The 72,089-nt window shown below is 40.8% G+C and overlaps 2 protein-coding genes across 4 annotated transcripts in view; one reads left to right on the forward strand and one right to left on the reverse strand.

Annotated features, from left to right (window-relative positions):
• Positions 1–31,653: 31,653 nt before the first annotated feature.
• gps1 (G protein pathway suppressor 1) lies at positions 31,654–53,746 on the reverse strand. 2 transcript variants are annotated; one of them, XM_034237661.1, is made up of 14 exons: positions 53,324–53,746; positions 42,615–42,707; positions 41,333–41,514; positions 37,851–38,015; positions 37,289–37,424; positions 36,125–36,202; positions 35,918–35,978; positions 34,744–34,829; positions 33,879–33,973; positions 33,696–33,801; positions 33,491–33,571; positions 32,741–32,878; positions 32,526–32,660; positions 31,654–32,004 (listed from the first exon to the last, which is right to left on the reverse strand). In XM_034237661.1, the coding sequence occupies exons 1-14, from the start codon at positions 53,405–53,407 to the stop codon at positions 31,930–31,932; spliced, it is 1,515 nt and encodes a 504-aa protein (XP_034093552.1). In that variant the 5' UTR covers positions 53,408–53,746; the 3' UTR covers positions 31,654–31,929. The 2 variants fall into 2 exon arrangements, with proteins under 2 accessions (XP_034093552.1, XP_034093550.1); XM_034237659.1 differs by having other exon boundaries at positions 34,735–34,829; positions 53,324–53,743.
• Positions 53,747–71,740: 17,994 nt separating this feature from the next.
• slc25a23b (solute carrier family 25 member 23b) overlaps positions 71,741–72,089 on the forward strand; it is a 62,326-nt gene continuing 61,977 nt past the window's right edge. For both annotated transcript variants that reach the window (XM_034237662.1, XM_034237663.1), the window contains exon 1: positions 71,741–72,089. This exon is cut by the window's right edge and continues 306 nt beyond it. The gene's annotated coding sequence lies outside the window, so the exon portion shown is untranslated.

Genomic DNA, 72,089 nt, shown 5'->3' on the forward strand with positions numbered 1-72,089 from the left:
TAACAAATATCAAGAAATGTGGGAAACAGCTGTCCCAATGAAAAGTTAGAGATATCTGGGAAATTATTTTCATTTCATTTCAAACCTTTATTTATCCAGATTGGTCCCATTGAGATCATAGATCTCTTTTTCAAGGGAGACCTACAGCATATAGGTTCCACATGAAACATAAAACAACATAAAACAATAAAGGACATCATACAACATATTTACAAGCTACATTTACATACTTATCAACATTTACAAATACCCATAGTTTCAAAGAGCATTTCATTTAGCCTAGCTTTAAAAACATTCAGAGGAATACAATTGCTCAGTTTCAATTTTAGCTGTAGATTGTTCCAAGCACATAAAAGCTGTCTTACCTAAGACAGTCCTTGCTCTTGGCACATCTAACAATACTACATCATGCAAGTTTTATTTATAAATTATAGTTGTAATCGTGAATTAATTAATGATGGCGCTCCATATATACAGATTTGTGTAGACAAAGGATACTGGCCTATGCTGAAATATCAAAGTCTCTGCAGAGCACGACATATGGCCAAAAAGACTGAGACCAACTGACCTTTGACCCTGACCGACAGTGTAACTTGAGAAGCACTGTCAATGACTGACTCTGGGGTGAACCTGACCAAACTTGACTTTACAACCTGACAGTGTGAGTGTGAGTGTATGTCTGCATGTGATCAGTGCAACTGCATGATTTAAAACAATGACTAATCAAGCATGCTTTTGGACTAACACATTATTCTGGGGCTCTGTGGGAAATGAGAGGTTTCCTGCAATCCCACAAAATTGGAAAACCGCACTTGTGACCCGTTTCTAATCTACTTGATATTTCACTCCCACAGGAGGTGGCAGTGTGCAGAATGTGGAACTCAAACCAAAATATGAAGATTCTGTTTCTTTTAGGACTGAAAGATGGAGAGAAACACTTCATTTCACTGGAGTGTTTACTGTGGAAATGATGGATATACATTTGGGAATAATGTTTGGTATTTTCTTATAATCCATTATTACCTGAAGGTTTTCTTCCCATACAAGATTTTGGTTACACATGAGTTCATGTGTAAAAAGGGGGAGAGTAAACTTCACAATGTACATTTTTCATTTAGGGACTGACAGGAACCTGCTGCCCCAACTCGATTGTTCAATCTGACCATTGATTGACAGTTTTAGAATTGACCTGCTCCATATCTGGGGATAAGATACTGTTTGATGAATGTTGACATGTTTCTAATATTGATTGAGTTATAACAGGTAACACAGATGCAGAATCAGTGGCCAAGGGGCTACTGTGAGAGATGTAACTCCAGAATGGAATACTGAAGAAGTTGACCTGTGAGTAATGAAACCATTTTGTAATGTGGATATTTTAACAGACATTAGAGTACCTGAGGTTTGAAATGTAGAACGAACATATTACAGTTAAGTTAAGCTAAAACATAGTAATGTAATGAGACCGAATTTAATTTAGACAACATCCTTACTCTAGCCTGGTAAATAATTAGAAGTAAAAGCCATAGACTTTATTTTTTAGGTTATTATGGGGATAGAAATGAACACAAGACTAGTTTCACAAGGGCAATTTCAATTCATAATAGAAAGACATTTGATGACAGTATGTTGGAATTCCGTATTCATTTTCTCAGCTTGATAATATCTAAGCACTGACAGGTAGAAGCAGTATTGCCAGGAAATCATTCACTTTGTCAGTATCATGATTTTAGTTGTTTTTGAATCCATAACATTAGGTCCAGGTGTGAAAGGAAGGATTTGTGGAGTCTATTTGTATATAACATTACAAGACTGATTCTTATTATTACATTATATGCTTACTTGTGCTCATGAGATTGCTATGACTATACAAATAAATAGACACAATCACTAATCCCAGGTTCTGATGGGTTAGGCTAATTTAGAGGCTTCTTGTGAGACTTGTGTTTTGTTTCGGTAAAAATGGTTCGTATCGTCAGTTAGCTGAGTTTCGTTAAGAAGCCCTGAGACAAAGTTTCGTGTACAAAATGCCCTCGGTACCGGGGGCTGCCGGATTTAACAGATTAATGGACTAGTGCAGTGGTGCCCAACCTTTTTTGAACCGAGAGCTACTTTTAAAGTTGCCAGTCTGCCGAGATCTACCAGTCCAAATAGAGAGGCGTAGCCATTACTGACCAGGTAAACTACCAGGTAAATACACACTTCTACTTGTATAAAACTGACCTTTGTACGATGAATACTTCATAAAATACTGCAGATCCTTTATCTTACCTCTTTCTAATCTACACACATACAAGTATTTAACTGAAGTTACACAACAGTGTTGTTGATACAGAGTTGGAGTTTATTCAAACGTCACATACTACAGATATGGCTTCTTCAATCTGGTAAGCCTCACAGCGGACAAACTGCGATGCGCTCGGGGGGGGGAGTGGAGCCTCGCAGCGGCGCAACTGTGGCATTACGGCCCCTACTCACGGCGGCGGGCTTGTCTGAAGCTCGACCAACAACCAATCACATGAATATCCCGCCCCGGACACACAAGCACGCGGTTTGATTGGCTAGAGCAGTGGTTTTCAAACTGTGGGGCGCGACCCCTGATGGGTCGCGGAGGTACTGCAGGGGGGGCGCGGGAAGATTTTTTTATTTTATTATTTTCTCCTTTTAGCTTTGTGAAGCACCTTGAGAGATGACGTTGTTTTTAAAGTGTGCTATATGAATCAAATGTATTATTATTATTCAATTGTAAACAAACACTGCTCGAAAATATCTCATTGGTCAGAGAGCTTTGGGCATAATACTGCCTTGTGCAACATCCTACTTGTGTAAGATAGGCTTTTTCTGCTGTTGCTGCCATCAAAACGAAATATAGATCAAAGCTGAACATTGAGAATGAACTGAGAGGGGCAGTCTCAAAACAACAGCCCCGGTTTGAGAAGATCTGCAAGGGAAAGCAAGCACACACAAGTAATTGATAAGCTATGTGTGGAATAGGAATGGTAAAGTGATGTGATCGTTTGCAACCTGCAGTAGAAATAGTAGTTAATTCATATATTTTCCTTAAAGAGATTTTAATTTAAAAATCTACTACTCAGGGAAGAAGGCCAACCAGTTTTAATTAGGCCAAATGAATTCACAGTATCTATTACAAGCACTTTTGTTCATGTGTAATCCATAATAAAATATAAAATTATAGTTGGATCTTTGTATCTTCTTATTATTAGTAGAGAAAATGTAATGGTTGAACAACAATATACAATTAATCCTACCAATATAGATGGGAACCGGGTTGGATTTCAAGGGAAATGTAAGTTTCGGGGTGGGCCCGCCCTGGTAAATCACATGCCCGCCCAGAGACGTATGTCTGCCGCCGGGTCTGAGAGCTTGTACTGGCATATGATTCGATTGTCACAATGCAGTTCGGCAAAGCGTGACGTCACTCCATTAAAAGTGAATGGGCAGAAGCGTTGAAGCTTCAACGCACGCCGTTACGGCCCCTACACACGGCGGCGTGCGTTGACGCTTCTGCCCATTCACTTTGAATGGGGTGACGTCACGCTTAGCCGAACTGCATTGTGGGAGCAAAGCGTAGCTTTCAGGTGATTGGTTGTTGGTCTAGCTTCAGACATGCCCGTCGGCAAGCGTCAACGCACACCGCCGTGCTGTTACACTGTAGGTGCGCCGCGTTTGGGGTGCTGCAGCCCCTTCCCGCATCCATGTTTATTCCACATGGTTACTAAAATGTGAATGAATATTTAGTGCTCAACACTGAAATTATGTTAGATTTGTGTTGGTGCCTGTAAATATTGTTACGTTTTCCAATGGCTTGGAGATGCAACTTTTGTGCTGCTGTCTTTGATACAAGGGCAGAGTTACTTGAACATTATAACATTATTATTCCCTTGATTGAAAAGTGTTAGAAATTAAAATCAATGTTGATATGGCGTAATTTGAACTAAATACAATGTATTTCATTTAAATCTGTTTTATTCTAAAAACCGAAGATTCACACATGACTTCCGGTTTTCCGCGTCATTTCCGGTTAGCATTAGCATGTGGCGAAATGCTATGTTTTCAAAACCGTGAATTGAAGGTGAAATGACATGTGATGTTGTACCCTAAACACACTGGGATCAACACTCATTTTACTGACCATGGAAAAACGTTTATTAGGGAATGTTTAAATAACCACAGGTGGTTGAGCAGCGCAGGGAGGACCCAAGTGCAGACAGACGATTGTTTAACAGCAAAACACCTTTATTCAAGGCAACAGGATCAACAAAAAACCAGACAGGAACTCTATCTCCCTCTAAGAACAAAAAGGAACCCACAAAACCCCAACAGAAAACAAGAACTTAACCCTCCGGTATCATTCGATTGGACTACGCAAATTAGTCATTCGAGACAAAAATGTCCACTGCAAAAGACTTTGATAAAAACATTATATTAAAAGGTTTTTTTCACAACTTTTTTGGGTTCAATCTTTAAAGCAACTCCCGCCCTAATAGAAAATACCAAAAATGTAATCATTTTCAGGATTTTAACCCTTTAAATGCCATTTTGAATATATGAAACTGCTGGTTTGGTGGCATGATGAAAACAGAGAAAATGAGTTATTTTCCAAAAAATGGAATTTTTTTATAACAGTCTTGGATATGTCAAAGATTAGCAAAAAAATGGATTTTTTTGCATTATTAGTTTTTGCACAAAATCAGATTGAACAAAAAAGTTACAAATTAGTCATTCGGGACAAAAATGTCCACTTCCAAAAACTGCTCTAAAATGACAACAGATTAATATTTTTTAAAACGTTTTGGGGTTAAATCTTTCAATCAACTTCAGTCCTGATCAAAAATACCAAATGTTAACTTATGTTCAGGATTTTAACCCTTTAACTGCCAGTTTGAAAACATGAATTTGCATTTTCTATGAAAAACATGCACAAAAAGGCAGTTATTTTCTATATAATAAATGTTGGGGGGGGTCGGCTTTTTTTTTATCACAGTCTTGGATATGTCAAAGATTAGCAACAACATTGATTTTGGTGGATAATTAGTTTTTGCACAGAATCAGATTAAACAAAAAAGTCACACATTAGCCACTCGCGGACAAAAATGTCCCTGTGTGTGTGTGTGTGTGTGTGTGTGTGTGTGTGTGTGTGTGTGTGTCTGGATGTACAGTGTGTGTGTGTGTGTGTGTGTGTGTCTGGATGTACAGTGTGTGTGTGTGTGTGTGTGTGTGTGTCTGGATGTACAGTGTGTGTGTGTGTGTGTGTGTGTGTGTGTGTGTGTCTGGATGTACAGTGTGTGTGTGTGTGTCTGGATGTACAGTGTGTGTGTGTGTGTGTGTGTGTGTGTGTGTGTGTGTGTGTGTGTGTGTGTGTGTGTCTGGATGTACAGTGTGTGTGCACAGAGACAACAATATACTGTAGATTTGGTTTACAGCAAGTCGCAGTTTTCACCTCATATCTTTCTTTCTCTCTCTCTCTCTTTCTCTCACTCCCTCATTCCCAAACTCATACACACTCTTACATATTAAACCTCCTTATACCTTGTATGTGTGTGAGTGATTGTGTGTGAGAATGAGACAGGAGTAAGTGTGCTCTCATGGCGTTTTGTTTTTCATTTGTGCTGTTTCATGTGTCTTTGAGGTAAACAAATGTATGATCTTGACCCAGCTTGACCTCGATGTTTTTGAATTGTTTGAACTTCAAAGTCCTTTGATAATGTCAAACAGACATACACAGCGATACATACACTCCTTGAAGTAAATAAAAACACCTGGCTGCAAAGCCAAAGCTTCAAATATGTGTAGTTTGGCTGGATGGTCATTTCATTCCTGTGATACGCAACAAGCAGTAAGATGAAGAGGAGCTTCTCTGTGGGACAAGAGGTCTCATGCAGCCCGTAGCTTCAGCTGCAGGACTCATCCTCTGAAGCAGGAACACCCTGAGAAGGAGAATCTGGTGTGGATCTGAACTGTGCTTGAAAGGAGTCAGCACAAAGATAAAACACTTTTTTGCCTAACAGTTCATTTATCAGATGGGGGCAGAGAAGAAGGGACAAATCTGCCCCGAATCCCACGTTGATACAGAGGAATCCATGAGGTCCTTTGCTGAGGAGGTTGAGGAGCTGCAGAGGAACTGCTGAGGAACAACAAGATGGTGATGAGGTTGAGATGTATGAAGGACTACAAAACCATTTAGATGGAAAAAACCTGATGTTCACTAAAATGCTTAGTGATCTCCTCCTCAATCACTCCACAAAGGGGATGATAGCACCAGAGATTGCCCCAGGAGTAACAAGAATATTCGTTGCGCCGCCACGTGAAGCCATGCTTAGAGAAATGATCAGATGTTTGTGGTGGAGTCTGATCGTTCTTCGTCTGACCCTTCCCCTGAAAGTGGAGAGGACACAGAGGATCCCATCCCGTAGCTGCGCTACATTCCTCTGCACTATCCTATCCAATGTTTGCTCAAACATCTGTGGCATCAACATCCCTCCAGTTTGCCACCGAACGTCCCCCATGCAGGTGTGTCATGTCGACAATACTGCTGATGATCTCAGGGGTAAAGAATAAATCAAAGAAGGATTCCACGTCATGAATTCTTATTTATGCCACTCGTAATGGCATAACGCGTGGGCCCTGAAACCAAACCTCTGGCAGCAGGAATGTAGCGCGGTGTTTCCTCGTGAGAGGGAAACCAGATTTGAAAATGTTTTGATGTCCACCCACTTCCATGATGGACACGATCCTCCGGATAGGATAGTGCAGAGGAATGTAGCGCAGCTACGGGATGGGATCCTCTGTGTCCTCTCCACTTTCAGGGGAAGGGTCGGACGAAGAAGGATCAGACTCCACTACAGACTCCACATCAGATTCTCCTTCTCATGTTTGGCAAAAAAGTGTTTTATCCTTGTGCTGACTTCTTTCAAGCACAGTTCAGATCCACACCAGATTCTCCTTTCAGGGTGTTTCTGTTTCAGAGGATGAGTCCTGCAGCTGAAGTTAGGGGCTGCATGAGACCTCTTGTCCCACAGAGAAGCTCCTCTTCATCTTACTGCTTGTTGCGTATCACAGGAATGAAATTACCATCCAGCCAAACTACACATATTTCAAGCTTTGGCTTTGCTGCCAGGTGTTTATGTATCGCTGTGTATGTCTGTTTGACACATAGACTGTATATATAAATGGACGTAGGGTCCGTGACGTCACCCATAGGATTCTGCAGAGTTGCCGTGAAGCCCTTAGTAGGCGGAGTCGGCCACTAACGGCTCGACAGTGACGTCAGAGTTCAACTCCCGCCTTCTCCAAATAAGGGCAAAGAGGCGGAGCCGAGGCGGGACCTGCTGCCACCGAGCTGGAAGTTCCAGAGCTAGCTGAAGCTACCAAGCTAAGCTAACATGCTCCCCATCTGCACGCTGCCGTCGCATTTTACGTTTCTAAGGTAAGCGGACATTAAACTATTCAGCAAAACTATAAATAATAATCTAAGTTATTGAGTTTTTAGCATAATACTTCAGAATCTTAAAACCCCTTAACGTTTGTATGCAATTGTACTAAATTCAACACTAGAATCAAGCAAATATTAATATATGTTTGCATGACATTAGTTATTTATATTTTGATATCACTTAACTATACGTTTAATACATTTAAGTCAAGCTAAGGTACATGTGATGGTAGCTAGTTAGCGCTCTTACCTGTGAGGCCTCCTCCAAACAGCATAATAACCAGACTGTATCATTACAAGTACCAGTTATAGATCCTTGACTTTAGACAAACAATTCAAAAGACAAAATGTATTTAAAGACCAATCTTTATTTGAAGGTGCCTCTTAACCTGAGATATTAGTTATACAGTAATAGTATTGACAATCTAAAAAAACTGAGCAACTCAACAGTCAACTTTATGTTTCTTATTGTCTAAAGCATTTATTATTTTCATTTTCCCCCTCTCATATTCAGTGTGGACGGATTGAGACAGCGTGGTGTCCAGAGAGCTGCAGAGACTTCAGGGAGAAACCTCCGTGTGATGGACGGATTGAGACAGCGTGGTGTCCAGAGAGCTGCAGAGACTTCAGGGAGAAACCTCCGTGTGATGGACGTCCTGTCTGTTGGTTTGGAGAGGACTGAGGGTCTTTCCTCTGCGCGGAGGACCAGGCCTGATGGAGGAGCCCATGCTGGGCAAAGATGATACCAACTGCACAGGCCTAGTCTGTCACTTTATTTGACTAAATGTGTTTAATACATTTCATAGGTTTACACCTTCTGTCCATATGTGCTTTATATTTAAAACATTTGATTAACTTTTGGTTCACATTTCAATAAATTGTATTTGTATTTGCACTCCTTTTGTCCATTATTCTTACTGAAAATGTTAGATTACACATTCACATCTGACTGAAGATTGGCCCCATTTATTTGTGATGTTGCAAAACAAGGTACATGTTGTGAAGCTCATAAAGTGAGGCAAATATAAATAATCAGCTGATGGAGTGTAGATGTGGAAATAGCTGCATTCGATCAGCTGACTGTTTTTACAATAAAAGTAGTTTCTTAGTGAATGTCCTGTACTGGTCTTAAAATCTCATAACATCAGCTTTTAATGTTCCTCTTGGATGTTCTTCTTGACCCTCAGAGAAGGAGAAAATGTCGTGTCTTTCAGGCATCTCCTTTCCTAACAAAAATGACAGGAAACATAAAACATATTATTGCAGAACAAGTGTGTTATTTATGAAAGAGGTGTGTTTGTGTGTTTAGGGGCTGTAGATATCATTATTTTGTAATTGTAATGGTTTTTTTTTATTTCAACAATGAGCTACAAAGACAATCAGATTATGAATGAACAGTATGAAGTTCATCAACATTGAAATATATGTTATTATCAAAATAATATTTAACTGTTATCAAAACGTAGTGCAACTGTAGAAGCTTGCTCTGTTGTCTCACTGAAAGAATCACTTTTACCACGTTTTTTACAGACAATATTGAGAGATAAATAGTAGCAGTTCTCACTATGTGTTAAATATCTTTGCCTTCAATACATTCAATTAGAAAGCTGACAAAGTCATAGTGCTTGTTAACATCTAAATGTAACTTTTTGCATGGAAAAAACCCTCAACTTAACTGATGTGTAGGTGATCTAGTATTTAGTATTGTTTAATGGAATGTATATCAGTGTATTCAAGTCAATACTTCATTCATTTAAACCAATATCTTTCTTGATTCTTTGTACAGTATGAAAAAAGAGTCTTTGTACCTGTGCTGAAGTTCACTGCTGTGACGAGTCCAGTTCTGTCTCACTCTCTGGTCCAGCCTGTCTGCATCACCTGGACACCTTAAACAAACAGATATATATGTAAAGTACCATGTGTACAAACAATATAACTGATTCTCTTCTGTTGAACATGTTGGATTGTGTATTGTCCGAGTCAGGGGCCTTTTTATTTTACTGTAACTTTGGAAGTTGTGTTACCAATGCTTACTGTTTATTTAATACCCATTTGGTAATGCAATTAATAAAAACAACAAGGTTTGGGTTCGTTCTTCAGATGACTGTGACGTTAACGTGTAAGCTCGATAATGAACTCCAGCTCAACCAACCATATTGTAATATCTAAGTAATCATCTTGAAATATGACATTAATAATTGTAATATACACATCTTATTGTGAGGTTGATTTCACATACACTATTTCGACATTAGCTTGTCTACATACTTGAGCATAGCCAATTTAAATTAACCTTATATCCATACAGTTCTACCTACATAATAAAATATCTCTAAGTTAAAAGGATGTAACCTTATTTTATCAACCTCAAACAGAAGCCGTTTGTTCAACAGTATTATCCCACTTAACACTTGTCTATTTCGTTGTAACCTTTATATATACAGTCTATGATTTTAACTTGGAGGCTACGATTACAATCGTTAGCACCGATGTAGCTACCACTAGCTTACATGCTAACCCAAGCCTTACCATTCATTACGTGGCTGATTAAAATCATTAACACATAAATAAAGCACTAGAATTTCACTTACCGCAAAACCGCATTCATGCACCGTCTGTTTTAACCGCAGAGCGAGTCACAATAGTCCGATATATAAGCATGAAGAACAAACAACCACGGCCGGCTACAAGTTGTGTTTCCTGGATGAGCTGAGCAGGCAGAGTCCCTGTAGCTAGCTTCACGGAGCAGCTAGCAGAGAGACAAGAAGCTAACAGCGGCAGGCACTTGACAGAGCTGTCACTCAATGTGACCACGCCCTAATTTATGCACAAACTTTAAGACCTAATATAAATAAAAGGGTTGCGTTAGAAAACAATTCACTCACAGATCCATAATCATGAAGGTGGAACCTAACTATATCGATAATAAAAATGTATGGAGCCAGGGGTAGAAACATGTTTTTTTCTGCTGTAAAGTTGGACATTTTAACATGGGGGTCTATGGAAATTGCTCCTTTCTGCAGCCATCGCCTATCGGCCAATATATGAACTGCAGTGTGTGGCACTTCCGTATTGGCTTCCCGGCTCTACCCCACAGTTTGCCGCTTGGTTTGACATTATCAAAGGACTTTGAAGTTCAAACAATTCAAAACATCGAGGTCAAGCTGGGTCAAGATCATACATCTGTTTACCTCAAAGACATTTCTCAGCTGATACCACACTTCCACATCCATACCAACACACCTACATCATATTAGTTGCATACATGTATTCCAATGGCTGGCAGGGCCCCATTATACAACAGGCAAAGAAACCAAGAAATGACAAGCATGTAATTCAATGGTAAAATGTCACATCTGGTTTTTACAGTAAAAAGGACAAATTGAACTATTTTCCTCCAATATAAAACCCTGACATTACAAAATGCATGATTTTATACCGGTATGGCGGAGAGATCAAAAGATGTGGTTATAATGGGAGTGGATGGGACATTTTTGTCCGCGAGTGGCTAATGTGTGACTTTTTTGTTTAATCTGATTCTGTGCAAAAACTAATAATCCACCAAAATCAATGTTGTTGCTAATCTTTGACATATCCAAGACTGTGATAAAAATTTAAAAAAAGCCGACCCCCCCAACATTTATTATATGGAAAATAACTGCCTTTTTGTGCATGTTTTTCATAGAAAACGCAAATTCATGTTTTTAAACTGGCAGTTAAAGGGTTAAAATCCTGAACATAAGTTAACATTTGGTATTTTTGATCAGGACTGAAGTTGATTGAAAGATTTAACCCCAAAAAGTTTAAAAAAATATTAATCATCATCAGTCATTTTAGAGCAGTTTTTGGAAGTGGACATTTTTGTCCCGAATGACTAATTTGTAACTTTTTTGTTCAATCTGATTTTGTGCAAAAACTAATAATGCAAAAAAATCAATTTTGTTGCTAATCTTTGACATATCCAAGACTGTTATGAAAAAAAAAGAGCCAGTCCCCAGATATGTATTTTTTGGAAAATAACTAATTTTCTCTGTTTTCATCATGAAAAAAACCAAAGGGTTTTTTAAAGCGTTAAAATCCTGGAAATGATTACATTTTTGGTATTTTCTATTAGGGCAGAAGTTGATTTAAAGATTGAACCCAAAAAAGTTGTGAAAAAAACCTTTTAATATAATGTTTTTCAAAGTATTTTGCAGTGGACATTTTTGTCTCGAATGACTAATTTGTGTAGTCGATTTGTTACACAGTGAATTAAAGACCGATTTGAAAAATTGAAATTATAATTCCAAAATAGATCGAGAAAATAGATTTGTTTTAAAAAATCAGGCCATTTGCACCAACACAACCAAAGTTATTGCAAAATGAAAAGTGAAAAATTACCCATATGGACAAAAACGTCCACAGTAATACCGGAGGGTTAAATACACACATGGCCAATCAAGACGACAAGACACAGCTGGGGAGGGGAGGGAAAACACAAAGACACAGGTGAAAATAATCAGGTAATCACACAGGGGGGAAAACACAGGGGGGAAACAAATACACACATGACAGACAGGGGGTGAACATCCTTGAATGAAAAACAGGAAGCCGACAGTCCTAGACAATTCCAAAAATAAAACATAAAATAAACAGATCCTAACACAGACACCAGAATGATGTAATTTAGCAACAGAAAAAGGCAGGAATTGCATTGGACCCGACGCCGGCCAATAGGAGAAGACCTCAGATGACAACAGGAAGAGCGAGCAAGAATCTATCTCTTTTCCCTGACCTCGGCTGATCGGACGCATGGGGAGATATCCTCCACTCGCACATTTCATTTGTACACCACCGCATCTTTTGTGTAATTAAATGCTGTTAACTTTTACAAGCTTCCCTTGACTCTTTTCAGTCTGTCCTGCTCTCAGGGTTCAAGAATTACTAACATGTTGGCATCCCTGGGTGGACCCTGAAACAGGAGAGAGCTGGAAGAGAGAGGAAGTCTACAAGCTACAAGTTGTAGGTTGATCTGTGGTGTGATACGGTGATTGCGAGTGGTGCGGTTTAGTTTATAGTGTTTCTTCGGTGCCGCCCGATTAATGTGAATATTATATAGTGTTAAAGACCTTTGGGAAGGCACTAGATGTTATCTGGTTTACATTGGACTGGTTCCAAATAGTGTAAATACCTCTGGGGATAGGTATTTCCCTTGATGCATTAAATCGGACTGGGTCCATTGAAGCCATTATATGTTTGATGTGTTAAACCGGCGTAGTCTGGTTTAATAAAGTATATTGTGTGAAGTTTTTAAGCCGAAAAGTATATATTTGTGGAATCAAAATCTGAACTTTGGATAAAGCCAGGTTCAAAATTCTTGTTTCATTTTGTAGTCATATTAGTATCTAAGGCTTTTACAGAAGGGATATTGGATATCTCTTTTTATCACTCCATAAATCAGAAAATACTGTCAACAGCCCTAACATATCCATTTTCGCCATGTTTTTAGGTACAATGTTGTATAATTCAGGCTATGAATGATATATGAACAAACCCTTCTGTAAAAGCAACCTGATCTCACCAGAATGCGTGACTCCACCACGACTCCTTAACACCGCATTGCGTGGTGGAGTCACGCATTTTGCTACATTTGCGTGTCGGCACGTCATAATCATTTTTATTTTTCGTCAGAATGTAAAAATTACATTAGTTACGAATTTTTGTTCTCAAAAAACAGTGCATTGTGTGTAATACAACTGTGATTTTTATTAAATTAGTTAGTTTTTAAGGAAGGCCAGAGCTTCAGCTGTGTCAAATAGATTGTTCCCTTTAGTTAACGCTATTTAAAAGATAATGATCATGTCCCCTTTATTGTATTACGAGCATCCATTCCCATTGGATAACAGATAATTTTACACCCGGAAGTAAGTATTCTCCTTACTGTCGATTGATTTTACAGTGATATCTGCACTACTCATCGACTAAAAAACACCAGATTATCCTTGTTAATTACACAACATTGATTGGTTTAAATTGTGTACAATGCTTTTGTATTTTTCCCCTTCGATTCGGAGAAACGAATATTTGTTCAGAGTTTTTGGATGGCAGAAGACACTACACTACCCAGAATCCTCAGCTATCGTTTGGGACTACACCATGTGCTTAGCTTCACAAACCCCGTGATCAGTCCTCAAGCTCTGTGATTGGATGTTGGAGTGGCAGTGTGCGAAGTTTACAACGGAGTGTCAAAAAGCACCTTGAAATGGAATGAAACCCATCGACCGCACACTATTCAAAACAGGAATCGAACGTGTCCTATCCCCCTATCCCCCTATCCCCCCCCCCCCCCCCCCCCCCCCCCTTAGGTCGCAGGCTCCTCCAACAGTGCAACACAATAAAACAGATACACAGAAAAAATAGTGAAATAGTGCAATAAGAGTCTATATACAGATTGGAATCTTTTTTATTTTTTATTTAACCTTTATTTAACCACATAAAAGCATTGAGATACAATCTCATTTTCAATGCTGACCTGGCCAAGAAGTTAGCAACGTTACACATAACACACACATATAAAAGAGAACATAACTAAGAAAACAAAAGACACAAAAGCAGTCACTACATTGTGAATATGATATATTAGATAAATAATTTCTAAGTAGCAGCCAGATGAATGTTATGGATGTTGTTTCTAAGTTCAGGTGTTTCATAGTCTTATGGCCTGTGGGATGAAGCTGTCCCTGAGTCTGGTGGTTTTAGTCCGGATGCTGCGGTACCGCCTGCCAGACGGCAGCAGACAGAACAGTTTGTGGCTGGGGTGATGGGGGTCTTTTATAATCCTGAGGGCTTTCTTTAAGGTTAACGTGGTGTTTTTACTCCACTACATTTATTTTAGTTACTTTACAGATTTGGATTAATGATGTGAAATATAAACAACCCTTAAATCAGACTTTAGTTACACCTGAGTAAAATTCAGTGAAGGTGATTGTCAAGTGCCAACAATCAGGAGAGATATTTGATAGTTGGTGCTCGAGAAGACTAAACATTTATCTGCAGATCCGTATAAAGTATATTCATTACTCGTTATTCTCTAATCGTTCATTAAAGACTGCATATAATTGCTATTTTGCACATCCCTTTCAAGATTTCAAGATTTTCTAAGGTTTATTGACATATCATATACACAACTACGGTGTAGTTATGCAATGAATGAAAAACTTGGATCACAGGTTCCTCAACAGTGCATTACAAGACATCTATCAATATGTGTGTACCTCCACCATTAAACTGTCATATTCTGCACATTTCTTATACTATCTACATAAGAGTATAATTAATGTGTATAATATCAGTTAAAATAAATGCTTCAACATAGTTAACATTGCAGGAAAGTTGATTGTCAAGTTCCAAAACAAACCATGCAATATATTAGACGTTAAGCACTTTGTCAGGCTTAATATGTATCTGTAGATAGATACCCCCAAAGCTTTTTTCTTATTTAAAAGAAGACCTTAGCCTAAAGTATTCTTTAATGTTTAAATAAAGCCTTATTAGTTTGTCTGTTTTGCACATCCTCCTATCAGGCACTAAACTGTTTTGTTGTAGATATTATTTACAGTATCTTCTTGATATTTTCTATTCTATATTTATATCATTGACCTTCTACTTTCCCACTATTTTGTATGTATTCTTAATATTTAAATGTTTTCATCAAACACATTCAAAAGTACTTTACAAAAATGAAAGACATTAAGAAAAAGGCATTTTAAAACAGTCATTAAAAAGCAACATAATCTACCTGCATTGCAATTACTCTAAACGTGTAATAACGTGCTTTAACCAGTAGGAGGTGCGGGTTAAAAAGCTGTCAAGTTTACAGTGTTAACAAAATAAAATATACTGCTGTTTCTGGTTTAGTTTACAACGGATATATGTTGTTATTGTTTTGATATTTGTAACAAAAGCGATGGAAAAACCCCATAGCAACACAGAAAAGATGGTCTTAACATGACCCAGCGGTCTAGTAGTTAATAAAAAACAATAATATCAAAACAGATTATTACTACTAACTTTATTGTGAAATTAAAACAGAACGGTAAAATAATAGTTTCCGGTCTATTCTGAGGCCAGATCTCTGTAGATAAATAAAGAACTACGATAGATGTGTAATATTTAATGCAGCCAAACCATTTATTACAATACATTAATGTAATGACTTTCAAAGAGTAAAGCAAGCACTGCTGAATAAAGTATGATTTGATCTTTTACGAAACGTTTTTTATATGGAATGCAGTTGGAGGTCAACCAATCACAGAGCTTGAGGACTGATCACGGAGTTTGTCAAGCTAAGCACATGGTGTAGTCCCAAACGATAGCTGAGGATTCTGGGTAGTGTAGTGTCTTCTGCCATACAAAAACTCCGAAAAAATATTCGTTTCTCCGAATCGAAGGGGAAAAATACAAAAGCATTGTACACAATTTAAACCAATCAATGTTGTGTAATTAACAAGGATAATCTGGTGTTTTTGAGTTGATGAGTAGTGCAGATATCACTGTAAAATCAATCGACAGTAAGGAGAATACTTACTTCCGGGTGTAAAATTCTCCGTTATCCAATGGGAATGGACGCTCGTAATACAATAAAGGGGACATGATCATTATCTTTTAAATAGCGTTAACTAAAGGGAACAATCTATTTGACACAGCTGAAGCTCTGGCCTTCCTTAAAAACTAACTAATTTAATAAAAATCACAGTTGTATTACACACAATGCACTGTTTTTTTAGAACAAAAATTCGTAACTAATGTAATTTTTACATTCTGACGAAAAATAAAAATGATTATGAATACAAATAAAATAAAAGAAGCCTCCCGTGAGTTACTACAAGCTATAAAGTAGATTTAAAAAACGTTTTATAGAATAAAAGCTCACTGCGGGACGTTGTAGAAATGCGTGTGTGCACCACGACAAAAGAGCCTCATTCACTTTACATTGGGGTTTTTTGCGTGGTGCCGACACGTAAATGTAGCAGAATGCGTGACTCCACCACGCAATGCGTGTTAAGGAGTCGTGGTGGAGTCACGCATTCTGGTGAGATCAGGTTGTGTAAAAGCCTTCATAATATTGATAGGAATATAACTGGAAGGTTTGGTGTATCTACGTGCTACTGAAGTTGAAATGTCGAACTCAGAGTAGGAGAAAGAACTCATTTTGAGAAAACGACCTTTAATGACTGTTTAAAATGCCTTTTTCTTAATGTCTTTTATTATTATTAACTACTTGTTACTTGTTGCTAGGGACGCTGCTATCGATATTATTTATGTTATGTTGTGTAACTGTTTAATGGTGTTATCTTTATTGCTACCCCCTTCCCCGTCAATGTATAGTGTTGGTCCACAGCGCAAACGTATTAGTTTAACAAAATCCGCATCTAAAATTGTGGCATAGATACGTTATTTTCCCGTGCAATTCTCCATTTACTCAATAATAACACATAATTATCCTTGTGTTTATTTATTTGTTTGATTAATAAACACAAGTTGGAGTCCGTCAGGACCGAGGGTCGGAGCAGCTCATTTGCTTTAGATAATATTACACCGGGAAGTAAGTATTCTCTCCGCTTCGCTTGACAAACCCCGTGATAGTCCTCAAGCTCTGTGATTGGAGAGTGTGCTCCGAGGGTTACGCCGAGCATCGAACAGCACTTGAAATGGGATGGAACCACAGCAGACTGTCCAAAACTGGATTTGAACGGGTCCACCGGGTCCCCCCCTCCCCCACCCCGTCCCCAGAACTACACATGCTGGCTATTGTGTTTCGCAACATGTTCTCTATCTATGGCACGTCTCTACTGGGAGTTGTAGTTTTAAAAGACGTTTTCGTATTTCCCATAATAAGAAGTTGCCAGTATTAAACTGTGTACATCCCTGGAGGTTTAGGGGGTAGGAAACACTCAAATTTAAAACATATAATTAATAAATGGGTGAAAATTGCTTGTGCCCATAATGGGCAGCATTAATATATACCCACATGACAGCTAAGGTCAGAAGAGCTTTATTTAACAGCTGGTCTTATGTCTGTGACCCCTCCTGTTGTTTATTGATGAGCCTGAAACATGCACTTGTCAAGGTTCAGAGGCACATTTTGCAAATATGGCAGTAGCCATCGATCAGCTTAAGATAAGATATACTTTATTGATCCCAAGTTGGAAAGACTTGCGTTACATCAGCATGTGTAACAGTTGTAAATATGCAGTGGTGTTTATTTGTAAATCATTTAGTATAATCACAAATTCTGTGTTTTATATTTAATAATTCTGTGTTCTTTATTTATTGAGTATTCAATACCTGACTAGGCCGGAGATGAAATATCCACATACATCTTATAAGAGTATAATACATTATGTATAATATCAGTTAAAATAAGTGCTTCAATATAGTTAACATTGCTGGAGGTATGCACAAATATTGATAGATGTCTTGTAATGCACTATTGAGGAACCTGCGACCCAAGTTTTTCATTCAATGCATAACTACACCGTTTGTGAATATGATATGTCAATAAACCTTAGAACATCTTGAAATGGATGTGCAAAATAGTCATTATATACAATATACTTTATAGGGATCCTATTAATATCTAATAATAAAAATAATGAAATTCAATAACATGCTTTAACCACTAGGTGTCCCTTTATATCAGCTGTGCACCTTTATGGTGTAAATACAGCCTATCTACCAATTGGATCAAATATAAAAGTCAGCCGAATTAGTGTTGATACTGCAAGGAGACGTATTGTGTGAAAATAAATGTAAGATGTTGTTTAATGGCTGATATATTTATGATCCACGTCACGTTTTCAGTTCCTCATGTTTGTCTAGAAGTCTTCTCATCAGGGCTCTATAAATACAGAACTACGGCAGATATGTGTAAGAGAATATTTTAATCTGATCTGTTTATAGAGTTTCCTATAGTTTCTTAGATTCTGTGATACTGCAAACATGTGTTTGACTTATCAGTCAAAGACTCCTCTGTAAGTTGAGGTCACAGGTCAAACGCTTCTCCCATATCCTGTGGGGCGAAGGTTTCAGGCTTGTCTGCGTTTCCTTGAGACAAATAGTTTATTGTCTCCCATCTGCTATTGATTAGGTAAACGCGGGCTTCTGTTAGCCCGCCTCTCCTCATGTTGATGCGTGTTGGGTCTATTCTGGGGCAGAGATCATGATGGTGGAGCACGGGACAGTGTGAAACTAAGTGATCTCCCCGGCCGTATTAATGTACTGTGATCAATAAAACTCTCAGTGCTTTGACTAAACGACGTTCCAGACTCCTTCATTCTACCTCAACATTGCAACAACAGAAGTTTATCTTCACAATTGGCGTCTACGAACAGGATACCGAGATTTCTTCAGAAGACTGGTAAGTGCTTTTTTTCAAATCTATTTGAACAACTGCCTTACCAGACTCTGTGATTTACGGTATCAAAATGACTTGTGAAACTGCGCGAGTGCAATTTGTTTTGGTCTCTCCATGTACATCTGAAGGCTTAATCATAACCTGAGGAATCGGTGTCTAGGGGATTCTATCCTGGCCGGTTTTTCCTGTGATTGCTGCTGGGGCAAGTGCCAACAAAAGCAAGCACAGCTCATGTATAAAACAATAAGAATATTTGGGGCTAATAAATAACCTCGGAACATCGACTTTTAACGATTTCCGCTGTGTGTGTTTTCTAGAATTAAATTACTGGACAATCACACACTGCAAATATTCGGAGAGACCTTAAGGAAAGCATCAGCAAGGTGGAACCTCTGTTTCAAAAAGCAATGTGAGGATTTGTAATTGAAACAAATTGCCGAATTCTGGAGATTTCAACGGGTTAAATCAGACCAATCCGTTTTCGGGTGTCTGCTCAAGCCTGCACGAGGGAGGGCGAATTCCCCTCCCCCCTGTGGTGAACGGCACACGAGGAATGTTTAAGAACACAGACTTGTATTTTCTGTTAATCACACCATAAGCTCAAGAACTAAATTTAGCTATTAAATGGGAAGGGTGGTGGCAGAATATTACATTCACACTGTGTTTAATAAACTAACGGATTATTGAATTGGATATTGTTTAATAAAAAATAAAAAAAAGTACTGAATTAATTTAAAAAATCTCTGCTCTCGGTCGGTTGAGCAGTTTTACCACTACATTTGCATAGTGGTTTTGATTGAGAATAAGGTAGTTTATTGCTCTTCAACAGATTACTAGTAAATATGGCTGAGAAGAGCCCATATTAAACAGATATTTCAGTGCTCCCGTTGACGTTTCCGTAATTTCGGACTAAATTAAACTGGATGATTTTTTGGCCAGGGCGCTGATTTGTTGCGGGTTCATGTTTGTTTGTATAATTGTTTCGTGTTTGTTTGTCTACCCGCCGTCTTGTGCATGCTTTGTAACAACTAATAATGAATCAGTCCACAGCCAAGGTAAAATGAACTAAACTTTAGTTATCTCACCAAAAGTAAATTACTTGAGAAAAAATGCATAATGTAGGGATGTAGAGCAAAATTATACATTGTAATCTAAATTTCCGCAAAAGTAAAATAAATAGCAAAAGGCGTCTGTCTTACACCCGGGAACCTCAGAGGCATCACTGCGGGTCATCTGTCTGCTCAAATAGGTCAATGTTGTATTATTTGTTTCATTTATTATTAATCTATGTATTGTATGGTAATAATGAAAATAAAAAAACCTAATGTATTGAACACATTCCGAAACAAAGCAGATAAGACAAGACTCAGACATAATGGTGATTGAACTTTTTTTTGCACGGTTGCTGCAAAATGAAAACTTTGTCATTATCTGTTTCCAACTGGCCACTGGAATTAGATAATTGATATAAGTTGAAGTTCAATTACAGTTTTAAATATAGTTCAACATTCTTTATTAAACTGTTTCAAATTATTTCTAGTCAAAATCCCCTCCTTTTCTTTACTCTGCTTGGTGCTGCAGAAGAAAAAAAAATAAAAATAAAAATAAAACGCAAGACACGAGGTCAGAGACAGGCGTGACCTCTGGAAGGAAAAGATCATCTGAAGCAGACCACAGCACGGTGCGTTGGGGGTTTTATGAGCCTGAGCACAAAGGAAGATCTCATTTCAGCACTCTTTCTATCTGTATAGCCACTGGTGTAAAGTAACTAAGTTCATAAACTCAACAAGTACTATACTTGGGCACAATTTTGAGATACTGGTACTTTATTTGAGTATTTAAATGTTTTGCTACTTTATTCTTCTGCTCCACTACAGTTCAGAGGTACATGGTGTATTTCTGCTCCACTACATGTATTTAATACCTTTTAGTTACTTTCAGATCTGGATGAATGATGTGAAATATAATCAAGTGTTGAATCAGACTTTAGTTCCACCTGGAGTAAATCCACCAGCTGCCCTGCGGTGTACGGGGTCATTCGGACTAGCTGCACCTTCACCAGCTTTGAGAACACTTTCATGATCAATCATTATAAAACATATCATATATAGTATTCTGAAATAAACCAATCTGCACAGTGACTACTTTTACTGTCGCTATTTTCACTATATTTTGATGACAATACTTTTATACTTTTACTTGAGTAACATTTTGAATGCAGTACTTTTACTGCATCTTAGTATTCCTACACTCTGGTACTTCTACTTTTACTCAAGAACAAGATCTGAGTACCTAAGCTAACGTTAGCCAGAAACCTTCCATTTTGACACACAGAACAATGGGGTAATGTAAAGTAATTCACACAGCCTCTTCCCGAGGAGGCAGCAGGTTCAGCTTCATTTAAATATGTCGTGTAGTAATAGATGGATTTATTTGTTTCCTCTCAAGAGAGAATGTGTATTTTATGTAAGTATTTCAAAAAAAAATCTCCTGGGGGAGAATCCCCCCAGACCCCAAGCGGCGGTTGGGTTTTCAGCATGTCAACACTTTCACTTGTGAGGAAATGGCAGGATTGGCTCCAGGTCGCCCTTTTTATTTACTACAAGACAAATGTTTTTATTTTTATTTTTATTTCATACAGTTCAATTAGGATTGAGACAGGGAAATAATCTAAACCTCACGCGTGGCGTTTCACTGACAAGGGGGCGATATAGCGTGTATGTAATTACATTTCAAATACTGATTTGAGCCCCACCACTGTATGGGTTAGCCCTACCATAGATTATCCAACACAAATACTCGGGAGCCGATAAGTCAATTAGTTGCTTATCGCGACAGGCACACAATAAAACAGTGGAAACAAACATGTGTTTGACTTTCATTATTTAATGAAACTGTGTGCCCTTTATAGTCTGTGTCCAATATTGTGTATTTGTATATATATATTATATATATATATCCTAAATATATGCTAAGGTCCCGCTACGGACACGATAGCAGTCACTTCGTGCACTTGTGTGTAATTAAACCCATGATATCAAAATCTCACTCCAGCCAGGTAGCCAAAGTTAGCAACCCTGTCCATACCCCAATAATATTTTATTGCAGATCAACATGAATCACACAAACGACCTATTTTGGATTCAAAACGGCAACATTTCCCCAAAAGATGACAAGTTTGCATCCCTGCTTGTTATTGTTTTCATCACAGAGCTGGGAAAATGGTGTATTGATTACTGATCTGTGCAAGTCAAATTTGTTAACTGACTTTGGTTCTAATGTTAATGTTAATTTGATTTCAACCCATAAGTAATTATTTAAATTAACTCAACATTCCACATGATGGATTAGTGTTCCACATTTTTCCCACTAATTTGTTTATGATTAGGCCAATGGTAAAGAGCGACATTGATGACCCTGTGTCCTTTTTGTTAGCACGTGGTTCCATTTTGTCTAATGGCGTTGGACAGCTTCACTAAGAGTCACCCAGCTCTACCCTGCTACAGTTCGGCTGAGTGCAGTCACAGAGATGCTATGGCTGCTCTACATGACATTAATGGTTTGGTCCGAGAATGGACACCATTTCCTGCTCCCAGAGAGAATGACGCTCCTCACACTGAACAATACAGCCGTTGACACTGTCTCACGTGGGTCTGCTCCCCCCCACCGAGCCATGAACTGGAAGCTTGACGTCTGCTCTGAACACTTGGAACTGTCACACCAGCACCAACCCTTGGGTCAGTTAGATGAGACTAACGGCTTCACTTAGGGCATATGGGTCAGAAATATGACTCTCGTTACCATGGAGTGGGTTGTTTGTTTTTTAAGGCTATTCATACTGCTATGCAGAGTGAAGAGCCCCAACTATTTTAAAAATAGGCCTAATGTCAGGGGCCTCTTACTGTCTACTTCTGCATGTATTCATGTTATATGGACCATGTTTCCACCTGTTGAAACTAGAGGCTGCACGGAACTCAGGCTACAATACAACCATTTTGTTCTACTCTAACGATTCAATTTATAGATTCTACATCAAAATAGTTCGTTTTTATTGTTTCCAATGATAACGTCACCTTAAGTGGAGGAATGCAAACCTGTTTCAAAATGTAAGGTTTTGAATTTCTTTGACATTTCTCAGTAATGACACCCTCAGACGCCCACTATCATTTATGCCAGTGGTTCCCAAACTTGTTTGTGCCCAAGGCACACCAAAGGACAAGTAAAAAATCTCAAGGCACACCTATTGTGAAAAGATAGCCCTTATAACACGTGTTATCACTCATATCATGTAAAGTATCTGTAAATGTGCATAATTATTTACTAATGCCAAATAAAATGTGACAAAGACAACTATATTACGAAATATTTCCGAAATTAATTTGAAACTTTATCAAATTAGGCTTCATCAAAGCAACAACACACTCATTTACACCAAACAGGTCACAAAATAGAAAATGAGGCAAAGGAAACTCAGCAGAAATTCAGCACAGACAACTGTCAATGCAAGGAAGCTGAATTGTCCATGGTCCTGAACTACAAATTATAAATGTATTACTAAAAAAAAAAGTAATATATTACACTACTTCGTTATTATCTACATAAAGTAACTCGTTACTTTACTCGTTACTTTACTCGCCGAACACGTACAAACTGCGCATGCGTGAGTGGCAATAGCTTTCCTTACCAGCAGGCGGCGGTAGTCAAGCCCCCAGGAAGTGCGCCGGACTCAGATGAAAATATTCGTGCTGGCCAAACGGCGCTACTACACTTCCGTTTGGTTGCCAGGCCCGGAAACACTTTTCCCATTGACTTACATGGGGAAAGAGTGGTCTGTAACTCGTTGGATAATTTTTTTAAACTAAATAAACTACCCAGTATGAACACTTGTATAGCCCTTATTAAAAACATCCGTTCCTCAAGTTGTACAAAAAAAAAAAATTGCTAATAACGTTATTCTGAGAGTTATTTCCCTCTGCATTATGAACGCGCATCTAATCCACGGGACCGCGCAGCCCGGCACGTTCATGTTACGTGTCCCGACCAATCAGAGCACACTGTGCTCACAGGGAGGGTGCTGGAGCCAGGCTCTGGCTGGAGCTATTGGAGCTACAACGAGCCGTTAAAGGCAGAGAGTGACATTCAGTGAATACACGTAGTTTACAGAGATGCTGTATGAGGAACCAATGTGAGTTGCGTTTATCTTTACCCATGGATGCACAATAAGAACGGATCCATATCGTCTTACTGCCATCCCACGGAGCTGTAATAATGGATATATTGCACATGTTTGCTGTAATTCATTGTCATACTACATGGGCTGTATGATTAAATCTTGTACCGTAAATGTTGTATTAAATAGAGTTAATATTACCGATATCACTAGATCATTACTAGCTAGCCGCTAGCTGCTAACTGCCGCCTCGTTCATATCAAATCCATGATAACAACAATCCATTACCATGCTGTCATGAACGCGCGGTGCTGTTACGTGTACGCAAATTGACGTGCTTGATGTGAACGAGCATTTTGGTTAAAGTTGCGCATGCGCTATGAGCGCACATACGGGTACTTCTCAGGCATGCTGGGTAATCTGTGACGTTTCACTCTCTCAAAAGTTGGGCCATTTTATCATCATGCGCTAATGAGCAGCTCTCATAGGAATGAATGAGGCCCCGCCTCCCACGCTGTATCTAGTTCTTATTGTACATCCATGGCGGTAGTGTGTATTTGTCATTCAAAACAGGCAACAACCGGAAGACAGAGAAGAAGAACAGACTACGTGATATAAACAAACAACTAATAGCTGCGCGTTAGCTTCACCTTAGCATGTGTTCTTTGCAGGTGTGTGTTGAGGTTTGACCACGTGGTGTTTACAGCAGTGGATAACAGCTGCTGGCCTGGACACAGTTTGCACCTCACCGTCACATTCCTGTCTATTCTTCGGACGAACTCAAAATAATGAGCATACCTCCACCCCTCGAGAGTTATCGCTGACTCAGCCATGTTTATGCAGCACTGCACGTGGAGATGTGGACGTGCAAGTCGCGCAGATTACGTACATATAAACCTACAAAGCACTGATATAGTGAATTAAAAAGTAATTATTTTTGTGTAGTTGTATATTGCAATAATAACGTATGGTTGTCACAAAATCCCACGGCACACCCGGACTTGCCTCACGGCACACCAGTGTGCCGCGGCACACCGTTTGGTAACCACTGATTTATGCCATGCTTTCAGTGGTAACTCAGATGCTTACATGGACTTGTATGTTTTTACTTCATATCTAACAGAAGTAAGAGAGAAAGAGATGAGGAAGTGAGTAAAGAAAGAGATGAAGAAGAGAGAGGGATGAGAAAGAGATGGGGAAGTGAGTATGAGAGGGAGATGTGGAAGAGAGGGATAGGAAGGAGGAGAGATATTTGCGAGTTGCATACTGACTCTGAGTTTTCTCGATTAATAGCTTATATAGACAATACCATGCTTAAATAGACTCCTAAGTTATTATTTCATATGTGACAATATGTAAGAAAAGAGAGAGAAGAGTCAAATTATATTGAGAAATTGAGTAATTGATTTCATATTGGAACAATCATTTCTCAAACCTATGTTTTATGGAAGAGGAAATGTACTTCTGATAAACTAATCCTTGATCAAACGGTAAATGGTGAATTAATATAACATTTAGAATCATTGAGAAAGGGTGATATCCACAGGGACTAGCTCACATTTAACTTAAAATAACATTTCTCTACTTTGGACTGATGAGTATATGATTCTTGCATGTTAAATGACTAACACAAACCTTACATTTATAATGTGCATGTGTCAGGAAGGCTCCCAAATCATTCTGAGGGGCCTATCCTATTTTTGTAATTAAATGATAATGTGCTAATCCATTACATTGAGTTGTCTGCACTCAGGAAAACATCCCTATCAAGTGTTACCCAATAACTAGGACAGCTCTGAAGGCCAAGGGTCAGAGAGAGAGGATCACACTCTCCGGCTGCAGAGAGCAACTTATCCACGGGCAAGGAGGCACGAGGTCGTTCGAGATGAGAGGATTATAATCTTCAACTCTCTGATGAGATGGGATGCTTCTTCATCTTTCTGCTCGGTGGGCTCAGGCAGACAACTCTGCAGGACGAGCGATGGTTTCAGAGGCTTCATACAAGGTTCCATGTTTCTTGGAGGAGCAGATGTTTTCATAACCTCTCCCATCACGGGGGGGGGCATCTGGATGTGCCACTTGGAATAGGCAGGTGCACTGCTCTCAAGCAGATAGCAGAAGGAATACAGGCAGATGAGCCTCTGTTTCACTGGGAGATCATACAGTGCTCACTGAATGAGCCACAAAAGCAGAGCAATTGGGGGGGATTGAGATATGGCGCTCTGATGAAGAAGAGTTTTGAGCCAATCAGCACCTCAGTGCTAATCTACAGTATCAGGATGCCTTTACACACCAGACATTCTGTGTCATAAAGAGAGGAGGAAAACATGTCTTCTAGCTCTGATACAAAGATAACATTTGAATTGAATGACCAGATGATTACAGATGTACAATTAATGATTGTTTTTGTATTCCCAATGAACAGATATGTGGTAAATAGTGGTGATAAATATATTTTGTCAGATCAGATTACACTTTCACACTAAACAAATTAATTAATTGATATTTTCAGATTTATAAGGTATTGAGCAATAAGATATTTCTAATATTGATTACAGTTGACACTCTGAATAAAGAAAATATGTTTTGATATTGATTACAGTTGATGCTCTGAATAAAGAACAGATGTTTTGATTTTTCTTTTTCAGGTTGTTATACAATAAAATGTTTGATTCTTCCTTTTCAGATTGTTAAACATTTTGAGAATTGTTTAGTTTTCCCTTCAGATTTTGAAATGACATAATGATTGATAGTTGAAGTAATGTAATTAATTAAATATCATGCCTTACTCTTGAATAAAGCGTAATGAAGTAAACGTAAAGTAATGTTAACGATTGAGGACACTGTAACTTTACAGATTACAGATTGATCGATTCATCACTGTGAATGTATACCTTAACTAGGAACCTTAGCTGGATCTCTCATGATTCTGATTTATACCTCAATTGGATTTATCATAATCCTAAATTATACCTCAATTGATTTCTTATAATCCTAAATTCTAATTGTGTTTTTAATAAGTAATTGCCTTAAAGTAAATCTTTGAGATGTAAGCTGATTTAGAATTTGTGTTTGATGAATGAGATTAACTGAGTGATAAATGATAAAATATCTTATTTTTGAAACATATATTTTGCTATAATATTGTTGTATTTCACGTGTTTATTATTGTGCCTTTTGACAAAAGATGCCAAGCACTGAAGAGAGATGATTTTTATTATGATTGACTGTGTTTAATCATGGTGATTGAAGTGTTTTCAATCTTGTTCTATTTTTAATGTAATGAATGTATCTGAGCCCACCCAACTCTGAAGACGCCTATTGATTTTAAGTATTGACTGAAATATTCTTAGACTAATGTTAATTGGTTATCAATAGATTGATAAAAAGAGTGAATCTGTAAGAGAATATTTTCATCTGATCTGTTTATAGAGTTTCCTATAGTTTCTTAGTTTCTGTGATACTGCAAACATGTGTTTGACTTATCAGTCAAAGACTCCTCTGTAAGTTGAGGTCACAGGTCAAACGCTTATCCCATATCCTGTGGGGGGAAGGTTTCAGGCTTGTCTGCGTTTCCTTGAGACAAATAGTTTATTGTCTCCCATCTGCTATTGATTAGGTAAACGCGGGCTTCTGTTAGCCCGCCTCTCCTCATGTTGATGCGTGTTGGGTCTATTCTGGGGCAGAGATCATGATGGTGGAGCACGGGACAGTGTGAAACTAAGTGATCTCCCCGGCCGTATTAATGTACTGTGATCAATAAAACTCTCAGTGCTTTGACTAAACGACGTTCCAGACTCCTTCATTCTACCTCAACATTGCAACAACAGAAGTTTATCTTCACAATATGTAATATTTAACGCAGCCGAACCGTGTATTACAAGGCCGTTATGTGATGACTTTCAAAGAGAAAAGCAAGCACACTCGGAATAAAGTATTTTTTTAAATGTTTTCGGTCTGTTTCCGGTATTTGTTAATGACGATGTGCTGTGAGATGTGAGACTGGAATTGCACAGGGGAAAATAACGTAGGCTATCTTTAGATGCGGATTTTGTTAAACTAATATGTTTGCGCTGTGGACCAACACTATACATTGACGGGGAAGGGGGTAACAATAAAGATAACACCATTAAACAGTTACACAACAGAAATAATATCGATAGCAGCATCCCTAGCAACCACCTTGGTAACAATGAAAACGTTATAGACGCAATTTCCTGAAGTAATCTTCGTAATAACTAGCAAACTAAAGATCATGTACATCCACTGCACACATAATCTGAAATAACAACTCATATTTCTCGCATCAAATGACATCAAAACGCATTTTAATGGCCAAACTAACTTTAAAATAGGCATTTTCCACCGAGAATAAAAGTTTGGCCATGTTTTTTTTTCTGCAGGGAGAAATTTGAAGATCACGTGACATAGACGCCAGCCATTGGAATGAATGGAATGCAGTTGGAGGTCAACCAATCACAGAGCTTTAGAACTAATCACGGAGCTTGTCAAACAGAGCACATGGTGTAGTCCTAAACGATAGCTGGGGATTCTGGGTAGTGTAGTGTCTTCTGCCATCCTTTACTCCGAAAAAATATTTGTTTCTCCGAATCGAAGGGAAAAATACAAAAGCATTGCACACAATTTAAACCAATCAATGTTGTGTAATTAACAAGGATAATCTGGTGTTTTTTAGTCGATGAGTAGTGCAGATATCACTGTAAAATCAATCGACAGTAAGGGGAATACTTACTTCCGGGTGTACAATTCTCCGTTATCCAATGGGAATGGACGCTCACATTGCCTTTAAGGGCAGCCGACACAAACGAATGCCGTGCTTCCATGAGCGTCAAATCCCGCCGCAGATGGGAATACATTGCAATCAGTTGAAAGCTATTTGCGTCCCTTTATGAAGCTGAAGGAGCCTAGGAGCGTCACAACTGCACGCCACGGGACCCTGACCAAACGTCGCTCCTGGACGATTATGGAGTGACAGTGTGTTGACCAAGCCAATACTATGCTGCGTGCATGGAGCTACGTGGAAATGGGGAAGGACAATGCTTGATTGCAGATACGTAATTTCACATTCTAGCACAGTTTATTGCTCTTATACCTTGATTGTTGCCAACTACGATGCTCAAAAGCTCGCTTAACGGAACTTTGACGCTGGTATCAGTTTACCACCAATCACAGGAGTATTGTGTATAGAAAGTATTGAGTTATATTTCTCGCGCTGCCTAACATCCATGAAGGCAACATGACAGAGGGAGGCCTGCCACCAACCTGCCACTCAGGATGCCAAACTACTCTTTGCTAAGCCCCGCCACCTCAAGCAACATCAGGGTCAAAAGTCTGAAAGCGGAAAAAAACGATCTGAAAGGGAAAACGATTTGAAGGTGAAACGCAATGTGAAACCTGAAAAAACAAGATTTGAAACTGAAAAAATTATTGTTTTGAATCTGAAAACGAAAAATCTGCAACTGAAAAAAATAAGGATTCAAATATCAAAATATGTATAAAAGTGAAATCTGAAAATAAATATTTTATTCCAAAAAATTGCTTAACTGAATCAAAAATAATATTCAACCTTAAAAATTATTTCAAATACTTATTTTTATCATTGTATTTTTCAAAGTTCAGGATAAAAACTTGAACTTTCAAATACATTTTATTTTTTTGAATGATCAAAACGTATGACCCTGAAATAGCTCCATAGCAGGCCTCAAACAACTTCACGGCGTATACTGACGCCCGAAGTCGGGACTGGGTTCAGTCGCCAGAACGCCGACACCTCCTCATCTCCCATGTTTTCTTTTGTGTTGCCATAAGTTAGTCTCTCTGCGTTTGTGCGCTGGGCTAATGCTAATAATGCTAATGCATGGCATTAAAATGGCAGCTTCACAAAACTTTTTGGGAGTTTTACGGGGCGTGGTTTGCAAATATATTTGAAAATATATTTATTAGGGCCGGGACTTTAACGCGTTAATTAAGATTAATTAATTACACAAAAATTAACGCAATTTAATCGCACTTATTTTTGCACCGTGGAACGTTTCTCACTGGATGAGTTTCAGGCGTACCGATTATACTGGAGCACCAACTAACGTTCATGACTTCAGACAACAACAAACCACAGCGAACAACAGTGGGAAATGTTATTTTAAAAAACGGACGGATGGAAGCGTTGATAAGAGCACGGTTGTGTGCAAATTATGCAAAAAGGAATTCGCATATCACCGCAGCACATCAAGCCTCAAGTATCACCTCAATGCAAAACATATAGCAGCTAGCGTGGACGTTAGCCTCTTTTATCGCGTTCACACCAAACTAAAATACTAAAATGAGTTCATGAGAACCTTTTTACCCCCACGAAAGTCCCTGCTAGAGAGCAGAGAGCTGCTAGAGAGCAGGGACTTTCGTGCGGCTCTCTTGTGAGAAAAGAGCTATATGTCTGATTGGCTGGGCGGATTGCAAACCACGCCCCGTAAAACTCCCAAAAAGTTTTGTGAAGCCGCCATTTTATTATCCTCGTATTAGCATTATTAGCATTAGCCCAGCGCAGAAACGCAGAGAGACTAACTTATGGCAACACAAAATAAAACATGGGAGCGGTGGAGATGAGGAGGTGTCGGCGTTCTGGCGATTTACTCGGAAGGCTGCTGGGACTCCCAGCAGCTTCTACTGAAGCCAGTCCCCAACTCCGGGGACTTCCGGCCGGGGACTTTGGGCGGCAGTATACGCCGTGAAGTGGTTTGCGGCCTGCCAGTAAACCCAAAGCAGAAGAAGAAGAAGTGACGTCAGCGGCTTCATTTGCCTAATCCACCCCCAGGTTCAAAGAGTTCTCATGAACTAAGTTCTCATGAACCTTTGTGGGAAAAGTACTGCGGTGTGAATGCGCCTAATGGTATACTAAAATCCATGTGAAAAAAATTGCTTCTCACTGTTCTCAGGTCAAATATTTATATGTGATTAAAAATGCGATTAATTTCGATTAATTAATTACAAAGCCTCTAATTAATTAGATTAATTTTTTTAATCGAGTCCCGGCCCTAATATTTATATATATATATATATATATATGAATATGAATATATATATATTCATATATATATATATATTCATATATGTGTGTGTGTGTGTCCGCATCTGTAGCCTGTTATTGTCTCATTATACCGCACTGTGAATGAATCAAAGTAAATATATAATTCGTCATGAACACATCTGTCCATCAGACAGAGGGCTGCTGTGCCTCCTGTCATCATTAATGGACGTCTCTTTAAAATGACCGCTCAGAGGAGAGGAGTTCTCATTTCTCTAACCGCCTGCTGCTTCCCCTCCTCTCTCCTCGGTTCCCCTCCTCTCTCCTCGGTTCCCCTCCTCCGCTGGCATCTCCTGTGGGCGGGACTAAGACACGAGGATAGGAGTCGAGGAGGGGAATTAGAGAAATGGGAAACTTTCCTGGTCTTCATTATATGTTGTGCTGTAATTATTTTATTATAATTGTAATCATGTTATATATTCGTTTATTATAATTTTTTGCTTTGTATTCTCAGCACCTTGGTCAATGTTTAAATGTGTTGTACAGATAAAGTTTCACGTGACAACAGAGCTTATTATAATAAAAAACAGTGAGTGTATGGTTTGGGAAGTGTTTTTATTTTAAAACCATGTTCCTGTTTATGTGTAAGCAGAGCATCTCCTACAAGTCACACAGCGTACGTGCTGAGCTTTCATCAAAACACACTTTCCTCTTGTCCGGATGAGCAGCCTGACAGAGGATTGATCAGCTGACAGGATATCAGAGATCCTTTCAGAACATTCAAGTCTTTATATTGTGTCTTCAGCAGAGAAACAGGAAGTGGGCGGGGCTGGGGGTTGGTGTGGATGAATGGGTGGGTGAGCCTCCCCTCCTCACATGTTGGTGCTCATCCTGGTCTGGCTGTTGGCAGGTGTCAATTCTCCCTGGCTGCCTTCTCTGGGGGGGGACTGAGGAGGAGACACACCAGTTAAGTTAACATGCTCTCCGTTTAATGTCCCAGAGTTTCATCTAAAATAATCAATAGATATTACGGTGAGGATCAGCTGCCTGTCTTTCTTCATCTGTCTCTCATGAGAGTGCAATACTGAATTACAGCAGTACACTGTGTTACAGCTGTGTAAGGAGGAACTTGATGGGAAGCCAACCCAATCCCCCCCACTCCTACGCCAGAGCTGAACGTCAGGGTACGACAGCATGCATTCATTTGTTAGGATAAGCCACTTCCATCCATTACATCATAGTCAACAATGCAACCTACATATTGTGATATAACTAACTTATAAAATGAAGTTGCAAAACGTCAAGCAGCCAATCATTTGCCTACATGAGTTTGCTTAAGTTAGCTAGCTATGCTAATGTTGTTAGCAAACTAACCTTAGCTAAAATAATCACATTAAGCTTTTTGCATTGTCATCTGTTAGTGTGTTAACATTAACGTAGACGTTATGTGATGTAGAGATGTTAGTACCTTGACGTGGATCTGGTTGCGGAGCACGGCCGCTCGGAGGATCATGGCTTTGGCTCGTCTCTGGAACTCTTTGCCCATGTGGATCGACTTCTCAAAGGTGGTGCTCCTCTGGTCCACATCCCTCGCATACAGGATCTATCAGACAGTACCAGTCAGTGATGTTTCATGTGGAAAATGACTAACTGGTCAACATATAAATTGTATAAGTGTGTCACCTTGCTGTGGGAGTCGATGCGTGCGTTGATGAGCCCCTCCAGTATGAGCTGAGTGAGCTCGTCCTCCAGAGCGGCTACTGTGGTGTTGAAGGCCTGCGCCATCTTAGTCATGTCAGCTGACACGTAGGGGCTGAAATACTGAACAAACATAACTGTCACATGTCTGTCATTATACTATTAGATGGTACTTGTTCTTGTTTTTATTTGATTTAGCTGAACAGAGCTTTTGAAGCGGTCAGTGTCTTGTTTTCTGTGTAAGCTTAAAACAAACTTTTATTGCACCCTGGTTTCATTTAGCCTTTATTATATTAATACAGTATGTTGTATATACAATTTATTTATTTAATTGGTTCGTTTCATTTGTATCTATTCTTTGCTTGCTGTGGGTCAAAGTTGGCCAAAATCTAAGATTATTGAAAAACGTACACAGGGAAAAAGCATACATTGACAATAAAGGAGGTTTCTGAGCAGTTCCCGGATCATACACCCCCCTGCAACGTAGTCGAGTGTTTCAGCACCCTGGAGAGCTCCAGAACTAACAGTGCAGTCCAGAGGACACAATGATGTGACATTCAAATGTGGAACATTATGACATTGTGACTTTCCTTTTTGTTTGGTGTATATATTGTGAGGAAGGTCACAGTATACTCATCACTCCACACAGATCTAGTATTTATTTTTATAAATACCTTTCTTCTCAGCAAAGTGATACAAATGTATTTTTTCCTGATGTTGAAAAGCATGTCTCACCTGAATAAGGGCCCTGTTCCTGATCTGGCTGTACAGTGTCTTGACATGTGGGGCCAGGTACATGTCCAAAAGGAGGTTATCCTGGGGACACACACACATACACACACCAAAGTCACTCAACCCAACACATCAACTAAAAAATCATCACAATTATTACATCATCACTGCTTCACTGTGTGACGCCTCAGCTTAGTTTCCTGCTCACCTTCATTTCGTCCAGCAGCTTGAGACAGGATGCGTACTTGGACTCATAGAACTTGAAGATGATGTCCCGGATCTGAGGTTCCAACTCTAGAAATAACTTAAAGGAGCTGAGGACGGACAAAATATTAGATTAGATTTATTTTAACAAGACATTTTCAGTTATGGTTAATAAAACACCAGCTACCTGCTGGAGATGACGTTGCGCTGGAGCTCCTGTCTGTCAAATGTGGCCAAAGCACACATGCCTCCGTACACAGCTACATTACTGGGGGACAGGAGCTGCAGGAACACACACACACAATTTAGAGTTTAGGGTTTTGATATAGATATCGTAATGGTGATTTTAACCTACAGCCGTGGATGGTGTGAGGCAGCAGTCCAAGTAAGAAGAATCAAAAAGTATTCTATTCATAACACGATTGACCTTAAGCTATGTTCTACCCTGCTGTGACTCAGTCAAGCTGTTGGAGCTAGCATGGAGCCCAGAGCTACTTACTGGAAGAAACAAACAAGCAATTTCAAAAAGAAGAAGACAGAAGTGTCTTAATACGAAGTAAACGGAAGTATCCAGAATGTCAAACTGAGTTATTAGCAAAACCAGGTTAAATAACAAGACGGGAGCTGAAGTCTACAGATCACTGTGAAATTTAGCAGCAACAGCGTTCCTGTAAAGCAGGGTAGATCTCCATTCACTGTTCAATCATCAAAAGTTCTCCGTTTTTTTATTGAACATCTTTCTGCAAAGCTTTTGTCCAAAAAGTTCTAAATTTGGTATTAGGATCATTAACATAGCAGCAATCAACTATATGCCAGTTAAGACATATCTGAGTAATGTCTGCTTACGCAGATGATGGATGAAGGAACCCTTCTGCACATGCATGTTAGTGGATCATATCCATAATTAGGACTTGAGAGATTGCTGAAGCATGACATCAGCTTCTGTTGGCCTTCGGAAGGTGTTATTGCAGAGAACACTGGATATTTTGGATCCAATGGATGAAGTTGATTTAGTGGATCTAGTGGAGAGTTCATTGGCTTACATCACTCACCTCAGGACAGTCACAGTGGTCAAAGGAAGCCTGCAGGAAGCACTTGGCAGCTGGTTTATATTTTCGAGAGGCCAACTCTGCCAGTCCTTGAAACAATAAACAAGGTTAGATAACTACTGTAGAGCGGTGCAGGACCTCCCTGTTCCCTTGTCCTGAAGACAACAGCCTGTTGAACCTGTTTTTGTTAGATGCCGCAAGCTGAAGAGATTTTGAAGTTTTGTTTTACAACATAAAATAAATATCTCTGGTGAATGTCTGAAAATTCTACATGTCATAAAAACAGAGGTGGCAAACAAGTGACTACATGACATGTTACTTGTTAGACGCTTTTATCCAAAGCGACTTCCATACTCAACACTGTGGGCAATCCCCACAGGAGCACTTTGGGGTGAAGAGTCTCAGGGACACAACGACATGCTGACTGCAGTGGGACTCGAACTTGCTACCCCCTGATTCGAAGTCCAGCACACTATCCTGAGCCACAGCGTACATGATGTAGTTACAGTATGTAGTTCCTTTACATACTAATGTTATCATTCTACTTCTTGCGATTCATTTGCGCTTAAAAAAATGAGGAAGCACGGCTCTGCTTTCTGCCACAGAGTCAGAACTAAACATGGAGAAGCAGCAGCGTTCAGTTATTATGCTCCAACCATCTGGAACTAACTACCAGAAACCTACAGGTCTGCTGTGACTGACTACTTTTAAATCCAGGCTGAAGACATTTATTGGACTACTCATATTACACTGCAACTTTTATTCATGTATTTTATCTGTATCATTCTATACTAGCTTGTTTTATGTATCTTTGATTATGCTCGCTTTTTAATGACGGTTTAGAAATGCCAATTGTGTTGTGTTTCCGCTGCACTATTTCTAAATACTCTTAATCTATTTCATTTTTGTAAAGCACTTTGAATTGCCTTGTGTTGAAAGGTGCAGTATAAATAAACTTGCCTTTCTGTATAAAATGTGTAAGTATCATAAACATGGTTTTGCCAAAATTAGTATTTTCTGCAATATTCTGAAATCTAATGGAAACATCTCATTGATTATATTCCAGGGAGCCCTTGTGATGCTAACTCTTGGGTTGGCCTAGAAATATATGACATCACTCGACCCCTCTATATCCTCTGAAGCAACTACTTACTAAGATTGTACAAGGCTGTCTTACCTGCAGCACACTTTAATTTGGTGAGGACCGCTTGATTTTGGCTATCGCGCTCTCCTCTTTGCTAAAAGAAACAGAGACAGATCAAAACAGGTGACATCACAGTGAGGAACTTTGGGTAACAAAGAAGGGCTTGCTGTTTCTCAAAATGAATGTTTGTGTGAGTTTCACATTAAACACTGTCACGGAATGTGCTGTGTGAGGGCTCACCTCTGCTATCTCTGGCGTGGATTCTGCTTTGTTGACGTAGCTCAGAACATGAGACCAGTTCTGGAGGTAGACACTAACCTGTGGGCAGCGAGGACAGGGTTTAGTCCATCTTTGTTTCTGTAGTCTAATTGTTGAAACTGCTCCAATACCCCTTTCCCACCAAACCCGTTCCAGTTCTAGCTCCGTGTTAGGGCTCTTCTGGTTTCAAACCGGTTCTCCTTTTTGGCCCCAGTTCTGTTTCCACCGCCGAGAGCCCGACTGGAGCGACGTTATGACAGCATTGTTTCTGATTTTCGGCACATCCGCTCTCAACAACAACAATGGCGGACTGTTGGGCCGATGCTTATGTTGCTTTAAATTTAGAAGCCAGATTAAATTAAAGAACGACTTCTCCAATGTTATACTCTTTCCCAGAGTGCAGTGCTTCATTGTTTACCAATGTGGTTCATACCGCTGGAGTGATACGCTGTTCGTCCACCGGTGTTCAGCCGGTGACTGATGGACGCTGGAAAGCAGTAACTCCATAAGTGGATGTGTTTCGGTCTGAATGGACACTGTTTGGCATCACAACGGCGTTAATACAGTTTCTCTGGTATTGGATGTGTGATGTTAGCATAGCAACTGAAGCTCATCTGACTATCTTGACTGTTTGTTGCCATCATATTGTTGTAAAAAGCATTTTCTACAGGCATATTTTAACGGCATATTTTTCCTTATGATATTACTGATGATATTCTGACATGGCAACCTATGTAGCCCATGTATTGATTTGGTTCATGACGAGCAAACAAGTGCTGTCAACTATGAACCGGTTTTCGGGGCCAAGCGCTGGCCCCGCTGTGGTGGAAACAGGAAGAACTGATTCTTAAATCAGGCACTAGCTCTGAACTGGAACCGCTTTCGTGGGAAAGGGGTTCTAGTGGTTTCCACCCCACACTGCTTTCTTGTTATGTGGCAGAAAGCATTACAACTTTAACCTGAAACCCAGGTTTAGCGTGCTTAATACTCCACAAAACGGCAGTACAGAATATATCCATAGGGTACAGAATATATCCATAGGGTACAGAATATATCCATATTGAACCAGTGAAGCATCGCATGCATCAATAACTCAGAATACTGGCTATTACCATGGTTACTGCCATATGATGTGTATGCATGTACCTTGATGACATTTAGACACATGTTGATGACATGCTTGGCACTGGTGCAGTAGTCTCTGGCTCTGGAGTAGCACTTCAGGGCATTACTGAGGTCTCCACAGTCCAGGTAATGATCTCCCAGGTCATCATGGCCTCTCCTGTGTGTGTGTGTGTGTGTGTGTGTGTGTGTGTGTGTGTGTGTGTGTGTGTGTGTGTGTGTGTGTGTGTGTGTGTGTGTGTGTGTGTGTGTGTGTGTGAGATAACAGAAGCCAGGTTAGATGCAGATATAGGTGGGTTAGTGGGTTATTAAGGGAAAAAGACCAAGAGGAATAAGAATAATTGTATCTAAGCTTTTTGATATGACCATACTAGAAAAACTGGTAAGAATATTGATAGGGCTACATTATTAATTTCTATTAAAAAAAATCATAGTATGGACTAGTGCGATATCCAAAGCGCAGTTAGCACAATATTTGGTGAAGGCTACATATCTGAATCAAGTATTATGAAATAATTGCAATTTCTTACTCAAAAATGGTTCTGCCCTTAATATTGATGTTAAAATAAGTCCTTGTGCCTTGTACCTGATGCTCTCTTTAATGGAGTTTCCCTTGTAGTTCTTCAGATCAGTGTCCAGTTTCTCCAGTTTGAGCAGAGCCTTCTTCCTGGTGGACTCAGCCCAGGCAGAGTCAAGGGGGGGAGGGACAACCCCACCCTCAGGGACTGTGTCAGGCACACCCTGCACCTCCCTACAGGGGAAGAAAATATACAATAAAGTTAAACAATTTTGGTTTAAAAGAGTGTGGGTTTGTGAATAGTAACTACCACAATCTATGTGGTAAGAGAACACTGTTAGGCTGCTCACATGGTGATTTTAAATCAGGATTGCACTCATGCAGAATTTCAACTTCACCATTGACAGCCATAATATATCCCCCCCCCCCCCCTCACATCCGCAACCTCGGAGTCATCTTCGAAAGTCAGCTCAAATTCAACCACCACATCAATCACATCACCAGGATCTCCTTTTTCCACCTCAAAAACATTGCCCGTCTCCGCCCATCACTCTCCTCCTCTGCTGCTGAAACCCCGATTCATGTATTCATCACGACTCGACTACTGCAATAGCATCCTCTACGGCAGGGATGCCCAACCAGTCGATCGCGATCGACCGGAGATTCCCAGTCGATCGCGAGATGTGTCTAAAAATAGAACAATATTCAGTTTTATCGTTAATGTCCTGTAACATAATCTTCCTGTGCCAGAATAATGCACTTGAACGCATCAAAGCTTTGTGATTGGCCGGCGTGACCCCATGTGTCGGGGCGTGGCTGGTGGGCAGTGCACTAGTTAGCTGACGTTGTCCGTGTCAACAGGAGTGACAGTCCGCACACACACAAGACCGCAATTTATGGCAGAAGCAAAAAAGCCCAAAATATATAATTTTCACTCCGAGTGGGAGGATGATTATTTTTTTATCTATTCCACTTCAAAGTCCATCTGTCTCATCTGCAATGCGAGCGTGGCTTTATCGAAGAATGGTAATTTAGGAGCGGCATTTCAAAACAGTGCACAAACGCTACGAGACGGAATTCTCTCCTAATTCTGCCCTATGCTCCCAAAAGGGGAGGGGCCTGAAAGGACAGCTAAATGCACAGCAGTCCATTTTCACCAAGCCCAACAACAAGAGCAAGGCTGCTACCATAGCATCTTATCGTGTCAGGCACGTTCTTGCGTAACACATGAAGTCTTTCAAAGATGGCGACGTTGTGAAAGAAGCATTCCTGGAGGCTGCCGACGCGCTTTTTGGGGACAGTAAAAATAACAGAAGCATTTCAACAGGTTTTTGATATAATAAAAACTCAAGTTAGATACCGTTATTAATCAGCTGTAAGTTTTAGTTTGTTTGAATTTATTCATGATAATTATTGTACAAAATGGTATAAGAATGCAAACTTAAATTGATTATAGTCTATCATCAATTCAGGTTAAGAAACTAGTGTTGCTTGCATCCTATTTAAAAAAAGGCATTTATTTTTATAATCTACTAAAATGCAACAAAAAAAGGGTTTGATTCTATTAATTTAGTCTATTTTATTGCACTTTGGCAGCAGATTCCTGTGTAGCTTCAGATCTGAGTTGTCTTATTAGTAAGCCTAATTTATACTTTTGTAGCAACACTATTTTTATATAATGACAAAGAAAGCGTGACGAAAGTAACTTCGTCACTGTGAACTGACGGCTTCGGGCCTCGTAACTCAGCACTTTAGTGAACAGTTTTGCACTTTATTAGCGTGATTGCACAGTACCGTTTGGCATGGCATATTTGCACATTTTATGTAATTTATACTAATTATTGAGATAGTATTTATTAAAGGATTAAACCGTATTGATTGAAATGTCGTCTGGCAGGTGCTGGTCGGGTCCTCGGCTCCACCTGACAAGATAGGGGAGTTAGCGAGAGCGCCGAAAGTGCTTATGCTGGGGTAGAATGACAGCGGTTAAGAATAATCCGGGTGCACATAATATGTGGGGGTGTAGACATCATAGCGTTAAGTGGCAGTAATTGTTCAAGTGCTGACTGCGTTTAGTTGGGTTTGTATGTGTGTACTTTTGTTCAGTTATAATTTTGTGTTTGAAAAGTGTTCCCCCTCCCGTTATGTCTGTTGCCGATTGTGTGCACCTGGTGCCCTATCTTGTCTCCTCCCCCCTCACCTGTGTCTTGTTGTGCTGATTAGAGTGTGGGTATTTAGGCTCTGTTTCCCTGTCTGTTGAGGAGGCAGGGACTGTGGGTGAGATCCTGGTGGCTGCAGGCTGGGCTCACGTGAACAGCAGCAGGATTGAGGCTGTGTGTGTAATGTGTTCATGTTTTAATAAATGCCCACACAGGGTTGTATTTTTGGACGTTCAGCCTCTGCCTCCTTGCTTGGTCTGGCCGCTCAATTGTCAGCTTCACAGTCTTTTCTTTTTCCCTGTGTCATATGTGGCAGCACTGTTCAATGTTTCTTGAAAACATTACCCACTGTAGTGACGTGTGAATAAACTCCAACTCTGTATCAACAACACTGTTGTGGAGCTTCAGTTAAATACTTGTATGTGTGTAGATTAGAAAGAGGTAAGATAAAGGATCTGCAGTATTTTATGAAGTATTCATCGTACAAAGGTCAGTTTTATACAAGTAGAAGTGTGTATTTACCTAGTAGTAGGCTGTCAGTAATATGCCTCTCTATTTGGACTGGTAGATCTCGGCAGACTGGCAACTTTAAAAGTAGCTTTCGGTTAAAAAAAGGTTGGGCACCCCTGCTCTACGGCATACCACCCAACCTCCTCAATAAACTCCAACATATCCAGAACTCTGCTGCCCGCCTCCTCACCCGCTCCCGAGACCACATCACTCCCATCCTCCAGAACCTCCACTGGCTCCCCGTCCATCAAAGAATCGACTTCAAAGCCCTCAACAATCAGGCCCCACCCCCCCTACCTCACAGACCTGCTGCACCACCACACCCCTTCCCCCTACCTCACAAACCTGCTGCACCACCACACACCCCCCTACCTCACAGACCTGCTGCACCACCACACCCCCCCCTACCTCACAGACCTGCTGCACCACCACACCCCTTCCCCCTACCTCACAGACCTGCTGCACCACCACACCCCTTCCCCCTACCTCACAGACCTGCTGCACCACCACACCCCCCTACCTCACAGACCTGCTGCACCACCACACACCCCCCTACCTCACAGACCTGCTGCACCACCACAGAGCCTTCTCCGTCGCTGCCCCTTCCCTCTGGAACTCACTCCCACAACCCATCAGAGACTGCACTGACCTCACCACCTTCAAAACACTCACCTCTTCAATCTGGCTTTTAATGTGTGATTGTTTTTGTATTATTTGACTTTAACTTTAAATATGTATTTTTTCTTTTCTTTTCACTATATCTGTATAGCGTCTTTGAGCACCTGTAAAAGCGCTAACAAAATAAACCTATTATTATTGTTAAAAAAGGGCCCTCTTCAAAAACATTGGTCTGGATCAGAGGAGGATCAATGACTGAAATACCTAGTGGCCTCTGTGAGTTTGCGGTGGATCTCTTCATAGGTGTCCACATTGAAGGTCCTCTGGACGAAGGTGAGGGCCATCTTCAGGGCCTCCACTCTCAGCTGAGGACAGTGCTCAGCGATGAACTGAAGCCTCTCGATGCGCATCAACCCACTGTAGCTGGTGGCATACTGCTCCAGGTCCTACACAGGGAGTGACAGGGGAAAGATCTTAAACAAGGTCATGGTCATTAATTTAAAAAATGACAAAACCTCTCCAACAGTACTTAGTCACATGGACCAGCAAAACAAATAAACATTGGTTACCGCCATTGGCGCATTTCACCTAATTTGCTGATGTGCCTTTGAGAGAAAAAAGGGCTAACAATGGCCGATATATCGGTGATTCAATATTCTAATTGATAACAAAATGTTCTCAATAAATAATGTTGAAATTGAGAAGGTTGGAAAACTTTTTTTAAAACACATTTTCTTTACAGAGAGCAGAGTACAGAGCCCTTTTGGTTCCAGTATTAACATTCCAGGTACCGTGCCGAGCCGTGCGGGGCCCGTTTTTGGTTGCGCTTCCACTTGGCCTAGTTTTGGCCCGGGGCTACTTTGTCACCTTTTTTCTAGCCCGACTAAATCGTGGTTCTAGGGCCAGGAACAACCAGGCTGAGTTGGGCTGTGTATGCTAAACTAGAGAGAGAATCGCTAGCAAGGGGGCTACAACTACAACAAGATGAACATATTTGACCGTGATTTAAATTGTAATACACGTTTCAAAATGATGCCGAAGTAACAACATACTGATACCGGTTAGTAAAAACCATGAATTAATGCTTTGACAAGTCTGCAGACAGACGGCAGGCGAAAAACCCTTTTAAAATGTGTGTTTTCTGAATGGAGATCGGCTAAGCTAACATTATATATGCTCCGACCGTCCACACTCACAACAACGGCCTATACAGACATAAATAAACCAGCGACTGTATTCGCCATGACACAGGCAGTCTGTGGTTTGTACTTGTTTAACTTCTGTCTAGTTTCTGAACAGATATGAGGAGCTGTGAGCTCTGAGTGCTAAGAGCTAACGGCTGTGTTGTTTTTTGGGGCGCTCATTGAAGATGACGTCACGGCTCCGCCTACACTGCGTTACTATAGTTACTACCCCAGTTCCTAAACTGTAATGGAAGCGCAGCATTAAAGTGAGCCGGGCCTAATAAGGCCTAACCAAACCTAGCGAGGCCTGCAGTGGAAACGCGCCATAAGAGTATTTAAATACAAGTGTTTCAGATCAGTACCAGTGTTGGGTTCTCCACAATGTAGTTGGTGTCCGGAGCATTCTGCTGGTCATCCTGGGGGTCGGCGTCTATCTGCATGGGTTCCACAGACCCCTGAGGAACACAGCAGAGGTTAGCACATATCACAATACAACACACGATCCACATTATATATAAAAATAATTCCAAATAATACTAGGATTAAAATATTTAATCGCGATTAAAATATTTAATCGCATGATTGTCCATAGTTAATCGCACATTTTTGATCTGTTCTAAATGTACCTTAGAGGAATATTTTTCAAGTTTTTAATACTCTTATCAACATATGAGTGGACAAATATGCTTTATGCAAATGTTTATTATCATTTGAACAATGACAAATATTCTAATGAATATTAAACACAACAACCTCTGAACATTAAAAATATTCGCCTCAATAATACAATACAAAGTGTGTGTGTGTGTGTGTGTGTGTGTGTGTGTGTGTGTGTGTGTGTGTGTGTGTGTGTTCGTTCGTTCGTTCGTTGGAGCCAGAGATTTTCACAAGTCTTTTTTTGCAAGTCCAAGTCAAGTCTTTGGTCACGAGTCCAAGTCAAGTCTCAAGTCTTTGTGGGGTGAGACTTGATCAAGTCTCAAGTCTTTGGTCACGAGTCCAAGTCAAGTCTCAAGTCTCTAAAAAATAAAAGTATCATGTCTCTTCTGGTTGTAATAAGCCTTCTATTGTCTGTTGCTATCCAGTCTGTTAAGAATACTGCACAGCTATATCTAAGAAATTCAAAGCATTTACTGTATTATTATTTATCACTCCTATATCTATTAGCATACAGTATCAGTACTGATTAGTTGTTTGTTATATGATCACTTTAAACAGGCTATTGCAATGCAATATGAGGAAAAACATCACAGTTTAGCTAAATGCAAACAACTTATAAGCAAAACACTTCAGAATCAGAATCACAAATACTTTATTAATCCCCCGCAGGGAAACTGTGTTAAAGTACTTAAAAGTACTTAAAAGTAAACATTTGTTCTGTGCCATTTGCAACTAAAAAACTATTGCTGCAATATTATCTGAAATATACTGAACTGGTGATATTAAAACATGACCTGTTCCAAAAGAGATATCTACCATTAACACCATTTACCAGCCAAATGCTGGTAAATCATGCAAGTGGCTGGTACTGTATGTTGCACGCACCAGCCACAAATAACAATGGCAATCTATTGAGTGGCTGGTAACATTTCAACATTCACTAGGCTAGCCATTTGGCCAGTGGACAACAATGTTAAAATGAGACCTCTGCAACCGTATTGTTTAATTACACTGGGTCTCTAATGACATCTTTTAAGTCTACTATAAATAAACATATTCCTCTATCCTCTCACTCAAACCCAGTGTAATGGTAACCTGATAAACCTGTAACATTAACGTTACGTGGTCAACAATAAACCTGTAACCTGCCTATAAACCGACAGATGTATTTATGTATGTAACTATGTATTTTTCTACGTTTAACGTTAGCCAGTAGATGGTGGCAGCGGAACGTAATGATTAACGTTACCGACCTTTTTTATGTCATGTCAAGAGTTGGATGTCAACGCCACTCAACGCAAACAAGTGTGACAAGCAAACATTCACTCATCTTTTCAAATATTCAGTTACAAAGCTAGTAGCAAGCTAAGTTAACATTACATAGCTGATGCTGAGCTAAACATGTTTGCTAACCGTCCATATGCGTTAATGTGACTGACCTCTCCGGGTGAGTTTTCAAGTGCCTGATGAAATTTGACGTTGTTGCACCAGCATCCTTGATTTTAATATTGCAGACTTTGCAGTGTGCGCTCCTTTTGTTGGTGCCGCCGGCGTTTTGTTCGAAGTTTTTATAGTTGAACCTAATTACAAGCGGTACAGCTGCAGGTGTGCCGCCGGTCGCCATGGTGTTACCATGATGTTAATGTTAATGTTAAAGGTGGGGTAGGTAAGTTTGAGAAACCGGCTCGAGATACACTTTTTGTTATATTCCATGGAATGCTCTTAACATCCCGATAGCCGGCCCGGCTAAAATAACTGGATGGCCTACCTGCCTGTCAGCCTCCCATCGGGGCACAAACTTATCTCGTGCCCTCATTGGTCATGTGCGCGTTCGTGTGTGATGGAGGAGGGGCTCTGTAAGGAAGTGGCAGATTTTCTCCGGTTGTGTATTTTCAAATTCTAGCGATCTCGAGCTGGTTTCTCACACTTACCTACCCCACCTTTAATACGCCAAAAATAGAAAACACAATGATTGTTCACGAGTCCCAAAACACGAGTCCAAGTCGAGTCTGAAGTCTTTTGAGCAGGAGTCCAAGTCAAGTCTGAAGTCTCTGTGTGTGCGACTTAAGTGCGACTCGAGTCCGAGTCACAGACTCGAGTCCGAGTCACAGACTCGAGTCCGAGTCACAGACTCGAGTCCCCATCTCTGGTTGGAGCTATGTGCAACTCAAGGCATATGCTCGAACGGGAGCTGCCTGGACGCTGCAATCATGTTGCGCACTATCCGAGCTGAGTGTGCTGACTTCTCGTACAATGTTCCACTGTCTGGCTTCCTGCATAAAGTCAAGTGCTCGGCACAGTTGTGGCGAAATGTCGCTCCTCTGTTTTCATTTAAACAGCTCCTTATATCCGTTAGCGCAGCTAGCTAGCACCAGATGCTAACCACAACAATACACGTAAGGTCTCTCTCTCGCTCGAGCCACACATACACACACCCTCCCGGTCCTCCCGATGGCCAGTCGGTGTCTGCCGGTGAGCGTGGAAGTGTGGTCTGCCCATGGATGTATAATAAGAACTGCCAACTGCAAGCAGGCAGCAGGAGCGGGGCTGTCAGCATCAGCTTGTAGATGGTATTTTAAACTCGATGCGCTCTGAAACTACGGGGCGGCCGAGGAAAAAAATACACATGCGTTAATCGCGTTAAAATAATTAGTGGCGTTAATTTTTTTTTGTTAACTTGACAGCCCTAATAATAATAATACATTAGATTTATAGCCTATAGGCCTAGTGCTTTTCTACAACTCAAAGACGCTTGCACGCTTACACATGTCCTGCAATACACATGCTGCAGCTGCTCACTGTTTGTAAAAGTAAATAAATAGTATTTTAATTTCAATAATGTACTTTCTATACCCTGCTTCATAAACAATACTGACATCCCTGTGCTCCTCCGTGTCTGGGGGTCCGGGGATGTGAGGACCGCGCGAGGACACAGGCTGCTTTACTTCATAAAGGAAATGGCGGTCAATATTAACAACATAGGAGCTAAAACGCTTAATAACCTTCATTACATGTTAGAGAAAGAACATTAGAAAGTTCGACAAAGATGAGGCTGTTAAACGGGCAGCGAATCCGCTGTGTGTAGAAAGAGAGAGAGAGAGAGAGAGGGACGCTGAGCTGCACCATGCAGCGATCAGCTGATACGGAGCATAGAGAGAGCTGTGGTCCGCGGGGCTCGGCCTCCTGTCCTCACAACTCTTATTAATCGCGGTATCGGACAATTGTTATTTGTTCCTACTCAGCAAAATAATTGTAACATGACGTGTTTGAGTTAATGTACCTACTTACACTGAACAAAAATATAAATGCAACAGTTTTGTTTTTGCTCCCATTTGAACTCAAAGATCTAAAACATTTTCTATATACACAAAATATCCATTTCTCTCAAATATTGTTCACAAATCTGAAAAGATCTGTGATAGTGAGCACTTCTCCTTTGCCGAGATAATCCATCCCACCTCACAGGTGTGGCATATCAAGATGCTGATTAGACAGCATGATTATTGCACAGGTGTGCCTTAGGCTGGCCACAATAAAAGGCCACTCTAAAATGTTCAGTTTTATCACACAGCACAATGCCACAGATGTCGCAAGTTTTGAGGGAGCGTGCAATTGGCATGCTGACAGCAGGAATGTCCACCAGAGCTGTTGCCCGTGAATTGAATGTTCATTTCTCTACCATAAGCCGTCTCCAAAGGCGTTTCAGAGAATTTGGCAGTACATCCAACCGGCCTCACAACCGCAGACCACGTGTAACCACACCAGCCCAGGACCTCCACATCCAGCATGTTCACCTCCAAGATCGTCTGAGACCAGCCACTCGGACAGCTGCTGCAACAATCGCTTTGCATAACCAAAGAATTTCTGCTGTCAGAAACCGTCTCAGGGAAGCTCATCTGCATGCTCGTCGTTCTCATCGGGGTCTCGACCTGACTCCGGTTCGTCGTCGTAACCGACTTGAGTGGGCAAATGCTCATGGCATCTGGCACGTTGGAGAGGTGTTCTCTTCACGGATGAATCCCGGTTTTCACTGCTCAGGGCAGATGGCAGACAGCGTGTGTGGCGTCGTGTGGGTGAGCGGTTTTCTGATGTCAATGTTGTGAATCCAGTGGCCCATGGTGGTGGTGGGGTTATGGTATGGGCAGGCATATGTTATGGACGACGAACACAGGTGCATTTTATTGATGGCATTGTGAATGCACAGAGATACCGTGACGAGATCCTGAGGCCCATTGTTGTGCCATTCATCCACGACCATCACCTCATGTTGCAGCATGATAATGCACGGCCCCATGTTGCAAGGATCTGTACTCAATTCCTGGAGGCTGAAAACATCCCAGTTCTTGCATGGCCAGCATACTCACCGGACATGTCACCCATTGAGCATGTTTGGGATGCTCTGGATCGGCGTATACGACAGCGTGTTCCAGTTCCTGCCAATATCCAGCAACTTTGCACAGCCATTGAAGAGGAGTGGACCAACATTCCACAGGCCAGAGATGGGGACTCGAGTTTGTGACTCGGACTCGAGTCGCACTTAAGTCGCACACACAGAGACTTCAGACTTGACTTGGACTCCTGCTCAAAAGACTTCGGACTCGACTTGGACTCGTGTTTTGGGACTCGTGAACAATCATTGTGTTTTCTATTTTTGGCGTATTAAAGGTGGGGTAGGTAAGTTTGAGAAACCGGCTCGAGATCGCTAGAATTTGAAAATACACAACCGGAGAAAATCTGCCACTTCCTCACAGAGCCCCTCCTCCAACACACACGAACGCGCACATGACCAAAGAGGGCACGAGATAAGTTTGTGCCCCGATGGGAGGCTGACAGGCAGGTAGGCCATCCAGTTATTTTAGCCGGGCCGGCTATCGGGATGTTAAGAGCATTCCATGGAATATAACAAAAAGTGTATCTCGAGCCGGTTTCTCAAACGTACCTACCCCACCTTTAACATTAACATTAACATCATGGTAACACCATGGCGACCGGCGGCACACTGCAAAGTCTGCAATATTAAAATCAAGGATGCTGGTGCAACAACGTCACATTTCATCAGGCACTTGAAAACTCACCCGGAGAGGTCAGTCACATTAACGCATATGGACGGTTAGCAAACATGTTTAGCTCAGCATCAGCTATGTAATGTTAACTTAGCTTGCTACTAGCTTTGTAACTGAATATTTGAAAAGATGAGTGAATGTTTGCTTGTCACACTTGTTTGCGTTGAGTGGCGTTGACATCCAACTCTTGACATGACATAAAAAAGGTCTGTAACGTTAATCATTACGTTCCGCTGCCACCATCTACTGGCTAACGTTAAACATAGAAAAATACATAGTTACATACATAAATATATCTGTCGGTTTATAGGCAGGTTACAGGTTTATTGTTGACCACGTAACGTTAATGTTACAGGTTTATCGGGTTACCATTACACTGGGTTTGAGTGAGAGGATAGAGGAATATGTTTATTTATAGTAGACTTAAAAGATGTCATTAGAGACCCAGTGTAATTAAACAATACGGTTGCAGAGGTCTCATTTTAACATTGTTGTCCACTGGCCAAATGGCTAGCCTAGTGAATGTTGAAATGTTACCAGCCACTCAATAGATTGCCATTGTTATTTGTGGCTGGTGCGTGCAACATACAGTACCAGCCACTTGCATGATTTACCAGCATTTGGCTGGTAAATGGTGTTAATGGTAGATATCTCTTTTGGAACAGGTCATGTTTTAATATCACCAGTTCAGTATATTTCAGATAATATTGCAGCAATAGTTTTTTAGTTGCAAATGGCACAGAACAAATGTTTACTTTGAAGTACTTTTAACACAGTTTCCCTGCGGGGGATTAATAAAGTATTTGTGATACTAATTTCTGATTCTGAAGTGTTTTGCTTATAAGTTGTTTGCATTTAGCTAAACTGTGATGTTTTTCCTCATATTGCATTGCAATAGCCTGTTTAAAGTGATCATATAACAAACAACTAATCAGTACTGATACTGTATGCTAATAGATATAGGAGTGATAATAATACAGTAAATGCTTTGAATGTCTTAGATATAGCTGTGCAGTATTCTTAACAGACTGGATAGCAGCAGACAATAGAAGGCTTATTACAACCAGAAGAGACATGAGACTTTTATTTTTTAGAGACTTGAGACTTGACTTGGACTCGTGACCAAAGACTTGAGACTTGATCAAGTCTCACCCCACAAAGACTTGAGACTTGACTTGGACTCGTGACCAAAGACTTGAGACTTGACTTGCAAAAAAAGACTTGTGAACATCTCTGCCACAGGCCACAATCAACAACCTGATCAACACTATGCGAAGGAGATGTGTTGCACTGCGTGAGGCAAATGGTGGTCACACCAGATACTGACTGGTTTTCGGACCCCCAATAAAGCAAAACTGCACGTTTCAGAGTGGCCTTTTATTGTGGCCAGCCTAAGGCACACCTGTGCAATAATCATGCTGTCTAATCAGCATCTTGATATGCCACACCTGTGAGGTGGGATGGATTATCTCGGCAAAGGAGAAGTGCTCACTATCACAGATTTTTTCAGATTTGTGAACAATATTTGAGAGAAATGGTTATTTTGTGTGTATAGAAAATGTTTTAGATCTTTGAGTTCATCTTATGAAAAATGGGAGCAAAAACAAAAGTGTTGCATTTATATTTTTGTTCAATGTAATATAGCACGTCCTAAAAAAAAAAATGGAAAAAAAATATATATATTACAAAAAATTAATAAAATCGCACGTCCCTGCGATGTGAATATTGCGCATGCACATATCGCGGTTATCGCCATGACACGATATATTGTTCAGCCCTACTGGACAGTGACACTGAAGAGGAAGACTCAGAGTTGGATGTTGATGAGGCCCAGGAAGAGCCCATTGACTGAAAAGGTTTAACAAAAATGCAGAGGGTTACTTGAAGGAAGATTTGCATGTTTAATGGGACTTTTTGGAGGGAGAAGGACTTGTTTCATTTAAAGGTCCCATGTCATGCTTTTCCGGTTATTACCCATCCCCTTGTGTGTTATGAATGTTTTTATGCATGTAAACGGTCTGCAGAGTCACAAACCCTCAAAGTACACCCTGTAGCGAGTAAAACTAACAGAAAATACCTCCCCAAAACGCCTCGTTGGAGATTTCTCATTTTCCATTGTTTACTTTGTGGGTATCGCTACATAGGGATACCCAGTAGCCACGCCCAGAGCTATGACCAGGCTAATTGGTCCAAATTGACCAATCCACAGACTTCCTCACACACACACTCAGTGCAGGCAGCTCTGCTGATCTCTCCTCCCTGGCTGCAGGCTGATAACAGACAGTTGGGATCGCGGCGAAATTCTCTCTGCAGACCCATTCTCTCCGCAGATCCATTCTCTCCGCAGACCCATTCTCTCCGCAGACCCATTCTCTCCGCAGACCCATTCTCTCCGCAGACCCATTCTCTCCGCAGACCCATTCTCTCCGCAAACCCATTCTCTCCGCAGACCCGTTCTCTCCGCAGACCCGTCTCTCCGCCAGACCCGTTCTCTCCGCAGACCCTTCTCTCTTCGTCCCTCGTCCGCTACCCATTCTCGTCCGCCGACCCATTCTCATCCGCAGACCCATTACTCTCCCCATTCTCTACACGACCCATTCTCCTCTGCAGACCCATTCTCTCTGCAGGACCCATTCTCTCCGGCAGACCCATTCTCTCAGGCAAGACCCATTCTCTCTGCGGACCCATCTCTCTGCGGAACCCATTCTCTCTGCGGACCCATTCTCTCTGCAGACCCATTCTCTCTGCAGCCCCATTCTCTCTGCAGACCCATTCTCTCTGCAGACCCATTCTCTCTGCAGACCCATTCTCTCTACAGACCCATTCTCTCTGCAGACCCATTCTCACAGCGTTATCAAACCTTTTCTTACTCCAATATCAAGCCACACTTATTGTTTTTACTCGGCTGTGACTTTGTGTGTGCTCAGGATGAGTTTGGCTGTGTATCGCTAAACAAGGAAACGACACCTCCACGGAGCTTAGCGCGATTCACAACGTCCCGACCGGTCCCGACCAATCAGAGCACACTGTGCTCACAGGGAGGGTGGGGGCTGGAGCTATTGGAGCTACAACAAGCCGTTAAGTGAAATTCAGTGAATATACGTAGTTTACAGAGATGCTGTATGAGAAACCAATGTGAGTTTGGAAAATTGCACAATATAAATCTATTCTAGTAGACCTCAACAATGCAATTATGATCAGTGGAAATGGCCATGACATGTGACCTTTAACATTTTGAATGGGACTTTGTGGGGATTTTTGGATGGGGGTGCATTTTTGTTCATTTTTTAATGAGTAGAGTTGGGGGTGATGAGTAATATTTAACTCAACATTCCTGTTTTCGTTTTTCAATTAAACAAATAATTGTTCAATAAAATAATTAAAACTTGTTCTGTTCTACATAAAACAAATTAAAAGAAAAATACAAAAAGATCTGTTGAAATGTCATGTTTTTTGTTTAATTTTGTATCGAATATTTCCAAAATTCCCCAGCTTAACTTCCCATGGAAACTTTCCGGCAATGTTCCGCCCCTTTGCAACCCTATATAGCCTACAACAAACTCTGAATAAACATCATTTTATGTCGAACAAGTGAATACTCATCAAATCCTACCCCTTTTTTGATATTTTCAATAAATAAAAACATTCACCATCACAACTGAACCAAATCAAACAGAAAACGCAAATAAAAACATTCATAATATAAAAAACCCTGTCTTACTTCGACAGTTCATCCATCTCATGCCCATTCAATAAATTGTATTTAAACATTTCTTTAAACTGAATACATGTTTTCCTCCCTGCTACATAACTACATTAAAACGTGTGACTGTATCATGATGACATGTTGCAGTAGTCCTCACTAATTGATCCTTGAACACACGCATTCCTTTCAGACGTCAGCTTTTGGATACTGTTATGCATTGTTTTATTGTGCTTTGATGATGATCACAATCACATGGTTCAAACTGAATTGAAGTCAAGCAAATGTTATTGCCTTTAATTTGATAAAGAGTGTGTTTGTAAGCTCTTTATACATGATTTTATTTACAATTCTTATGGGATGAATATTATATATTTGTATCCATTTCCCCACAATATGTTGTACAGTATATAGTATCCTCTATTATAATAATTAAGATACTCTATCAATTTCTTAATCATAAGATTCTTGTTCATTTTGAGTTGGTCAAACGGTTCCAAAGGATTATTAATTTCATTTTTATCAATATTAAGTTTCTTCTTATCAAACCAACTCTTTAATTTGTACGCATTTGTATGTGTTCTATGCGACACCTCAAAGGAAATGGTCACATTATCCTAGTCATGACCATGAGCACTAACTCTGTCACTATATTGTTTTACAATATGTATTCCTATGCATATATTTATATATTTTTATTATGCAGCACATCATGCATTCCTGGGACAGGAATTGGACACAACTTATGTATCTTTCTTTCTTTATTAATGTATGTCAGCTCACATTTTAAAATGTTCTTATATAATAATTGTATATAGTTTCTTAATATTTAAGTGTGTAGAGCTGAGTGTAAGAATGTATTCGTACAGTGCATCTGCCTGTTATGCTGGGTACACATGACAGTAACATATCTTGAATCTTGATAGAGCGCTAAAGCTTCATCAGCCGCCCATTGTACAGCTAGCTTAAAGCTAATGTGACAAACTGCTAACAACAGGAAGTTGGCTTGTCAATGCTAGCTTTCGTTAGCTACAGGCTACAATGATAAACACAAACTGTTCTTCAGTCTATGTTATGTTTTGCTGACGAACCAAATGTAGGATACGTGTACATCAGTAACTACAGGTTAGCTGTATTAGTTGTTTTGCTGGTGAAGTGAACAAAAATGCTAAATTCGTCATTATGTTATAAGCCAATGGAGGCCTTCAGTCGGCTGTTAAGCCTGCAGTTCTAAACTCAATCGCAAATGTTTTACCAAAATACATACATGGTTTATCGTTTTACAGAAGTGTAAGGGTAATTCCTCAAACTAGCCCACAGTAGTAAATAATGTCAACGTTATTATTTATTCTTGTTTCTCAACTGAGCGTCATATTAGAATGCACTGGAAGTTAGCAATACATTTAAATGTTAACATTAAGGTTATTAATAAATTAATTTCTGCATATAAATCATACACATCATCCCGCATGATGATGGTGGTATTGCGAGCTCTTAAATGATGAATTTAAACATGAACTGGAACGTAGCTTACATTTTAGCTTTAGCTAGCTAAGGTTACACCATAGCCAATGAAGATCAATCATGTTCAGTCTCCAGTGCGACTGGCTGGTTGTAAATGATTAATAAAGCGACGGTTAAGACTTACCTGAAAGTTAAAAACCTGCACGGGCAGAGGCATGCTCCGTTTTTCAGACTTCGGTGTCGTTAACGTTATGGTGGGATATATCATAAAGATGCCTTTTGCGGCGTGCACTGTAGCAGCCGAGTGGGTCTTCTTCGTCTTCGCTGTCTTCTTCTTCTATTAGCTATAATGGCGGTTAGCAAACAGCGAATAGGTGCATTACCGCCATCTATCGGACAGGAGTGCTGAGCAGTAGACCGGAGAGACAAATAAACTTCATTTTTTTAAACACAACATTCTCTCTATAATTATGGTTGCTCTTCAGTACATTTGTTAACAGACTGAATCCTTGTCTAATGGTCTCCCTAGCAGATTCCCCACGGTAAACTGAGTTTTTGATCAGCTAAATCAGGGGTCGGCAACCTTTTTGATATGAAGTGCCATTTAAAAAAAGAAAGTGTGATCAGTGTGCTGACGATCGGAAACTGTCAACAGGAGGGCGGGGGGAGTCTCGCTGCTGGGAAGCAGTAGGCTTGTTTGAGACAAGCGAGACCTGCGCAGTTGCGATCAACGTCTTGCTAGTGCGTTGCATGATGGTTAGTCATTTTGTCCGACTTGGGCTGCTTCTCAGGTCGACTAATTTAATTTCCTCGCTCCTCGGTCCTCGGTATCACCGGAAGTTGATTTGCCTGCGCCATCTTGAGTACCGTCCCATGGCTCTTATTTCTGCCGGAGGACCGAGGATCGAGGAGCGAGGAGCGATAACGGAGGAGCGATAACCGAGGAACCACCAGACCATCCTCCGATGAAATCCTCAGATACTCACCCCGCCCCCTTACTGTGTATCGCTCACTGATTGGACGAGGCAGTGCATGCACTGATCTGATGCTTCTTGACATGAGAGCAGAGTGAAGAAAATACATGAACCTCACGGGAGTCACTCCTCAGTTTATACCGTGTTTTGTTTCAATTCATGTATCATTTAGTTACAAATATGTGATCTGAACAAAAGTGGTCAAAAATCATTATTGGAAACATTTTCAGGATCGCTTTTTTCGTGTTACAGTTTCATTTATTGTCATTTCCATTCAGTCAGTCATTAAGTGCTATTAAAATGTTAATGTTAATCTAACTGGGGTTTGATAGATAACATATCTCTTTTTCTTCTCTCAATTATTTTATTTATTTTGTGCACTCTAATCAATATTAATCAAACTATTGTTCGTTTATACATTTTAAGAATGGCGTTTATCTTTTTTGACAATGACTTCTTATTTTATTTCATGTATTTGGGTCTACAACAGATGATACTAATGTTTATGTCAGTAAATGTGCACTAACAGAGGCGGGGGTGTTTGTGGAAATAACTGGGAAAGAGCTGCTGCCAGGCGAACAGCTGTGCAGCGTCATCACAAACGGACGTCGCTTCACGTGACGCTTGATTGATTGATTGATTGATTGAAAAGTTTATTAACAGCTTGTATATTGGGTACAGTACAGTACAGCTCAAAACATACAATTGTTAAGGGGATGCAGACCAGAGAAAGACTTTCGTCTTGTTTACATCAGGGTCCCCCATTTCCAATTCATCATATAATTTAAGACATATAAGACATATTTGACATACAGATGGCTTATTTACAATTTACATACAGGTGGTTTTTTTACATACAGATTGCTTGTTTACAATTTTCATTTTAGATTTCGTTCTAATACATCCTAACCGGACATTTAAGACATACCAAGTCTACAGATATACAGTTAGTAACAGAGTCTAAAATGCGAGTATATACATAGATGGGGGGGGGGGGGAAGCTGTCCATTGAACGACAGGTTGAGATTTGTACCATTACCGGGGCCAGTTTTGCAATGCTCTCCCCCGAAGGTGCTCTTTAAGAGAGGTTTTGAAGGTAAGTATAGTTTTACTTTCCTTTACAGTTGTGGGAAGAGCGTTCCACCTTGATGTGGCATAATTGCGAAACGTGTATTCCCCCTTTTTTGTGCCAAATCTGGGTTTCACATGATTTGTGGAGCTCCCTCTGGTGTTATGATCATGGTATTCCTTGACCTTTGGGAATAATTTTGACATGTACATGGGTACCATAGCGGTGTAGTGGATCTTGTAGACCAGGCCCATTGCAAGTAGCTGTACTCTGTCGTCTACTCTAAGCCATCCTAGGTTGTCAAAGTGGGCAGAGGTGAGGTGGGTTCTAGATGAAAGGTCAAGCAGTAGTCTGACCAGTTTATTTTGCGATGTTTGAAGTTTTATTTTTAGCGCCTTGGAGGTGCTATGGTACCATGACGTGCAAGCATAGTCATAGTACCCTTGAATGAGTGCTCCTGCCAGAGTTTTCAGGGTGTTTTTGTTTACCAGAGAGGAGATCCGGTATAGGAATCTAGTTCTTTGATTGACTTTTTTTATTACATTGGATGCCATTTTGTCACAGGAGAGGTTTGCCTCAAGAATAGATCCTAGGTATGTAATTTCCTTCTTACTTGTGACAATAATGTCGCCCACTGCAACTGAGAAGTCGTCGGATTTGCTGAGATTATGTTTCGAACCGAAGAGAATGGACTCTGTTTTACCCAGGTGTAATGATAATTTGTTATCGGCGAGCCAGGTGCAGATTCTACCGAGCTCGGAGCTGAGGGTTTTTTCAACCTGCAACCTGTTCCTGTCAGAGACCAGCAGGGCTGAGTCGTCCGCGAACAGGAACAAGTTGCAGTCACATGCTGATGACATGTCATTTACATAAATTAGGAACAGTAACGGACCTAGTATGCTTCCTTGTGGAACACCACAGCTCACTGGGAGGGGGGGGGGACAGAGTACCGTTTACCTCCACCATCTGTTCTCTCCCCTCCAGGTAGGATTGCATCCAGCTCACCGATAGTTTATCAAAACCAATTGCTTTTAGCTTGTCAATCAGAATGGGGTGATTGACAGTGTCGAAAGCCTTTTGTAGGTCCAGCATCACCATGCCGCAGTACTTGCCCTCGTCCACCTCTTGTTTGATGTGGTCGCTCAAATAAAGAAGGCATGTGTCAGTGGAGTGAAATGTTCTAAAGCCAGATTGAAATTCATAGATTAGGTCATGATGTGATCTACTCCAAAAAGCCCTGAGTGGGAGGGTAATTTATTTACAAGAGTTGTGGCTATGTTTGTGAAAAAAATGTTCAAGTACTTGGCCACATCCAGTTTGTCTGTGATGAGCCTGTTATCTGTCTTTATGTTTAAGTTAGAAAATCTCGTTTTGAGTTTTTTACTGCAGCCAAGCTGGTTATTGAGTAATTTCCAAAGTTCACAGGGTTTATTTTTGTTTTCCTCAGTTTTGACATTGATGAAATTCTTTTTGGCAGTTTTGATCATGGAGCTTACGTCATTTCTTAGTCTGTTTCTTTCAATTTTGAGTTCAGTCACGTGGGCCTGGAGTTCACTGCTCGTGCTTTTGGAAAGCATTGACTGACTTTTATGAAACTCAGAGCATTTTTTGTCTCTGGTTTTCATGGCGGTCAGTATGCCGGAGTGCATCCACGGCTCAGCGCGATTTTTTACCCTGGTTGTTCTTAGGGGGGCCAAATCATTGAGTATTGCAGAGAATTTGTTTTTGAAACCAAGCCATGTTTCTTCAACTTGTGTACCACTGAGCTCATCTGACCAGTCCAGGCTCTCCAGTTCTAGGTTAAAGGCCTCGCTAGAGTAGTTTTTGAGGTCTCTAGATATGACTGTTTTGTGACAGCCGGCCCTTTGTTTTAGCTTTTTGCGGGTACAGAATATCATATAATGATCACTTAACCCGCATGCTATAACCCCTTTACTGGAGATCCTGGACTTGTCAGAGATCAGAATGAGATCAATGGTAGTTTGTGTTGTTTCACATACCCGGGTGGGTCGGGTGATTAGCTGGCTGAAGCCGTGCAGATCACAAATCCTACTGAAGGACTTGAAGACGGACGTGTCTTTACGTTGCATATCCGTGTTCCAGTCTCCAATAATAATTGTCTCTACATCCCCCACATCAGCCAAACACCCATCTAATGTATCATAAAAGTCACTCTGTTCCGGTGGTCTATAGATTGTCCCGACTATTACAGATTTAGCATTGTCAAAAAGAATTTCAACCCACACAGATTCAATATTTTCATGATGCAGGTCAGTACGGTTTTTGAAATTGGTGTCTTTATGTATGTACATGCAGACACCACCTCCATTCACGTTCCTGTCCCTTCTCACTACAAGATAATCTTCAATTTCAATCTCTGAATCTGTAATGGAATTGTCCAATTTGGTCTCAGAAAAGCATAATATGCTTGCCTTACCGTTCATGAATAGCTGCCTGAGTTCAGCCAGTTTGTGTCTCAGGCTGTTAGTGTTCAGATGAAAAATATGAAGTCCATTTTTGTTGCTTAAATGCACAATGTCGTCAGCTTGCAGATATTTGTGTTTGTCCGTTACAGCAACCGGCTTGTCGTGGTGGGGAACTGGTGTGGGGTGGTGGTGGTGGTGGGGGGAGGGAGGCTCCATTGTAGCTTTAGCCGTTGATATGCTAGCAGGGTGGCTAACAACATGGCGGATATTTGTTCCCTCGGATCTCGGTTCTCTTCCTCTCGTCACTGCCTCATGCGTGTCTGTCTGCCGAGGCGTCCCCGGGGGAATGTCGAAGTCTCCGTTTATTCCTTGGTCTCCGCTGTCTCCACGGTCTCTGTTGTCGTCGCGTAGTTGTTGTTGCAGCGGAAGAGATGCTAGTTCTGATGCTAATTGAGATGCTAGCTCCTCGAGCCTGCAGGACTGGCTTCTTGTCTGCACCGGGCCCGGATTCAGATGGATGTCTCCCGCTAACAATAAGACCAAGACGATCATACTTCTTCTGTCTAGTTTGCCTGACGGGGGTAAGTACTTTCGCGTCGGGTTTGCAGTTAATAATGCATGAATGCTTGCACTTCCAAAAGCGAGGTGTTTCCTTTCCCAGCCGTTGAGAAGGTAAAAGTCATTGTGGTTCATTTTATCCCCGCTTTCATTACTCTCCTTCTCTAAGTGATGTTGCCTCATTGATGAGTTGAGGTAGGAGTCCATAATCCATATTGTCAGGAGGATGAAATATGTACAAAATCGTGAGGAATAACCGCCAAAGCGGGAGCTCTCGAAAATGCGACCACTCATAGTGAAACCGGAGGAAAGGACGTCCCATTGCTCTTAAAACTAATTTCCCTGCTTCTCGTGGTTTCCTTGCGTCTCTCCATGCTTCCCTGGTGGGAGGGACTAAACGCAGGGAAACGACGCAAGTGAGGGAAGCAAGGATTTCATTTAATCGACCTGAGAAGCAGCCTTGCTCTGGAGGCTCGCCTACATGAGACGTTGAAATCTCGCGGGACAAAGACGCCCGCAGACTTGAGAGCGAGGCGCGGCGAGGCGGCGCAGTTCCTCTCCACGGGCTGCGGAAGCGATATGCTTGATGGGAAACGACTCGCTGGTATATCGAGCTGAGCGCTCATTGGTGGTTTTTACCCCGTGCTGCTGATGAAACTCTCCAATTGGCTCGGCAAAAGTTTGTTGTTGTTTTGTGTCAGTTTTACGTCGCCACATCCATTCCCATTTTTCATTATTGTTCCACAATGTTTATCATCATGACATTAATATCTATATATTGTATACTATACTTGCACTGCTTACCGTTTTCATACTTTATATATCCTAGCACAGGCATCCTCAAACTACGGACTCCGGTCCGGATCCGGACCGAACCAGCACTGTCTCCGGACTCTGAGCAAATTATACTTTTCATATGTATGATCTCTCTGTATTATATGTGAGACATCGCCACAACGGATTCGCAACGAGTCAAAATTCTCCGCTATGTCCACTGCAAACAGCGCTCTGCATGTCTGACTGTTCCACTGTGTTCCACCTGTGTGTGTCAACGCTTTGGTCCAATCACATTCAGCATCCAGTCAGCGTTTTTTTTCCCCCAAACAATCTGCGAATCAGAGGCACAGTAGGGCAGGTCTTCGCGGAATGCGGGGGGGGGGAAATGTGTGTGTCTCTTTCAACCTGTCTAAGTCAGAGCGAGAATTAAAAAAAAAAAAATTCAGAGCGAGAGTTAACAGCTCATCTAGTTCCATCTGTACTGTAGCTAGTAGCCTAGTTTCACCTACCGGGGTGGCAACTGACACCCTAAAAATAGGCCTTGCCACCCCAGCTGCCACCCCAGTTGGCAGCTTTGTTTTGAAAGAAAAGTTGTGGCTCATCGGACATTTATGAGAGGAAGTCTCTAATGTCCGAGTGCAAGTGAATGCAGCACAAGATGCACGTCATGTAACCCCTCCCCCGGTCCTGGCGCGAGCGTGGACATACGATTTGGCGGCGATTTCATTTTTAACTGGACGGCGCAAAACGAGAAGCATTCGGACCCAAGCACTGAAGGAATGAGGTATTTGCGGTCTACAATGACAGAGAAGAGACTGTCAGTTTGACTGTACTCAGCATTGAATCAAAACGCACTAAAGCTGTTGATCTTAATACGTTTGTGAGGCGTTTCGCTGAACAAAATGGTAATCGCCGCATTCAGCTGTAATAGACATGTCAACTTGATGCTCTGCTCACGGATGAGCATACAAAACTATTAAGATGATGACCTTACGTGTGTAAATATATTGTTTTCTTTGAGGGGGTCTGCCCCCAAACAACTGTTTTAAGTCCTGAGAAAGTCAAATAAGACGGTGTTTAAAACTACACTGCCCAGCCAAAAAAAAGTAACCACTTTGATTTAACTAGGCCAGTAGGTAAGGACTTTCCACTGGATAACAACTGAAGTATAAAAGAATGCATGACTGAAGTGATGGAGACCATGTTGAAGGCAAACAAAAAGAGGAAATAACAGGTCAAATCAAGCAAATCCCCTCTCAGATTGCACAGCAACCAGAAGAACATAAATACTGGCTGGTGATTTGATTCATCAGCTTTGTGATGGAATAAAAAATGCACAGTGCATTTCCTTAGCTGTGGGTGAGTCCACTCACACCACTGACAATGCTCAGTTGCTGGTGTTTGTGAGTTTTTATGATGAGGCAAAGGGGGAGTTTGTTGAAGATGTGTTGGGCCTGACGAACCTCAAGTGGACACACAAGGGGGCAAGACATTTATAAAGCAATAATGGGAATGCTGAATGAAAGAGGGTGCAGCTGCCTTTATTCATAACTGTGCAGCTCTTACACTGCGACTCTGAGGGGTCAAGCACAGACACAATAACAATGAAAACTGCTGCATACAGATTATTTTTGTTTTTGCAACCTCGTGTTAAGAATCTTGTTGCAATTGTTTAAAAGTTTGAATGACCGTAATAAACGGACCTTTGTCTTATTGAAACATTTATTTTGGACCTTTAAGATTTGTATTTGAGTACCCCTGTCCTAGCATATTCATATACACTGTTCATACTGCTCACAGGCAGTCTAGTGTATTCATACCCCTCACTGTTTATTCATCATTCAATTAATTCTATATGTTATTCTGTCTATTGTGTAGGCCAGTGGTTCCCAAAGGGTGTGCCGCGGCACACTGGTGTGCCGTGAGGCAAGTCCAGGTGTGCCATGGGATTTTGTGACAACCATACGTTATTATTGCAATATACAACTACACGAAAATAATTACTTTTTAATTTACTATATCAGTACTTTGTAGGTTTATATGTACGTAATCTGCGCGACTTGTGCGTCCACATCTCCGGTGCAGTGCTGCATAAACATGGCTGAGTCAGCGATAACTTTCGAGGGGTGGAGGCAGGGGCGGACTGGGGGGGAAAAAGTGGCCCGGGGATTAATTGACAGACAGGCCCACTTAATGCGCGGCATGTATCGGCCGGCCGGCGACGAAAGTATGTTACTTAACAAAAAACCCTATGCATTTTATGTTATTTTGGACCATTATTCATATAATCATCACATTACCTGAGCCCTTGAGTTGCCTAAGCAAAATAGTTACAGCATATATTTAGTGATTTTAATGTTAACAGATCATTGATGCAATAACATTTGGACCCAATTTGCCTGACTTGACGCATGGAATAAAACATGGGGGTAGGAAGCATCCTCAATGTGGGTGAGACAATTTGACAGGGGGTGTGGGCAGGTGGTGGACCTCACCTCCTCTAGGGGGGTCCGGGGGCAAGCTCCCCCGGGAAGATTTGTTTTAAAATGTTGAAGTTAAATGCATCAATCTGGTGCATTTGGAGAGCAAAATTAGGGACTAAAGCTATGGATACATCTCTCAACACCAATATGAAACAGAACTGTAAACAGATTTACTTTTTCTTTCAACATTTATTTGAACAGCAAGTGGAGGCAAAAGTGACTGCACCCAGAACAATAAACCTGCTAGCTAACTAGCCTAAACTCAGTAACAGAATGTGGGTTCTGAATGAACGTTCTTCTCCACAGCCGTGCAACCTCTGAGTCAGACGTCACTTCCCCCTTTTCTATCCTACGGGTGCAGCCACTCCACCTGAACCCCTCTCTGTACAGAGAGTGAGGTGTTCCTTGAGACACACATCATATTTTCCCAGCAAAACAATCATCTCTAAAAAGTTACCATGATCAATGGTGTCATCATCTTGTGTATATAATGCCTCCGCCTGCGTGCCCCTGTAGCTCAAACCACTTTGACCAATGAGCTTCAACACATCTATGATGCGCTCCAACACTTGACGCTTCCTGCGGACTTCCTCTCTGTGACGTGACATCTGAGGTCCCATGAGAAGGTCCTGAATTGTGTTTTTTGAGAATCTGAGGAAATATGCCTCAGCGCAACCTCTGTGAGCATGGCTCTGATCATGCTCCTCGACTCTCTGATGTATGTGTGTGAAGTTGGTCATGCCAGTGATGAAGGAGTTGCTATCTCTAGGATTAGCAAAAGCCATACAAAGGGAGTAGAAGAGTACTTCTCTGGCTTCACTGTATGATAGCTATTTCCTGTTTGTGCCGTCTTTGCAAAAAAAAGCCCTCTGCACTACAGCCTTGTCTGCCTTCTGCTGGGGGTGAAAATGGAAGAATAGGTCTAATGTGCCTGACATCGGCCTGGTGAAATAATCAACTGGGGTGGCACTGACATCCTGGCCTTGACTAACTCTGTCAGTGTCAGCAGCAGGATCATCTTCAGCCTACATAAATGATTAGTATTGATTAGTATGTTACGTTATTATGTTACCACCATGTTATTATTATGTATGTAAACCAAGTAAAGTCTTAAAGACAGTAACAGGCTAATTTCCACCAGACAGTAACTTTAGTTGCAGGTTGACAAATAATGGACCCTTTATTATTTGTAGTATTAATAAGGTAACCTAACGTCTAAGCTAATCAAACAAAAGACAGTATAAGCAATCATCGTAGTCTCATTGATTCACCAGCCCAAGTCAAGTGGCTATAATGTTCAAATAGATTACCGTTGTCAATGAGTGAAGCAAATCTACCAGCAGCTTGCATATTTCACCAGAATTTGGTCAGTGAATGTTGTTAATTTTACCCTGTCCCTGTGAACACACAATGTACTGTAGGCAATAGGCTAGCTAGCTAATGCATTAGCTGTCCCTGTGAACACACAATGTACTGTAGGCAATAGCCTAGCTAGCTAGAAATAGGCTAGCTAGCTAATATTACCTCATCTGCTACATTAAAAAGCAAGCTAGCATTAGCCAAATGAGGATTTTCACTTTCAGCATCAATCATAACATTAACTTACCATCATATCACTGCTGGTACTGGGCTCTAGATGCCGCTGTACTGTGTCAGTTTCATTGCTGGACTCACTGCCACTGGGAATGGCCGCTGTGTCGGCTAACGTTACATCAGCTTCTCCGGTGGTGGTTGTACTACAACTACAACCAGCTGCAGGACCAAACGAAAAGTCTGTAATTTATTTTTATTTTGCTGAACCTTCCTCAAGTGCTTTCATTTTTTTATCCCTAAGTTTTTGTGCACCTCCTTTACGCTTTGGAGCTTGTTTATCCATCAGTAACTCACTCCTGATCTTTCACTGCGCAGTGACAGCTGCTACGGGCCTGATGGGGAGTGGCCGGCCCGGAACCCTTACAAATGTGGGCACTTACAAATGTGGGCCGGTAGGATTTAGTTAAGCAAAAAAAAAAAGGGAGTGGCCGGTATACTCACAAATATGGGCCGGTAGGATTTAGGCAAACAAAAAAAAAAAAAAAATTAAAAAAAAAAAAAAAAATGTATTTATTGTTTTGGCCCTCCGGCCCATGCACAGCACCGGCCCACCGGGGAAACTCCCGGTATTCCCGATGGCCAGTCCGCCCCTGGGTGGAGGTATGCCCATTATTTTGAGTTGGTCCGAAGAATAGACAGGAATGTGACGGTGAGGTGCAAACTGTGTCCAGGCCAGAAGCTGTTATCCACTGCTGGAAACACCACGTGGTCAAACCTCAACAAGCACCTGCAAAGAACACATGCTAAGGTGAAGCTACCGCACACGCTATTTGTTGTTTGTTTATATAACGTAGTCTGTTCTTCTTCTCTGTCTTCCGGTTGTTGCCTGTTTTGAATGACAAATACACACTACCGCCGCCTGCTGGTAAGGAGAGTTATTGCCACTCACGCATGCGCAGTTCGTACGTGCTCGGCGAGTAAAGTAACGAGTTACTTTATGTAGATAGTAACGAAGTAGTTTAATATATTACTTTTTTTAAAGTAATATGTAATATATTTTAAAAAATTAGTAACGACCCCATCTCTGGAGTTGGCGTTCTCTACTCTGATTTACATGAAGAACAACAGGAGGTCACGGCTCTCTGTTGAACAGGACTTGCGAGTGGCCTTCTCCTCAGTGCCACCAAGGATTACAAAATTCTGCGCGCCCTGACAGGCACATGTATCTCACTAATTTGTAAGTCAGCAAAATATTTACAATAGCACATGTTTCAATGCTGATTGCTGAAATGTTACATTTATAATTTGTAGTTCAGGACCATGGACAATGCAGCTTCCTTGCATTGACAGTTCTCTGTGCTGAATTTCTGCTGAGTTTCCTTTGCCTCATTTTCTATTTTGTGACCTATCTAGTTTAAATGAGTGTGTTGCTGCTTTGATGAAGCCTAATTTGATAACGTTTCAAATTAATTTCTGAAATATTTCGTTAATAAATATTTCATGAGTAATATAGTTGTCTTTGTCACATTTTATTTGGCATTAGTAAATAATGATGCACATTTACAGATATTTTACATGATATGAGTGATAACAAGTGTTATAAGGGCTATTTTGCACAATTGGTGTGCCTTGAGATTTTTACTTGTCCTTTGGTGTGCCTTGGGCACAAAAAGTTTGGGAACCACTGCTCTAGTCTACACTACTACTCCACTACTATTTGATATAAAGATGCCAGGGAAGTGCAGTTTCAACAATGTATGGCTTCTAAAGGATAAGTACCAATTGTGGTTATCAAAAGACATTGACCCAAGACGTGCTAAATGCAAACTGTGTTGTAACATATTCGATATTTCGAATATGGGCGAGGCAGCGCATGCTAGCCACATGAAAGAGAGTCATTTTTTTTGGTCATGGAAAAGTCATTTAAAATCATTGGTGAAAAAGTGTATGAACCCTATATTGTAAATATTGAGATGTTACAGTTTCTTATGTTAACATAAATAGTTGGTTGAAAAAAAAGTTGTAATGCTCAATTTGTATTTGTACACATCACATGAACCTCAGTATGGAATATGAAGTCATGAATCAGTCCTGATGTAACTTCTCTGTGGTGAAAGTAGAGAGAATATTTTACTCCAAATTATAATTTACACATTTTCATTTTAGACATGAACAACACATTTATATAGGCCTATAGTGTAATTCATATATTTCACTACTTTTGTGAACCAAAAACGTTGGTAAACCAAATCTGAAACACCAAAAAAAATGGATGACATGAGTACATCTGTGTTTTCACAAGAGTTTTTAAGTTTTCCAAAAATCTGATTTCTAAGCTAAACATCTCATAAGACAGTGCTCTAAGGTGAGTGACATTGCATTTCTAGCAAGACCAGAGACTGAACATTTTGATATATCACTTCAGTAAGATAAGGTGGTAAGGCGATTTTATTTTAAAAGACAATGAAGGCAGGTTATATTGGTTGATATATTTATTATATTGAAAGCCAAATTAATACATAGTCCCCTGAATCTGGAATAACGTACAATTTACAGCCTCACAATGTCAGGAACTTTTCATCTACAGATTGCTTTGGTCTGGCTTTGCTCTTCACTGATTGGTTATTGAAACTTTGAACTCAAACGGACCTCCCCGTTTATTAAACGGACCTCCCTGTTAATTCGCGCGAATAATGGCGCAAATGGCTTTCCATAGGGGTAACGGTTCCGTTCAGGATCCGAAAATAACGTTTTAATATTTTGCACACTTATTCCACTAATTCCTAGTGTGCCAATGGTTACGGTGCCGCGTGCCATCAGCCAGGGGTTCCCGACCCCTGAGCTAAACCAACACTCTTCTCCTGTCATCATATTTGTGGCAGTCTAAAGGGATGTCTGACAGTTTCCTGTTTATTACAGTGTGTACACAGTCAAGTGGTGTACCTACCAATTATGTGGAGTGTTTGATTTAGTTTCTATTCTGAAACGTGTAAGGACCTTCTCTTCCCTTGGGCTCCTGCTCCATTTTGCGCCTACCCCTACGTGTTTTAGAATGCTGTAAATATGTCTTCTTCCTGTGTCACTGAGGTCCTCAGTATTCTGGCCAATGTTGTGTTTATAATCTTACCCCTTGTTAGCAGATTTAGACCTATTATACCTTGTGTCTCTCTGCAGCAGAAAGGTGAATATTCTCAGCAGTTCAAGTTTAGCCATTCATCACGGCGTTATTTATTAGATGCACACATGTCAAGAGGCTTGAGGACAGAGAGAGAAGGGGCGTGACTTCCAACGGTCTTATACCCGAGAGGTTTCTCAATACTCACATTTCCCCTCCTCGACTCCCCTCCTCGATACTTAGTCCCGCCCACAGGAGATGCGAGCCGAGGAGCCGAGGAGGGGAACCGAGGAGAGAGGAGGGGAAGCAGCAGGCGGTTAGAGAAATGAGAACTCCTCTCCTCTGAGCGGTCATTTTAAAGAGACGTCCATTAATGATGACAGGAGGCACAGCAGCCCTCTGTCTGATGGACAGATGTGTTCATGACGACTTATATATTTACTTTTAATTCATTCACAGTGCGGTATAATGAGACAATAACAGGCTACAGATGCGGACATATACACACACATATATTTATATTAGTGCTGTCAAAATTATCGCGTTAACGGCGGTAATTAATTTTTTGAATTAATTGAGTTAAAATATTTAACGCATTTAACGCATGTGCAGAATGGCCCGCCCCATACGTGCCACCAGTGGCAGCGCCAGGGTATGGCTGGGGTAGGCTACACCAGAAATGGCTTAGCCCCACCATGAAAAATGATGTTAAAGTAAGCAAAATAAAGTCTGCCAACTCGCGTGGAGTAAATTGCACAGACAGCAGTTAGTAAGATTGATTTCAGGAGCCACGGTTTTGAAAACTTTTGTCACGTAGTGATCGTCTTCTCAATAGAACATCTTTGATAACGGCGTGGTGTTGTTGCAGGAAGTCCCGACGGAGAATACTTTTGCTGTAGTACAGGGGTGCACATAACTGGTACGCAGGTTATGTGCGTCATCTCTCTGAAATGCGTACCGTCACTTGTGTCACAAAGCGCATTTGCGTACCGACGTACTTGTGAAGCTTTTCCAGAAGGCGGTTAGATCACCGGACGACAGAGTCGGTCTCCGTGTGCACAGACAGGGCTGCTGTTAACGTCGGTCTGTACAACGGAATTGTGCCAAAACTACGCCAACCGGCTGCGGAGGGAGACTCCCCCCCCCCCCCCTTCACTGGAGAACTGCGCTAAAATAGCTGATCACAACGTTCACACTCTGTGGTCAAGAAGTACTCCACGAGCCGCCGCCCCCCCCCCCCCCCCTCTGTCGACTTTCCTGAAGTACTCCCCCGTTGATAGAAATCAACACTGTAATGAATTAAGACCCCACGGTTTGATGATTGATAGGTGTGTGGGCTGTCTTTCATTTTGACACGCAGAAAAATGTTATAATAAACATAGATACTGTATGTTAAATGGATATATCCGCCTTCTTTCATTTATCTTTCCATTCCCACAACAATATACATAAATAAATGGCATATTTTGGACATAGTTCGAATGGTGATTAATCATGATTAATACATTTTTAAGCTGTGATTAATCTGATTAAAAATTGTAATCGTTTGACAGCCCTAATATATATAAATATATACAATTTCAGAATCAAACAACTATGAGAGCACTCTCATAATAACGTAACACAATCAGAGACTGGATATGGGGAATTGAAATTACGGGCCAAAAGTTGTACAAGTATTAAAAGTAAGCATTCATAGGACACCAAACCAACTGAGACCCATCTGTCCGCCGCATCTACGCACTGTACAACACACACACTGTACCACACACACCTACAGCTCCTAAAGCATAATCAGGCTACAGCCGTTGTGTATTTTATTATGTGAAGCACTAAATGGTCTTAGAAAAATATCGACTCTTTGTTTGTAGATATCTACTAAACTACAGCATACAAATACAGAAAGTAATGTAGGCCTGTTATACTGAGTGATATATATTATACACACTGCTCTGCTTTCTGCACGGACCTCACAGCTGCTCTCACTGTAAACATCGCGTTGCGATGAAAGCAGTTACTAATATAATATCCAAGGGATGCATGCAGAGCTGTCATTGGCTGAGATAAGTCCGGCCGTGCGTCACGCCTCCACCGTTCCCGGAAATGCATCCGTGGAGGAGCCGTGGAGGAACCATCAGTGTATCCTCGGTTAGAGCTCCTCCTCGGTCCTCGAAGTGCATTTAGAGAAATGAGGTGTCCTTCAACATGGCGCGCTGAAATTCATTTCCGGGTCACTACCGGAGGACCGAGGAGTCGAGGAGGGGAAATTTGAGTATTGAGAAACCTCTCAGGTACCTTATACCCCAGGTAGTGACATCATCATCATGTGCTACAGCGCTATCCAATGAACACAGTAGTAGTCACAGCTACTTACATAAACAATATGGTACACAGTATTACATGGAGTCATACAATATACATGTCTCTGTATGTTATACCTCAACACTCCCACTTATGAATTATGTTCTTACTGTATACCTGTTCATATTTAGTTAACAAAGCAAAAACATGGTACAAATGATTTAAATGTGGGCTTCTTTAACACATTTTATACATTAAACATGTTCCCTTCAAATTTCCTCAGCTTCAGTTTTCAGCCATTGCTTTTGCGTTTGTAGCTTCAATAGTTTAGCTTAGGTCCTTGTTAGCGTAGCTTTAGCTTCCCTCGGTTCTCCCAATGCTAAACTAGCTTAACACGTGGCTAACTAGCTACTCCTATGCTAACCGTGCTAACAGACAATCTTCTTGCCTCTCGCACGTGCGCTTCGAACTGTAAAATAATTCATCGTATCTGGGCCCATAACCTGTTAGCAGATTTAGACTTATACCTTGTGTCTCTCTGCAGCAGAAAGGTGAATATTCTCAGCAGTTCAAGTTTAGCCATTCATCACGGCGTTATTTATTAGATGCACACATCTCAAGAGGCTTGAGGACAGAGAGAGAAGGGGCGTGACTTCCAACGGTCTTATACCCCAGGTAGTGACATCATCATCATGTGCTACAGCGCTATCCAATGAACACAGTAGTAGTCGCAGCTACTTACATAAACAATATGGTACACAGTAATACATGGAGTCATACAATACATGTCTCTGTATGTTATACCTCAACACCCCTGCTTTACTTAATGGTATTTGCATGTCTAGCAACCAAGTGGAATTATTTGAATTGTAATGGCGGTTGGCAAACTAGATTATATGTGCATCATCTCCATCTGGCATGTGGACCATTAGAATTCAGGGAATAAAACAACTAAATGCTTTATTATTCATGTTGCTCTTAAGTAATTCATTGTGGAAAGAGAGGAGGGAAACTGAGCCGAGCTGGTCCAAAAGAGACTATGAAGTGTAGCTGAGCCAAGAGGGGATCCAGGGCAGGGAGACAAGGCCGAGCAGAGCAGGCAGAATGAGGAGGGAGAGAGGTGCAGGGCATGTCACCCTCATTATCTCTTATTTACCGATATCATGTCTCTTTATTAAAAGGTCCTTTTGCCAATTTATCAGCTGCCTCATCTCCCTTTGAGCTGGAATTCAACAAAACATTTGATCAGTTACTAATTGCTAAAAAATGAAGCGGACTCACATTGATTTTGATTCAGACATCCTCTGTGCAGCAGCATATCACCTCCTCGAGTAAGACTGATGTAATTCTGCCAAATATACACATAGCTTATTGGATGTTATGTTGACAATTCCTGTAAACGCAGTTATGTACAATACCTTGATCGGGTGTTTTGATCCTAAAATATGTATTTGAACAGTTGCTCTTTATGTTTCGTGGACTGTTTATATCCCTTTGACCATCTCTCCTTTCAATATGTAATTAATCCTAAATAAGTAACGCTATTGATAATATCAGAACTATCAGAACTTTCTGATCCCAAAATGTCTAAACAACATGAATAGGTTATTTCATAGATTACATGTCACTTGTTAGACGCTTTTATCTGGAGCGACTTACATACATTACTGTGGACAATCCCCATGGTGCAATTTGGGTCTTGGACACACCGACATGCTGACTGCAGTGGGACTCCAACTTGCTCTCCCCTGATCCAAAGATGTATATTTATTTAACATTCTTGTTTTAACATGAGCATCAGCTGCGGAACTCCCTTTCTTAATAAAACACTTCAGTTATCATTACACACTTTTCTTCTCTTGAAGATATGAAAGCCTACAGGAAATGGTTCTACCATTTGCACAAGTTGTAAGGTAATGCTGTTATTTTAGCATTTAATTCTCTAGTGTTAAGTATTAGTTAGATTTTCTACTGGTTTAGTGAAAGGGTTGTTGCACTCGTCCACTTTTTTGGCAATCTGTTCATAATCTTAAAAAAGTTAAACACTTTTCCAGTGGTCTGGTAACTTCCCGAACACTGCATAGCATTACTTTTTGTACGTCAATGTTATTCACTGCTCCTCAGATTGTGGCCTCTAAAAAACATATTCTGCTGTCAGACTGTGCTCTCCTGAAAGGATTGACATGTTGTGGATATCTTTGTGTGGTCAAATTCAGGATGTTTGTTTTTCAAATTTGGGAAATATTGATTATATATTGAAATATTGATATGATTATTTGAACAGGCCAGACTTGATGGCCTCTCTCTCTCTCTCTCCTCTCCTTCTCTCGTCGCTCCGTCTCTCTCTCTCTTCTCCTTCTCTCCTCTCTATACTCTCCTCTCTATACTCTCCTCTCTATACTCTCCTCTCTCTCTCTACTCTTCTCCTTCTCTCAGTCTCTCTCTCTCTCTCTCTCTCTCTCTCTCTCTCTCTCTCTCTCTCTCAGTCTAATGCTGACCAGGCACCTGTCCTCTGCTGCACGTCACAGCTCACAATCCTCATTATTAATGCTATTTATAGCCAATAAGCTGTCAGGGGTTAATTTTACTGACAGTGATCATTCTACAGGACCTTCTTCTAACATTATACCAGTGGTTGATGAAGTATTCAGGTCTTTCAGCTTGCAACATTTTGTAAAAGTAGGCCTATAAATAATTACAGGTTTTGTCAGAAAACAAATCAAGTATCAAAGATGAAAATCCTTTAAGATCATTATTATTATTTTTGTTATTCTCTGATTCATTCAGGCATGGATATAAGCAGCTGAAGATGGAATATTTTACTTGACTTAAAATGTTAAAGCAGCAATACCCCTTTAACCAAAACATTTATTTTATACAGAAGTAAGCTATTACGAAATGTAGACCAGCAAAACAAAAGCAGTTATTAAGCAGAAAGGAACTGTTATCATGCTAATATCATATTATTTATTTATGGTAACTGCATGCCATTTTTTACGGATTTGATTATTCGAGAAAACGTTAAATCTATAATTAATCATAAAAATACAAGAATTAGACTATAGATTACTGAATGTGTGAGCGTTGTTACATGTATAATAACAAAAATACTAGGCTCCTTAATAAAAATAACCCTTTTGATTCATCTTTGCATCTTATTAACATTGTTATTAATAGACTTGGACACTGCTCTTGAGGAGTATTTTAACAGCTAAAGTAATTAGGCTCATTGCTAGAAAGGAAACGTCTGGAATCCTCTCATTCTCTGTCTCTGCTGAGTGTGCGCTGAGGAGCCATGCACGTGATGCAGAGGCACTAGCGTCACCGAGAGTGGGTGGATTAATGTGTGGGGGTGAAGTCATTTAAGTCATGTTCCCTTCAGGTCTGTTTGGAAGTAGGCCTACTTTGGACAGTTAAACGCTCGTTTTTGCACGTTTAACGTCGAAAAACGTGCTGTAGTCGCGTGTTATGGCACTGCTGGATTTCCATAAACCCGGAGCTCATTGACAGCTAAGACGGAAACTTTAGTTTATCTGAATGTGTATTGGAGAGTGTGACCGAGTATGTAATTGGTACGAGAATTATCCCAACAAGGGCTCGTGTAACAACATCCATCCATCAGCCCGGGGGAGATCCTCGCAGAGGCAGCGGAGCAGCACAGCCTCTGTTATTAGCCTCGCTGTCCCAGCGAGCTGCGGTGTGAGGGAGCAGGCT

The sequence above is a fragment of the Gymnodraco acuticeps genome, unplaced genomic scaffold (assembly GCF_902827175.1).
Source record: "Gymnodraco acuticeps unplaced genomic scaffold, fGymAcu1.1, whole genome shotgun sequence".
In the NCBI taxonomy this organism is placed as follows: Eukaryota; Metazoa; Chordata; class Actinopteri; order Perciformes; family Bathydraconidae; genus Gymnodraco; species Gymnodraco acuticeps.

Bases quoted from the DNA above. Each gene is read 5' to 3' on its own strand.
- gps1 (XM_034237659.1), bottom strand. From the start codon at position 53,407: ATGATATATCCCACCATAACGTTAACGACACCGAAGTCTGAAAAACGG. The intron at 42,708-53,323 runs GTAAGTCTTAAC...TGTGTTCCTCAG, and splicing joins TGCAGGTTTTTAACTTTCAG to GGGTCTGTGGAACCCATGCA. The intron at 34,830-35,917 runs GTAAGACAGCCT...TATTGTTTCAAG, and splicing joins CAAATTAAAGTGTGCTGCAG to GACTGGCAGAGTTGGCCTCT.